At 35.3% G+C, this 72089-nt stretch overlaps 3 protein-coding genes and 1 pseudogene across 4 annotated transcripts; 2 read left to right on the plus strand and 2 right to left on the minus strand.

Moving 5' to 3' along the window:
• Positions 1–14000: 14000 nt before the first annotated feature.
• Positions 14001–22044, plus strand: LOC132624359 (uncharacterized). Its single transcript, XM_060339154.1, has 8 exons — positions 14001–14175; positions 15052–15104; positions 15227–15367; positions 15465–15743; positions 21219–21287; positions 21382–21528; positions 21796–21866; positions 22011–22044. The coding sequence occupies exons 1-8, from the start codon at positions 14001–14003 to the stop codon at positions 22042–22044; spliced, it is 969 nt and encodes a 322-aa protein (XP_060195137.1).
• Positions 22045–36012: 13968 nt separating this feature from the next.
• LOC132624360 (casein kinase 1-like protein 12) lies at positions 36013–38191 on the plus strand (annotated as a pseudogene).
• A 311-nt stretch (positions 38192–38502) lies between these two features.
• Positions 38503–45989, minus strand: LOC132621494 (probable galacturonosyltransferase 13). 2 transcript variants are annotated; one of them, XM_060335783.1, is made up of 6 exons: positions 45139–45989; positions 43030–43085; positions 42735–42893; positions 41608–42198; positions 40074–40376; positions 38503–39397 (listed from the first exon to the last, which is right to left on the minus strand). In XM_060335783.1, the coding sequence occupies exons 1-6, from the start codon at positions 45386–45388 to the stop codon at positions 39116–39118; spliced, it is 1641 nt and encodes a 546-aa protein (XP_060191766.1). In that variant the 5' UTR covers positions 45389–45989; the 3' UTR covers positions 38503–39115. The 2 variants fall into 2 exon arrangements, with proteins under 2 accessions (XP_060191766.1, XP_060191767.1); XM_060335784.1 differs by having other exon boundaries at positions 42735–42890; positions 45139–45986.
• Positions 45990–49191: 3202 nt separating this feature from the next.
• On the minus strand, positions 49192–54177 carry LOC132622009 (uncharacterized). Its single transcript, XM_060336516.1, has 2 exons — positions 53742–54177; positions 49192–50487 (listed from the first exon to the last, which is right to left on the minus strand). Exons 1-2 carry the CDS (start codon positions 53979–53981, stop codon positions 49633–49635), a joined length of 1095 nt encoding a protein of 364 aa, XP_060192499.1. The 5' UTR covers positions 53982–54177; the 3' UTR covers positions 49192–49632.
• Between the last annotated feature and the right edge of the window lie 17912 nt (positions 54178–72089).

Genomic DNA, 72089 nt, shown 5'->3' on the forward strand with positions numbered 1-72089 from the left:
ATTTGTCATTTGCATCACTTCTGCTTATTTGCCAAGAGGGCCATTGCATAACTATTTTTCTGCTGCCGAGAGGGCCATCACTTCTTCTTATTTGCCAAGAGGGCCATTGCATATCTATTTTCCTGCTGCCGAGAGGGACATCACTTCTTCTTATTTGCCAAAAAGGCCATTGCATATCTATTTTCTTGCTGCCGAGAGGGCCATCACTTTCTTATTTGCCAAAAGGGCCATTGCATATCTATTTTCCTGCTGCCGAGAGGGCCATCACTTTTTCTTATTTTCCAAGAGGGCCATTGCATATCTATTTTTCTGCTGCCGAGAGGGCCATCACTTCTTATTATTTTCCAAGAGGGCCATTGCATATCTATTTTCCTGCTACCGAAAGGGCCATCACTTCTTCTTATTTGCCAAAAGGACCATTGCATATCTATTTTCCTGCTGCCGAGAGAGCCATCACTTTTTCTTATTTCCAAGAGGGCCATTCATACAAACATTCCAAGAGGGACATTCATACAAACATTCCAAGAGGGTCATTCATACAAACATGCCAAGAGGGCCATTTATTTCAATTGCCAAGAGGGTCATTTATGTCAATCGCCAAGAAGGCCATTCATATAGACATGCTAAGAGGGCATTTATTTCAATTGCCGAGAAGGCCATGCATATAAATTATGGGGTATAGCAAGACAATAAAGCGATGTAAAACCGGCCACGAGATCGCAGTATTCACCCTCAAAAAAAGACAAAGCGATGAAAAACCAGTCAGGAGACCGTAGTATTCGCTCAAAAGACAAGACGATGTAAATCCGGCCAAATGATCGCAGTATCCGTCATTCAAAAAATCAACATTACTCAGCAGATTGGTAGCCGCCAAAAGAGCAGGTTGATCAAATCAAAATCCAGATAGGTTGCAAAGCAAACGTGGAACTTTTTCTTATGCAGTCTGTCGAGATAGGCTGCCCATGAGGGTCAAGCTCTCCAGCCAGAACTTGGAAGATCACTCCTCACCATGCTCATCCACATAGAACTACTTATTTGCTTACGTGCTTTGTCTGTTTTTATTATTCCGTGACCGGTCGGACATACACCGGAATACACAAAGGCTTTCCCGCATAAGGGATATCCTTTTCCCCCAATCGAGTCGAACTACAAGTGACTTGATTCCCAAGAACAGGGATATGTAGGTGGATTCAATGCTAGAGAGTCAGTCACACCCTCACCAATAACACTGGACTTCCCAACTTGACAGCCGGAAGATCTGAGAATTTGCTTTAAATTGCATTTAGAAGTCATAATTGAGTCGAACTACAAGTTGTCTGAAGTCTCATGGAACCTGAGATATGTAGGAAATCCAGAAACCAGGGTCCGGCCACATATTTAAAATTGCATAAAAATGAGAGGAAGGATAAGCCGAGTCAGTCAAATATCAAGGTTAGTCAAATTCATTGCTCAGGGATGGCTTTGCCATCCCCGAACACTGAAGGGGCAGTTGTTGAAACCTCATTTTTGACCTCCTGGAATTTATTTAGTCATTCAGAGTCCTTGAATCCAAAACAGAGTAAAATACCTATTTTTTTAAGCCAAAATGATTTTATAAAAGTTATTCAGGAAAATATTTTACCATTCTAATTGGTAAAATAATTTTTATAAACATTACAAATCATTTATAAATTAATTTTCACATTTTATAAAATTGCAACAATTATGTATTTAATTGTTTGATTGGTAAAATTGCCAAAATTGCAAGTTGTTGGACTCTGTTTAAAATTCAGGAAATTCGATTAATTAGATAAATTAACCCTTTCACCCCTCAATCACCATTTAGTCAAATTATTAGAATTTATCATAATTAATTAATTATTTAATTATGGTTAATTCTAAAAAATTGCTCATTTATTGGCTATAATTGGGAAAAGGACATTGTGTGTCCAATGGCCCAAAGTAATGCCACATTTGGCCAACATTTGGGCCTAATACCCCTAGGAGTCCGGTTGGCCCAAAATAATGCCAAGGATGGCCGGCCCAACAGGCCAGGCGCTTAAAAAAAAGGAAGAAAAAAAAAGACTTTTTAGTTGCCACAAAAACGTCGCCACTAAAGGATTGCCACATCATATATACATATGTTGGAATTACATATACACTTTATAAAAAAGAATTATACAGTTTATATACATATGCTGGAATTAATCATACATTTATTATACATAAATTATACGTTAATTATACATTTATTATACACATATTATACAATAATGATATGATATTTATTTTTTAACATATAGAATAGTAATACATATTATATACCACAATGATACGGTTTCTATAATACATTTTTTATACGTATGGTACACTTTTTATACAAGACTGATACAGTTTATATACACATGCTGGAATTATATATACACTTTCTATACAAAAAATGATACAATTTTCTATTCTATAAAGGGCAGTTGCACTGTGCTGATACATATTATATACACAAATGATATATATTATATACAAAAATGATACATACCTTAGTGATTCATATTTTATACAATTTCTATACATTACAGATAGGTACTGATACATATTTTATACACAAATGACACATATTATATATAAAAATAGCCTCAAATATTTTTATGTTTGGGTTTTTATTTGAAAATTGTCTTATTTAAGTTTTGGCTAATGGATGAGATTAGTTTAGTGGGTATAATTTGAGTTTGGGAAAAATTAGGGTAGAGGGTGGGATTATTTATGGCTGACCGGCCATATATGTCCTTTTCCCATTGAAATAATCAATTAATAGCCCAATGGTGGCCCAATTAGAAATAATTTCTCGTAATTGGGGTAATTATTGTAAAATTAGTCCTATCAAGGGTTATTTTTGCAAGTAATCACTTTAAAAAGACTAATCGGACCAAAGAAGGCTATGATTGAAATAGTTGGTTTTTAGATTAAGTCAATTAAAGGATAGATTACGTAAAAAATTGATTGGTCATCGTCTAAATTTTGTTATTTATTAAATTGAGTATTAAAATCCAACACATATACACGTATATACACAGATATACATGTAAGAATACACGTATATCGTGTTATACATATATATATATATATATATATATATATATATATATATATATATATATATATTTAGCCCAGCCCCATTTCCTTTTTAAAAAAATGACTAGGCCCAGTCCAAATCGGACCAGACCCAGCCTATTTCCATTATTAACAGGGGTAATACCCTTCATTCTCACCCCAAACACACCCCAGCTCCTCTTTCCACCTCTCTCTCTCTCTCTCTCTCCAAAAGGGTTTAAAACCCTAGCCGCCTTCACATTCTTCTTTCTCTTTCATCGTCAGCGAAGCCATATTTGGCAAAATGGCAGAATTTTTTTGCTTTCTACAGGCTTTCATGGCCTTAAGAGGCAAAGCATTCAATGTTTTCACTTGTTACCACCGCGAATCAAACAAACAAGGTGCTAATAATCTTATTTATTTGATTTTTCATATTATTATTGCTTTTTAAACAGTCTAACATTGAAATCCTTTAATGGTTCTTGTTTGTTTGCGATTTTTAATCTTGAGATTCTATTGGTTCATGATAAACTTTTGAGATTTGATCTTTGTTAGTCAAATCTTGACCCTTGATGTATAGTTGACCCGATCTTGGCCCTTTAACACTTGAGTGTGAGGAAAAATCCCAATTTTGAGGATTGTCCCACATCGGAGTATTTAGGGTTTTAAGGGTTTGGGGATTCTATAAATAGGGTCTTATTTCTCACTATTTAACACACCTTCACACCTTGAGACTTGTAATCTGATATTCTTTCACTTACAAGGCTAAAAAACTCGAAATACCTGGGGTTTCTATACTTGAGACCTTTAATTTTTCTGAGTTAAGTTTAAATTTTAAAAAGTTTATTTTTGTTTGTGTGGTTTATTGTTTGTAAATTGAGTTTTGGCAGGGAAATAAGCTTTTTCCAATTCCAATCTCTTCCAGGTTGCACCTTCAAGAGGTAATTCCCCTTTCCCTTTTATTTTTGCATTTATGTGTTTAATTTCTAGTAATTAGTTGTCTTGTTATTTTGTTTAGCTCATCATGTTTAGTTTATAGTGCTTAGTTTCCTGTTTGTATGGTGTATCATGTCGATGGTGATTAATTTTCCTGTTTTATTCAGCTTATGATGTTTAGTCCATGGAAATCAGTTCCCCATTCTTGTTTAGCTTATCATGTTTAGGTTAGGGTGGTCGGTTTCCTGTTTTATTTAAGTTTATTATGTACAATTTGTGGTAATTAATTCCCTGTTTGTTCAGTTTATTATTATCAGTTTCCGATAGCTGCATTCCTATTTTGGTTTAGTTCAACATGCTTTAGCCTAGTTGTACTATTTGTTGTTCAATAGATTTGAAGGATTTAGTTTGTTTGGCTTGACTGGTTGATGTTAATCTCTATTTACTCTCATACCTAATCAAAATGTAAATGGCCTATAGGGCTTGTTAGAAAGTCGTATCATGTAATGTTGATTGAGTGAACTTAAGGCTATTACCTAAGTTTGAACAGCCTAAGGTTATTATTTTGACTCCAATATGTTGGGTGGGTCACTAAAATGTTATTGTTAAACTGTAATGGGTGCTTATACATCTAGGTCCTGTCATATATGATTCCACTTCGACAAGCCCATAGGCTTTGTATGCAAATAGGTTAATGAAGCATGTAAATGAGGAGTTTTGTGATATGTAATCATCATGTGACTTGTTGCCTTCTCCTTGGCCCATGTTGACTTAACTGAGTATCTTATAATAAACCAACATGGACTCTGTACTTACATTATCTGGTTTTGAGTTCACATGGCTGCTTGTGTGATGTGTTGTCAAGGTTGTTTGACTTGGATTGAACATGTGAAGGGAAGTTATTGTCTAAAACTGCATGAAATTAGACTGTTTGGTTAAGGACTGCCTTTTCATTATGCTAACTTGATGAGACATGATTCTAAGTTTCTTTAAAGGAAAATAGCATGATATTTTACTTTGAGCCATGCCTAGAATTGAAGTATGTGGAAATCTCTGCTTAGATAAGGCAAATGACCTTGAGAGTTCTAAGTGTGATGTATCTCCTTCCTTCATGATAATCTTAAGCCCTCTGAAGTCTTTGATTAGCTATCCTAATTGAAACTCTTTCACGGCCTTCAGTTAAAGCATGTCCCTATGTTCATAACTTGAATCTGCATTCTTGTTATTTTGCTCTGTAACTGTAGCTTAAAGAAACCATGTGTTGTCTTTGCAAACTCTGTAAAATTGTGATGCATCTTAATGAAACCACTGGTTATGTGTTTAGTGTCCCATGTTTCTTATGCTATTACTGCCCTTTGTATGGCCAGTTTTGGATGTCTCTTTACATACATTAGTCAAGGTTGTCTTGATTGTATATGTGAGTGTATATAACAAGTATACTTTAGTTAGTACATTAGTAGGGAGGTTAGTTGGTCATTATGAATCAAGCTTAAGCCCTCCCCAGTGTCTGCCATGCCTGGGGTTCAAAGAAGCCCCTTGAATCTTGTGCGGCATCGGGAAGACAGGGGTAAACGCTTTCCAATATTGACCCTCTAAACATCCTTATAAATGTGTATACTTAAGTATACCCAAGTATACATGGCATGTATATGATTCATTATGTGTCTTGGGTTTTGAATGCTAAATTTGTTGACTGCTGGGCCTTGGCCCATTCTGCTTAAAATTGAGTTATTGGCTTATATATTTTTGTGAGTGTATACATGATATTAATTTTTATCCCTTTCATTTGGAAACCTCCCCCTTGCATTTCTGGGTCAACCCTTCTCAACTACAAGGATTGGGCCGAGGTCCAATCCCATTTCTGGCCAAGGCAGTACGTGAAGTGAAAGGGAAGCAAATATTATTAAAGGCCCAACCATGAGTAAAAAATGGTGAAGGCCCAGCTATGGGTGAAAATAGCACTAATGGGGTGGGTAGCCCATTAGTCAAAAAATATTTTTTTCTTTCCTCTACTTGATTCATTTGTTGTATGGTTTGTAAAACTTAAACTTTATCAATAGTGAAACCCTGTGCATGTAGAAATTAGGATTAACACTTAGTTTAAACTAGGTAATAAATCTAAAATGAGTTCAAATTCTTTTTTTTTGCAAAACTCTTAGCTTAGTATAAAACTGATACAAAAAAAAAAAAATCTTCTAAGATTAACAAATGGATTTTCTGATAACAGGATGATACTTGTAAAAATGGGTTTGTTTTTTAATCAAAATGGCACACGGCTTAGACCAAAAACTTAAGAGCATTTCTGAGAAAAATAAGATATAAGGTAACTCAACTGTAAAGCTCCTTTTTATAAGGAAACTAAATGCAGGTTTTTAAATGATAAAAGAAATCAGGAATTTTTTCAAGTTAATTCGAGTATGATTTTCTGGGCTTAAGTACATATTGACTGGTGGAAGTTTTGGGTCAAAGGACATAAGTTATGCTTTAAATGTACAATGGTCTGGACCAAGAAGTCTGTCTGAGTAATTGGGCTAAACTGTGACATTTTTATGAACTGGGCTGATTGGACCAAAAACTTGGACATATTGGACCGAAAGAGATTAATTTGGACATGTTGGGGGTTTGATGGACTTTGGGTTTAGAATACAGTACTAACCATAGGCTTCACTTTGAAATTTGGATCAAATAATAAAAAGACATGTGTTTATATATATATATATATATATATGTAGAAAAAAGGGAATATATCCCATATTTTGTATATTTAGTATGATAAAAAATCGTAAGTACTAAACACATTTCGTTAGGACTAGAATAGTAGCGACTCTACTCGGGAGCGATTTCGAATGTGTCCTAGTCCGAAAACGAAGTGAGTTGAACATTTGCGCGAATTTTTGAAACAAAAACCCCTTATTTATAAGAGGATTTTTTGCCGACGTTTTCTAAAACTATACTCATATGATGCTAAAACTCTACAATTTGCGGAAAATTTTATAACACATAAGCAAATAAATAAACCTTACAGTGAAGCTCGTAGGTCAACCGTATTCTACGGATCCTTAATACCAGGGTGCGTAAAACCTTCCCTGGGGGATCACTATAACCTTTACCCCGATCTCTGGTCCAAATAAGATTTTTTCTCAGTCTGAAAAACTCCTAAACCGGTTTTCCTAATTTTCCTTTTGAATAAATTAGGTGGCGACTCTGAAAACATAAAATATCCAAATTAGAGCACCAACAACCTCGGATTACTTTTATGCCTTAACCCGCGTAAAAGCAAACCGTAACACACTCCACTTGTTACCACTAAACGACGAAGCCAGGAGCGGAAGGAGGGACTTGAATGCTAAAAACCAAAATAAGTGTAGCGACGGTTTAAATCGTTGTTATATACCCGAAACCGCGGTTAAATAAGTAATAAATACGACCTTCGGTAAACTTTCATAATATGTTGTGTATTCTGGCGTCTTTACCAAACCGTCGTATAAAAACCGCCATAATTTCAACCTTTTTTTGTAGTGTTACTTACTTCACAGTAGCATTATCATTGGGGAACTTTTTAAGATCAAAGTCAACAATGAATATGGACTCCTACTTACAATCCAAGAAGCAATCCAAAGTGGCTACCCATAAGTTGGCTACGTCATCTCATCCACCATTGACACCGCTGGCTATGAAAGTATCCGCAACGCCACCATGACTGAGAATTTGAACCGCGGAAGGGCCGATTTCATTGTCAACCCAAGGAGTCCATCTAATAACCCTCCACCAATTGTTTCTGTATCAAAATTTGAAGAACTTGAAAATGCCATTGGAAGGTATCGAAACAGATTCGTTGCACGAATACCAAGCAATGTGTCACGCGCTTTGATGGAAAGAATAACTACCACAACAATCCTTAGAAAAGGTTGAAGTCATCACAAATGAGTAAATTATATATAAGCTATATTTATATTTTACGTTGAAAAAGATTAGGTCGAGGTATGGTCAGATATTAATCAGGTGTTTAAACACACCTTAGAATATTAGAATTAAGGTAGGGTCATTTATTAAACTGTGTACAAATGGTGTGTTAAGAAGAAGAAAGAGGAGTACTAGTGTGACTAATTTCAGTGTAAGTAATATTAAATATGCTTCAAGTGAATGATAATATAAAATTATATATTGTGAATGTTTTTGCTTCTGTTCTGTAGTTATATCACGATGACAGTTAGTTTTATCTTCTTTTCTTTTTTTAAATTGGTATATAGAGAAAAAAAAAACAAAGAAGAAAATGAATGGAATCGTAATTGAGAAAAAAGGATATAAAAAATTAATTCAAGAAAAATGAATGGAATTTAAAAAGGCGAAAAAATAAACAAAAAAGAGAGAAAAAAGAAAATGAGAAAAAAAACAAAGTAAAAAAAGGAAATAGAAATTTCATTAGTGAAGATGCAAACCTTTTCTGAATGATATTTAAAATCATATATTGTTAATCTTTATGCATCTGTTTTTATAATTATATCGTGATTACAATACTTTAATTAATTGGGATAAAATTGATAGTTAGCAAGTACTTAATTGTATCTTTCTTGTTTGTCACATTTTTCTCTTTCCTAAATATGGCTTTATCTATGATTTATTACAATAGCTCTTGATCTCGTGAATTAGTTAGCTAGAGAAGTCATATATATAAGGTAATATTACGGATGGTCATTCCCTATAATATAAGAGGTCATTAGTGAAACATAATATGAATGAAATAAGATGTTAGCCATTTATTTGGAATACATTATCTTGAATGTTATTGTGAAAAACTTTACTTATTAATGTGAAGATTTAAGTAGGTTGACGTGAAGTTCTAAAATATTTCTACCTTTAAAAAGTAGGTTGGTCTTCCTTTTATTAGGTAAATGTCAAAATTGCCCCTGAGTTATGTGAAATGGAATAAATTTTTCCTCTGTTAACCGTTGGGGTCAAATATCCCTCACTGTTACTATTTGGGGTCAAAATTGACCTTAAACTCTGCGAAATGGAATAAATTCCCTTTATTTTTAAAATGGTGGAAGCTTAGCACCCAGTGATTCCACAAGTCACACAATTAAGGATTAATTTTCTTTAAACGGAGGTAAATTTGAACTTTTTGCATAGTTCAGGTAGGGGTGCTTATTGGTCGGTTCGGTTTGATTTTGAGAATTATCAGTTTTCGGTTTGTAAATATATTAAACCAAAACCAAACCGATAAGATACTCATTATCGGTTTTTGGTCCTTAACGGTTCGGTTTACCCGATAAGAAAATGCTCCGCTAATTTTTTTTTTTTTTTTTTTTTTTTTTTTGCTTTCTCTTGTTTTCATATGTTCTTACACACTGCCTTCATGCATAAAGTCTACACAAATTACTAGACAAAAACTATAAAATGTACTGTAGCAATCTTTCAAAAATAAAACAAGGCCAACCCCATTTGTTCATTTGAGAAGTGAGGGAGAAAGGCATAGATAAAGAGGCATCGTAAGTCCTAATTTCGTATGAGAATTGAGACTTTGAGACAATGAGTGTGCCTGCGGTAAGTAATTTAGAAATAGGTTTGTATTTAAAAATTAAAAGTTAAAACCACTAATATGTAATTAGTGATAAAAATATAATTTCAATATAAGCTTATTGGGTTATCGGTTTAACCATTAACTAAATCCTTAAAATCGGAAACCGAATCGATAATCCAATAAAAAAATTTACAAAACCATTTACAAACCGTTAACCCAATAACCCGATATCGATAAACCAATAGCTTTTTTATTGGTTCGGTTTATCGGTTAAACCGATTTTTACACACTCCTAAGTTCAAGAGAAAATTTGACCGTTTCACATAGTTCAAGAGCAAATTGACCCTTCACCCTAATTTTGAATTTGAATTTTTTTCCCTTTGATGAGAAATTTACTTCTGAGTCAATATTTTATAAATATTTTCAGAAGTCACATTACTCTTTTTTTTTTTCCTTAAAAGATAGCAGCTTTATTTCTATAATAACTAGGTAGCATATGTATTGTAATAGAACCTCCACAAATCAAGGGATATATTTCAGTCCTTATTAATCTATTCTTATAATGTCTCATCATCTTAATAACAAATAACTTTTTATCTTTCTATACTAGTGAAGTTAGTCACGCTTCGCGCAGTGAGGAAGGAAGTAAATAATCTTTTTTCTTATATATGAATATTAAAAAAGTTAGCCTTCGAATTTAAATAGTTTAGTTTCAAGTTTTAGTCTATTTTATTATTAACATTTAATTTTATAATTTCTCGAATCTGTTTTTTATCACTTAAACATTGTTAGTCTTGTATAATTTAAAGAAAATTAATTTCTTTATGTACGGATGAGTAACAAATTGTAAAACATTTTGTTGTATAATTAGTACTTTATATATATATATATATATATATATATATATATATATATGCACACAAGAATTTGTCTTTTATCTTTTCATAGTGAGTTTAAATTTAATAGTTTCATAATTCTTCCTTATTTAAAATCTAAAAGGAAGGATAATACAAAAATAACATACGCCCGCAACATTACCGAAGTTTGAATTACACCTAATTTAGCCGCATACATATTACTATATATTTTGTAAAAGGTGATCTCTTGCCACTATATGACGCCACATTGCATAGAGAGTAGTGATTATTCTCTTTAAGAGGGGAAAAATCACATACAAAATTACAACATTTTGTTCATTAACTACTTTTTTTTCATACTTTTCTTTACTTTTTTCACTTCTTTATTCTTCTTCTTCTTTTTCTTTTTTTTTTTTTCTACTTCTCTTCCTTCCTTTTCATCTTCCCCCGCCCATCATTCTTCTCTAACCTTTGCATTAATTTTTGTCTTTCCCTTTCCCTTTTCCATTATTTTACGTCCTGTTCGCTTTTTATTTTTTATTTTTACTTTTTTCTTTACTTACTTTCTACCCTTTCATTTTCACAAAAAGAATAAAATAAAAGTGAATATTATTTTTACTTTCTATTGTGATATATAGTACTTTTTTATATAGTTTATGAACATATAAATTTTATTTCAAAGAACTTGAAATATTTTTGTCCGAATTGACATCGAAAACTAAGAGGTTTGACTTTCATTCTTCAAATCATATTATAAAAGTGGAACAAAATGAACATTATTTTTTGTGTATCACTTTCGAAAATAAAAATAAACTATCAAATTCTAAATACAATTTTCATGAACCTCCGTATAAAAACAATTATCTTAAGTCAAATCTAAAATTATCTGAACAAAATCGAACAAAGAACGTACTTGTGATTATCATGTACGCGACTGAACATTGTAACCAAATGCTTTAGCGCAGAAAAAATAGATTTAGCAATGTCTTTGACATATAACGATGTATAAGCATATGCTGCCCCAAATTCGGTGCCTTTTTCTTTCTTCTTTCTTCTTTCAACTCTTACCTCCTTTGCAACCGAATATTCTCATTTCTATCAAATAAAAATAAAATAAATATATCATAAAAAGGAATGGAAATAAAAGGAAATTTGGAAAAAATGAAATGGAAAATAAGAAAAAAATCACTTAAAACATAAACATTGGTTGTAAAATCAAAATAACCAAATATTGGATGATATCTAACAAAAGTGACCAAGCATTAGGTAAAGAACCTGTTTTCCTTGTTCTAATATTGATTTGCCATTTTCCACTTGTGACCAAATGAAAATTTATGAGAAAATTATGATAAGGTGTCATAATTTATAAGTAACATATTGTTTGGGGGTTATGAACTTGAAAAGACATGGGAGTAATGGAGATTATTAAGAGTAGGAGTTATGGAGATGAAAATGTGTGAATTAAAGATGAAAATGTGTGAATTAAAGGATAAGTTTAATGCATATTATTGAAATAGAAGTTATGAAAATAAATGTGAGAGTTATGAAGACGATTTTTTGAAACAAAATAATGAAGAAAAAAGAAAAAAAAGTAGAAAAAAGGTAAATAGGATCTTTGGCCAAAGAGAGGTGTCACATCACTCTTCTTTTACCTAGCTTTATTATATATGTAGATTTTCAACTTTGGAGCCGTCAAAATGGACTTGGTCCTTGAGGCAAGCTCAGCCCAGCCCATTACTAGTATAGGGTTAGTTTAAGAATTTTTATGCCCAATTAAAATTGAGGCTTATTAGCACAGCTCAAGTCAGCCCGCTGGCTCTTGAGGCTTGATCGAGGGTGGCCCGTGTGCGAAAATGCTATTTAATTTAAATTAAAAATTTAAAAGAAGATTGTGAAAAAAAGAAGTAAAAACTAGGAATAGTGATTACCGAATAAGTCATATCATCTTACACAATATTTTATTCATTTAGCGTTAAATCCTAATCACCGAGTATATAAGTTGCATTCATGATTGCGATTTAATTTAAATATAGAGGGGAAAAAGGTAAAAACTAGGAATAATGATTATCGAATAAGTCTTAGTATCTTACACGATACTTTACACATTTAGTGTTAATCCCTAATACTAAAATTTCTAATCACCAAGTATAAAAGTTGCATCTATCATGCAAATGTCCAAACACTTGATGCTACTCAAAGTTGGTTGCACGACTTTATCCGAATTCAAAATGGTAACATTTTCAAGTGAATTTAATTATTACTATTACTTTTTGATATTATTTGCATATGAATGTAGACGAAAATGAAGGTGTTAATTAAGATAACTTTGTCAACAGATTCAAATGTGTTTGATCATGTGTTGGCGTTGAATATGCTATAAGTCGTAGAATTATGTACTTTTATATAATCATATGTTTGTTAACAATCTAGCGTACTTAAAAGTTCGATCTTAGATTAAAAAGAAATTTTCTTATAAGAAAAAGATTGGAAAGAATGAAGGGCTAGCCCGCCCCAGCCCATGAGTTTTTTAGGGCTCACTATTTTAAGGCCTGTCAAATGAAGGGTCAACCCGCCTTAGCCCATCAAATTCTTTGATACGCGAGGTTTAGGCTGAGTTGGGTGGGCTAACCTGTTCTGACAACTCTACCCTACTCATTCAACGCCTTCTGATCATTTTTAATATTTTTCGCAAAACCTCTCCCAAGCTCTTAAAAATTAATATGTCCATCTAATATACTAAATATCATTGTAATTTATATATATATATATATATATATTATTTATATAATTATATACTATTACAATACACTGTATATATTTATTCCATGTATATATTTAATCATCCACTAAAATAATATATTTATCCACTTATATATAATTTTATTGTACAAATATATTCAATCATATCGTGTATATATATACTTCATTTATGTCGTGTATAATTATGCAATGTAATATGTATATATGTAGTATATGTATGGTATAAATGTTGTATTCATCTTATATTTTTAGAATAAATTTGCATATTCATGGTATTATAAATTTTTTCTTATGTTTGGTATAATTTTTATATGTATTCAATATTTGTGCAGTACATTTGGTATAGATATTGTACTCGTTATATATAGATTTAATACATACATACCGGTAGTTCAGTGGCTAAGACGCAGATAGACTTTTTGCTCCTTAGGAAGACAGATAAAGGTCTCTGTCAAGACTGCAAGGTTATTCCAAGTGAGAACCTGACGACCCAACATAAGCTCTTGGTGATGGAATTGGAGATCAAAAGGAAGAGGAAGACGAAGGTGGTGGATGACCGATCGAGGATCAAATGAGGGAGCTTGACTATCATCAATGCCCAGGAGATGACTGACTGAGGATCAAATGAGGGAGCTTGATTATGGCCAGTGCCCAGTATGTGGGATAGGACTACTAGTTGCATTAGGGAAGCAGCTAGAGAGGTGCTGAGAGTCTCGAGAGGTAGATTTGGAGGGCATCGAGGGGACTGGTAGTGGAATGGCGAAGTCCAAGGGAAGATGGAAGCAAAGAAGGTGGCGTATACGAAATTGGCAGAAAATACGGACGAGGAGGAAAATTGGTTGAATAGGGAATGGTATAAGATGGCGAAAAGGGAGGCAAAACTTGTGGTTACCGTGGCACAAACGGCAGTTGTTGAACGCTTATATGTAGAATTAGAGGAAAAAGGCAGGGATAAGAAGTTGTACAGGCTAGCCAAGGCAAGGGAAAGGAGGGCACGCGATTTGGACCAAGTGAAGTGCATCAAGGACGAGGATGGTAAAAAATCGGTAGATGAGGCACTCATTCGTCGGAGATGGAAATCATACTTTCATAAACTCTAGAATGAGGAAGGGGACAGAGACGTTGTGTTGGAAGAGTTGGAGCACTCCGAGAGGCGGAGCGATTTTGGGTATTGTATGCTGATTAGGATTGAGGAGGACAAGGGTGCTATTCGTAGGATGCGAAGAGGCAGAGCAATCGGTCCTGACGAGATTCCGGTGGAATTTTAGAAGTTCGTGGACTTGGCAAGTATAAAGTGACTGAATGGATTGTTTAATGTCATTTTTCGAACAACGAAAATTCCCGATGAACGGAGGAGGAGTACAATGATCCCTTTGTACAAGAATAAGGGTGACATAAAAAATTGCAACAACTATCAGGTTATTAAGTTGTTAAGCCACACTATGAAAGTTTGGGAGAGGATAGTGGAGTCGAGGGTGAGGAGGGACGTGTCTATTTCGGAGAACCAATTCAGATTCATACCGAGGCACTTGACTACAGAAGTCATTCGCCTTGTAAAAAGACTGGTGGAGCAGCATAGGGAGAGGAAAAGGCATATGTTCATCGATCTAGAAAAGGCATATAAGACAAAGTTCCGAAGGAGGTTCTATGGAGATGCTAGGAGGCTAGTGAGTTACATATGGCGTACACTAGGGAGATCAAGGACATATATTATAGAGCCAAGACCGGAGTAAAAACAGTGGGAGGAGATCCGAAGCACAAGACAGTGGGACTGGGAGGAGACTCGGAGCACTTCCCACTTGTGATGGGGTTGCATTAGGGGTCAGCCCTTAGCCCCTTTTTATGCCCTGGTGATGGATGTATTGACGCAACAAATTCAAGGTGAAATGTCATGGTGTATGTTATTTGCAGATGATATAGTTCTAATTAACGAAACTCATGGTGGAGTTAACACTAAGCTGGAGGTCTGGAGACAAACTCTAGAATCGAAAGGGTTCAGGTTAAGTAGGACAAGGCATAATACTTGGAGTGAAAGTTCAATGATGTAGAGCATGAAGCTTACGTAAAAGTGAAGCTTAATATCCAGGTCATCCAAAAGAGAGGAAGTTTCAAGTATTTGGAGTCTATTATCCAGTGGAATGGGGAGATTGGTGAAGATGTCACGCATCGTATTGGTGCAGGTTGGATGAAATTGAGGCTAGCATCCAAAGTCTTGTGTGATAAGAAGGTGCCATCAAAACTTAAAGGCAACTTTTATAGAGCGGTAGTTAGACCAGATGTAGTATGGTACGGAGTGTTAGCTAGTCAATAACTCTCACGTTCAGAAGATTAAGGTGGAGGAAATGAGATTGTCACAATGGATGTGTGGGCATACAAGGAGAGATATGATTAGAAATAAAGAGATTGGGGACAAGGTGGGGGTGGTCTCGATGGAGGACAGGATGAAGGAAGCGCAGTTGGAGATGGTTCAGGAATGTGAAGAGGAGAAGTTGATTTTGGATGGTTTCAGGAGGGGTAGAAGTAGGCCGAAAAAGTATTGGGGAGAGCTGATTAGACAGGACATGACTCGGTTTCAGCTCACCAAGGACATGACCTTAGAGGAGGTTATGGAGGACACAGATTAGGGTAGAAGGCTAGTAGGTAGTTGAGCGTTGTCACGCTTCACCTGTACATACTTGTAGTTGTAATATTATTCTGGTAGTCTCTTGCTCTTAGATTTATTTTATTATCCGTGATTATTGTATGATTTTGGGGTAGTTATGATATTGTCCCCCCCCCCCCCCCCCCCCCCTTTTCAGATTGCATTGTCATGTTTTATACCGTATTTTGCCATTACTTCGGTCATTTCTTTCTCCGACTGCTTGGGTTTGCATTTCTTTGAGCCGAAGGTCTATCGGAAACAACTTATCTGCTTTCCAATGTAAGGGTTAGGTCTACGTACACTGTACCCTCCCCAGATCCCACTAGTGGGATAACATTGGGTACGTTGTTGTTGTTGTAATTATTCTTGCAATAAGAAAAAAGAAATCAATATATATCGGGTATATTTATCATGTATACTCGCTCTGTCCCAAAAAAATTGTCTTCCTTTCCTTTTTAGTCTGTTCCAAAAAGATTGGCACCTTTCTATATTTGAAAACAATTTAACTTTATGAGATGATTTACAGCTACACAAATATCTAAGACTTATTTTGGACCACACATTTCAAAAGTCTTCCTTTATTTCTTATTCTGTGTCAAGTCAAAATAAGACAATCTTTTTGGGACGGAGGGAGTACTCCAGAATCTAGATATATAATATTTTACAATATATGAGATTGAATTATAAAATTATACTCCGGATAACTTCAAAATATTAATATTATACCAGTACTATACCATGTATTATACTCGGTGACAAATCTGAAATGTCAATATATCATTAATATTTAATACTATACCGTGTATATTTAATATGCAAATAATTTTTTACAACAAAATAAGGAAGGAATAAGATACGGTTGTTCAGCTATGCAACCATATCAACATTATACCATGCATTTCAATATATAAATAGATTATTTTTAAGTTATACACATATGTTAGTGTACAAGATATAGACTAGAAAACAATATGCACGTATCATATCAAATTTTGCTCTCATATGAAATTATACATTTATTTTTAGTATATAATTATCTTTTTAATCAGCTGTATTTTGTTTCTAAAATTGTTTTGGAAGATAATAATTTTAATCTAAAAAATAAGAAAGGAAAGTTCTTCGATTGTTATACGTGATTCTCTCAAGGGTGATTCCTTTAATTTAGGAATTTATTATGGTATTGTTAATGCTAGTTGCCATGAAATGTTAACTAATTAATGCTATCATGTTTTTATGATAATTTTTTATAAACTGCCTATTTATGTTATTTTTCCTTTTCCTATTCTTCTTTTCTCTCTCTCTAGGATAAATATCTCAAAAGATCACTCAAGTATGTAGAATTATCTAGTAAACTTAACTTAGTTTTGTATCAATAAAATCACTCAACTTATGGATATTTTTCTTACAAAATCACTTAAGTTAGATTAATTTTTCCACAAAGTCATTATAACCAAAAAGCAAAAAATATAATTACATAAACTTCCCACCAAGTTTGGTTATGTATTACTTACTTCCTTTGCGATTTATAATTTTATGCTTACTTTTCCTATTTAAATTTCTCTGTAATAATTTTTTTAACCTAATTATTATTAATATAAAAGATTTTAATTTAATTAATTTTCACATTATCATATATTATTTAGCTTAATTAATTTTGTAAACATTCTTTTTTTAGGTCATCAAAAAAATTGACTTGACAAACTAGAATAACTTTTTATGCCATGTAGACAGGAATTCTATACTAAATAATAATATCATGTTGAAGAACTCATATCAAATATCCGACCCACACGTCAAAAATGGGGTTCTTTGCATTTTGCACCCTTTACGTATACTCTCTTTTGTGATTTGCATTTTATCCTATCTTTTTTTAATGATATGCACCCTGATCTTTATATTTTCCTACAAAACTGTAAAAGACCTATTTTATTTTATTATTTACAAGGGTAAAAATGAGAAAGCACAATTAAAATTTCCCTAAATTAAGCTTTTTCATCATCACCCTAAATTAATTACTATATGAGTGAGTAATCTTTCCCACCTTCTCTGTGCGTGATCAATTAGATCTAAACACTGCTACCGTCAAATCAATTTTGATAGAAACTTTCAGCATCTTTGGATAAAAACAATGTAGAGTACGTAAGGAGAACTCAAAAGGTCAAAGAGAAATGAAAACGTAAAGAAGTATTCTCTAAATAAATATCAATTAAGTTTCATATGGAGTGAAGCAAGAATATTAGGTTTTCAATGGGAGTTCTATGATCCATTTGCATTTTATTAAAATTGAAAATCGAAGCCATTGCGATGGCGATGATGGAGATGACTACTTCCATGTTGTTTAGTATTGTTTTTTCTCAATTTACATAATATTTTATTTTTATTTTTTTTAATTGGGGTTTGCCATTTTTACCCTTGTAAACAATAAAACAAAATAAGTTTTTTTTTTTTTTTTTTTTTATGATTTTGTAAGAAAAAGTAGAAATTTGGGTATATATATACAAATCACAAAATAAAGTATACGTTAAAGGTGCACACTACTCACTCTGTTTTTTAATGACCCTTTTTAATATGATACTAGTATTATTTAGTGTGGGGTTTATGTAACATAAAAGATTATTTTGATGACCTGAAAAAAATGTTGACAAAATTAATTGAGCAAAATAATATATGACAATAGACAGATTAGTTAAATTAAAATCTTTTATATTAATAATAATTAAGTTAAAAGAATTATTAACAAAATTAAAATGAGAGAGGTAAGCATAATATACTAAACCACAAAGGAGGTGAGTATTACATAACTAAACTTGAGGGGAGGTTTATATAATTATCTCTTTTAGTTTTAGTTATGATGACTTTGTGCGAAAACCAATTTAACTTGAGTGATTTTGTAAGAAAAATTAATAAGTTGAGTGACTTTATTGATTCAAAACTAAGTTAATTGACTTTAATAGATTATTCTACATACTTGAGTGACCTTTAAGATATTTACTCCCACTATCTCCATTGCTAATCACCCTTTCTTTCTAACCCTATGCGGTTATATGTCTGCATTAAAGTACTCCCTCCGCCCCATAATAAGTGTCACTTTAGCTAAAAAAAAATTGTCCCATAATAAGTGTTACCTTAGGAAACCAAGACATAAATTGACTAGTTTTTCCAACTCTACCCTTAGACAAAAACTTACAAGTTAAAGTAACATCTATATGATGAATGGAAAAGCCACATAGTATCTTGGTATTGTTGGATTCCCAATGTCAAAAGGTTACTACTTGTACATGCTCTAATCAACAGGAAAAAGTAATTTATTTTTATTATATAGGCGTAATTTAGTAAACTTCACATTGCATTATTGGTTTCTTAATATGCGTGTTTTTTGGCTAAGAGTATCTCTTTTTATACTTTGTAAATTTTTCAATTCCAAGGTAAGTTTAAGACCACAAGATCTAAAAGATATACATAATTAACTTTTATTTAAGTTCACAATATTCAAATGCTCATTATTACTAAGACACTTAAATTGGGACGGAGGGAGTATTTTGCATGTTTACAATCCAGTCCTCTCCATCTCGTTACTCTCTCATGCACCCTCTTCACGACATCTCTGAAAACACGGCAATTCCCCTCGGCCATCACCAAAATACAATAAAATTTTAAGCTCTTTCTACGTGAAAAGCAATCGCACGAATTGAATTAGGGTTTTTGTTGAAGTTTATAATGGAGGGTCGTGTTGTGGGTAACAGGTATCGAGTTGGTCGCGAACTTGGCAGTGGAGCGTTCAGTGTGATCTATCTTGGTCACTTTCTTTCTTTCTTTTTTCCCGGAGGACACAATTTATTAGTGTTGTTGATGTTTTCTTGGTGGTGTAGGTACTGCTTTATAGACTGATGAAGAGGTCGCTATTAAGCTGGTCAGTCTTCTTTGTCTTTGTGTGTAATTTAGCTATTTTGGTTTTTGATATTACTCTCATTTCAGTTGTGCATGTGCGAGGTAGCTAAGTATCCAGTTGAACTAGTAGAGGCTGGCAAAGCTCACGGTACACCAAGGTTATAAAAAAAAAAATAAAAAAATTCAAAGTCCTAGTCCTAGAGAGAACCTTTATCATCAAGCTCTTTTCATTCATGTCACTCGTTAGTAGTTACTCGTTAATAGTTGGGTTTATTTACGTTGCCGCCATGACACACTTAGTTCATTCGTGCCGCTAACCACTAACGGAGCCCTACTACTATCAGATTTTGCCACGTAATATTATCTAAATCCTTCATTAACCAACCCCACCCCATTTTACAAGTAGCATACGCTAGCCATTTCGTTAAGTTCAATGGCATATTTGAGCCTTTTTCCAATCATTTATAATAGGACTGTCTTGGGTAAGAATTACTAACTTATTTTTCTGTTTATCATTGATGTATGACATTCAATCTTTTAGAATCATATTTCTATATAAACCTTCATATTTTCTAATTTTATGTAACAAACTTAGGACCCGTTTGGCCATTAAAAAAATTCACTTTTTTTCGGAAAACATTTTCACTTTATTTGGAAACCAAAATTTGGACATTTTTTTCGGAAAACGTTTTCACTTTATTTGGAAATCAAAATTTGGACATGGAAATTCCAAATTGGAATCTGAAAAACACTAAAAACCCTATTTTCACTTTCAGTACAATCAAACAACCAAATTGTTTTTGCAAAAACTATAATCAAATACAACTCCATCTTTAACTTCAACTTCAAAGGTTTTCATGGCCAAACGCCTACTTATAAGGACAACTTTGCCCGGATACTAATAACATTATTACTTTACATGAAAAATTATACTCTCTTATTACTCCAATTAGATTATGAATCTAATCTTATTCTACATCATTCACAATTTTCACATACTTTATGACTCTTTAAAAAGATTTTAATAACACATAAAATTGTTTCTTACAATATTAATTACATGGAAGTGAACTATATCACTTTCCTATATTTTAACATGGTTATTGTTTTAATAATCCATTTGCCCTAAGGTTAGAGGCGTTCGGAGTGTTGAATGTAGGATATTGATTACTTTAACTTTTTAAATATACGTATTTGGGCATTGCAATAAAAAAATATTTGAAAGTCCCTACAAGATATTTGAAGAGATCACAATCAAAGAAAAACTACTTCTGCTAGCAACCAATTTAGGAATCTCCTTCAGGCACTGTGTTGAGTAGAGAATTGAATTAAACTCTATTCTTTCTTTTTGAAGTAACATTAGGAAGATGAATCTCATATGTAGAATATTCCTATAGACCAGTATCTGCAAAATGTTAGGTAACCGAGGTGCTTTATTTGCTCATGCTTTTAAGTCTTGGCTTGTAATGTCTCGTCTTTTCTGACATTATAAATGGCAATTCCATCTATTTATTTTTATTATGTTACGAGATAATAAAATATTTTGCAGGAAAATGTCAGGTCAAAGCCTCCTCAATTGCCATATGAGGCAAAGTTGTATAGAGTTCTTCAGGAGGAAGTAATGGCTTATCCTATTTCTATTCCTAGTCTCTATTCTCACTTGTCTAGTTTGTTCTGGTTAGCATTATAATTTTAATACTTCACTCTTGTAGCTGGAATTCCAAATACGAGGTGGTTCGGCTTGGAGAGAGGTTACAATGTTCTGGTCATGGATTTGCTTGGACCCAGTCTTGAAGTTTCATTTATTTTTTTTTAGTAGTAAGTTTTCCCTGAAGACAATGATGCTTGCAGATCAAATGGTTAATTTTAATTTAATGCTTTAAATTTATACCTTCTTAACATGTGTTGGTTATATGGCTAGTCTAGTGTTTACTGTAGATAATTGTATTGAATTTGTTCATTCTAAATCATTTTTGCATCGACATATCAAGCCAGAAAATTTTCTTATGAGTTTAGGAAGGCGTGCAAATCAGGTCCCATATTCTTATTAGTGTGTTGTTACTTTGTTTCCATGATTTTGCAGGATTTATTGTTTCTTTAATATTTTGTTTTGGCTTAAAATGCAGGCCTACGTTATTGACTTTGGTCTAGACAAGAGGTACAGACACCATTCAAGTCACCCACACATTCCTTACAGGTAAGTTGATTATGAGTTGCTCATTTGGTAGGATATTAAGTGCCTTCATTTCTTGCCACTTTAAAGTCTTGAAAATACTCTTTGGAGGGAGGATGTAGGGAATTCTCACTTGCCCCTTGTGTTCTTTTCCCTTGTTTTTAAAAGCTTTGAGTTGGCTTTAGCATTGGAAGCAATCTAATGTAAAAGTCCCTTCCAACGAGGACATCACAACGCCATACATTTATCCTGAAAAAGGACATCATGGCCAAAATGAAGAACGTTTATTAAAATTTCCCTTCGAGCAATAGAAAAAAAGAAAATATTCATTAAATTTTAAAATAACCACTGCAGATAGTCATGTTTGCTTTTGCTTTTGGATAGACAACAGCAGGTTTTCTTTATTTTTGGCTAACTTTTAGATTTTGTAATCACAGCACTTTCCAGTTGCTGCTTTTGACATTAATAATACTTACCTTCTCTAAAAAAAAATGATATAGTCCTGTTGGGCAATGCGAAGTTACAGCTAGGTTTGTTTTTATATTTTAATATGATGGTGGGATATTCCGACTTGTCTATAATGATAATGCCAAATGTTCGATGTGGTTTCAATGCGTTGATTTGGTATTAATGATTAAGATTAAGATGTTGATTTGATATTGATGATTAAGATTGATAACTTAATTTTAGGAATATATTGTATTGATGTAAATGATTAGGAATTAATTGTGTAATATTGTCTTTCCTTATTTAGTCTTAGAACTCATGTATAAGTACTCATTCTTATGGATTGTATATTCATTCAGAAATACAAGAAGCCCTTTCTTCTTGCTAAAAATCTTCATGGTATCAGAGTCATTGCTGCCTTTTTGAGGTGAGTTTTCTCCCTCGCAGCATGATAACGTCCAAATCCACCCTATTAATTAGAATGGGCACGGTCGTATGCAAATATATTTTACCCAACTATGAGTCGGGGTCGAATCCCACAGAGAACAATATGTAGGCGATTAGGAAAAGTAGGAATTTTCACCAACTACGCTAAAGCCAAACGATAGATAATATTTTGGTTTTGTTTGAGGGAAAATTATAACTAATGCAAAAATGTAAACTAACCTAGAAAGCAAGTAAAATGATCAATGGCCACAAGCATGGATACAAGGGAAACTACGCTCAAGTAACGATCCAATGTACTTCATGATTTACAAATAATGGTGACTTTATATTACTTAGCCTCGGATAATGACTCTAATTTAGCTTCTTCCGAAGACTAACTAGACTACCTAATTGAATATCCCTAAAGCAATTAGGAGCATTAAGAACACCCGAATATGGCTACAAGTGGTGTCGCCTATTCCTAGGTCGATTTCCATTAGATGAGGGTTAACGCCCCAAATTCTTGTTAATTAATCTTTCCCAATCCCGAGTTTGCCTCTTTCAAGTTTAAACCGAAATAAATGGGCAAGTCTTAGGGTTAGCTACTCCCTTAAGAATCATTCAACATGAGATTAATTAAAGAAACAATAACTCACTTCATTAGGGATAAAATCATTCAACACATAAGCAAAACAAGAGATTCAATCCAAACTTAAACAATATATACTTCCATAAACAAGGTTCAAGTATTGAAATGAAATACTACACACATAAATATTCAATACCAAACAAGAAATTGAAGAAAGGATTAAGAATATCTCATTAAAGTGCTTTCAATCTTCTCCTCCAATGTGTTGGTGTGAAACCCTAGCCTCCAAGGACTTGTGTTGAGCCAAAGATCATAATGTTTTTCCCCAAGTCTTCCTTTTATGTTTCCCCCATTTTTCCAAGTCCAAAAAATGACAAAATATGCCCCAGATTTTCGTTTTTGCAGTTCTGCCCGTTTTTTGCAAATCTGTCCCGTTTTTGCAAAATTGTCCACTTTTGACAGTTTTGCAAAACTGTGCAGTTTTTGTCCAATTTGGCCTCTTTTTGACTTTATTTTCGCTTGGTTTCTTCCGATCACTTCTAAATCACATAAACCTATAAAATTGAAGTAAACAACATTAAATGCACTATTTTTTAAATCAAAACATAGCAACAATCTAAGATTGAAGAAGAAATAAGTTGGTAAAATACCAACTTATCACAGCACTAGGGTTCCGTGTTTTATCAAAGAGGTCGAGTTTTTCTCTCTCTTTGTGGCTGTCCGCAGAAAAAACTCCTACCGTTCAGTTTGTTTCTGGATTATTTTTCTCTGTTGGGTCGCTGGAACATTCTGAGCCTATCCCTATCAGTTTTGATTTTTTTCCAGTTCTCGGGTCATAGGCCTATTCTAACCCTTTCCATCAAGATAATATGGGTGACACTACTTCTGGAGAGATTTTGTCTCAAGATGAATTTCAACATCTTCGTCGTCTTCTGAACAAACTTGACTCTTCTAGTGTTATTAGCCCCCATTATGTGCAGTCATGTATTTCTTTTAATGCTCAGCTTAATTGTTGGATTATTGATTCTGGTGCGAATAGACACATGACAGGCTCTTCTAAAGGCCTTCAAAATTACTCTCCTAGTCTCAAAGGGGATTATGTCAGAATAGCCAATGGCTCCCTAACCCCTGTCTCTGGAACAGGTTCAATCTGTTGTACTCCTGATATTACCTTATCATCCATTCTTCATGTGCCTGATTTTCCTATTAACCTATTATCTGTTAGCGCTATCACCAAAGAACTAAACTGTAGTGTCAGATTCTTTCCTGATTATTGTGTTTTTGAAGACCTTCATACAGGGAAGAAGATTGGCAGTGGTAGAATGCATGATGGCTTATATTTGATCGATGGAACTCGAGACTCTGGTCAAGCTTTTTTTGTAGGAAATAAGGATGTCAACCGAGAAATAATACAGTGGCATAGACGGTTGGGACACCCATCTTTTTTTGCTTTAAAAAAGTTATACCCTGGTTTATTTTCTAGAACTGAGTTTGAATCTTTGTCTTGTGATGCATGTGAATATGCCAAGCACACTAAAAACTCTTATCCTCTGAGCGACAATAAAAGCACAATTCCCTTTTCGATTATTCATTCTGATGTCTGGGGTCCTACTCAAACACTTTCTTTGTCTGGTAGTCGATGGTTTGTTACTTTTATCGATTGTTGCACTAGAATGACATGGGTATATCTGTTAAAAGCCAAAAGTGAAGTTTTCTCCTGTTTTAAGTCATTTCATAAGATGATTTGTACTCAGTTTGAGGCTAAGATAAAGATATTTCGAACTGACAATGGCACAGAATACATGGATAAAACTTTTGGAGCTTACTTGGAGTCTTTTGGGATAATCCATCAAACTAGTTGTCCTTATACTAGTGCACAAAATGGGGTTGCTGAAAGAAAAAATAGGCATTTGTTAGAAGTAGCAAGATCCTTATTGTTTACCATGAATCTGCCGAAGCCTTACTGGGGGGATGCCATTCTAGTAGCTGCCTACCTCATCAATAGAATGCCACTTCAAACTCTCAATTTCCGGAGTCCTTTAGAAGCTTTAAAGGGTAAAAATGACTATACTGTTCCTCCAAAGATATTTGGGTGTGTTTGCTTTGTTCACGCTAGGAACTCTGGGAAACTTGAACCTAGAGCTCTTAAATGTGTCTTTATTGGGTATTCTCCAACACAGAAAGGGTACAAATGTTATCACCCTCCTTCTAGGAGATTCTTTGTCAGTATGGATGTTACCTGTCACGCCCCAAAACCCACCCTAGACGTGACCGGCATCCGACGTCATGAACAACATCGGAAGAACCTAAACGACATAATAATAATAATACTTGAACCCGCCAGGTTCAATATTCGCCTCCAACAATTTATAAATTAAATGTAACACATGAATTAAATCAGCGGAAGTCTTTATAAGCAATGGCCATCAACGTGGCAAACACCCATTAAGTCGTACGAGACTTTTGACAATCTACCCACAATTCTGACAACTATCTATGGAGCTTCTAAGAGACATAACAATCGTCAAACTTCGGGACGCAGCCCGGAAATCTAGAATAATAAATGAAACGGAAAGTGTCCCACGAACAAGGATGTGGGCTCACCAAATCCACAGCAGTAGCAAGTCCTATTAAGCGTCGAAAGTATCACGAACCTGCTCTTCTTCGTTACCTAACATACCATCAAAAACAACAATGGTATGCCTGAGTACTTTTGTACTCAGTGAGTGCCTCGGGGACAACAAGTATTATGAAAATAAAATATAATAATATATAAAGAAATCAGTTCTGAAAAAGATAGCATAAAAACAGCCATTCCACTTTGTGATTCTCATTATCATTTGTTAAACAGTTTACAAATCCATTAATCAATATAGAAACAAGTATTCAACATGTGTATCTCCATAAGAATTATCAAAAATCGATTATGAAGTCTTTTGTTAAGTTACAACTTTTAATTATGCCTTTCAAATTGATCATGATTGTCAACAACGGTTCCATGAGAGATTATGAATATTACACATATACGAATATTTTACATACTGGCACAAGCCCAAGAATCAATCACATCGAGGGAATGACCGTAGGGTTCCCTTGTCACAACTCACCACACCGAATTATAAAGTCTCGGTGACCACTCATCCTCCCGAATGGCTAGGCATAAACACACCGGGATATGAAATCCTCGGTAACCACTCATCCCCCCGAATGGCTAGGCACACTGCGCAATACACCGAAATATAGATTCGCGGTGGCTACTCTTTCTCCCGAATAGCAAGGCCATTAATGCACCCCAGGTAGCGAACCCGGGAGTGGCCACTCCTCCTCCCGAATGGCAAGGCAATTAATACAATAGGATCCATAGTGGCTACTCCTCCTCCCGAATAGCAAGGCAAACAGAACAACAAAGTCCATGGCATAGAAGCCGATTCACCAATTGTCTCAAAGCAGTCATACCGTCAATAACATTTAAGTTCATTACACATATCGATCAACGAAAGGCATATCAATTTAACTCTTTACCATTTACCATGCCAAGAATTTCACTTACGAATTCTATATCACTACAAGCCACTCACAGGAAACAAGATAGAAAGCAAGCCACTCATAGGCAAACTAATCAATCAATCGATAGTCCTGGTTAGGAAACCACGGAGGCTAATCGTCCTCTGGACAAACACAACTTTACCAGACAGTTACAAAAACACAAACAAAAATACAAATAATGTCATATTACTAAATTATCAATTATGGCTTAGGGCCGAACCTCACTTCTCAAGTCATCATCCCAAATAGAGGCATTTCAAGTTACCACCGATTGAGAATCTTATTCAAATATCTTATTCAAATTTCAAGTTTAAGAAACCCATTTTACAACAAAACAAGTTGAAGGTCTAACCTTTAGAAGATTTAAGTTCAATCATCCAATAATGGGGAAAAGCGAGTTTCACAAAGTAGTATAGTTCGTGTAAGGTTCGATGCGGGCTTGACCCTACACACGCATGACCTTGTCTAAAAGAAATCATCTTTGTAGTCAAATTATCATTACGGAGCATTATGCCATATTGAAAGGATAAGTTATTCCGACCAATGTTTGAAAACGTATAACTTCTTTACGAAAGATTTCCATGTCTTAAATCATCAATGAGAATATCATTACCAACCCTTAACCATCATTATTAAACATATCTTATAGAGGAAAACATTCATAATATCACATACATATATAGGGTTTGTTACAATCTAGGTTTAATGTGGGTTTGTCCCCTCACACACATTAATCACCATTTAAACATGAATTAGAGTTCAAGGAACATGAAAAGATTTCTTTTCCTTTCATTCATTAAAGGATCTTGAATAATATTTATACTTCCAAATTCAAGAACAACAACATCAACAACAATCTCAACAATTATTTTATATCAATATCCAACTAATTCTATCCATTTAATCATACCAAAACAGCCCACAAATCATTTGATATCCAAAAATCATAACCGAGCTTTCAATGTCATTTTCTCTATTCTAACCCGTCAAATCTATCAATGATAAGGGTAAGAACATTATTAAAATCTTAGACATACATTAGGGTTTTGTATGAGAAGTTCACCCTTTCTATTCAATAAAGAACCTTCAAGAAAAGAAGTCATGCATTCCAAAATAAGATTTTTCAAAAGAGACATACGAATCAAAATCAAAGAGTTTATAAAAAAAATCGATCAAAAGAGGCATACCTTAATTTGTTAAACAAGATTTAACAATTCACTTTTCTATTGAAGAACACCCAAAACCTAGCTTGAATCTCTTTGGAAGGAAATATGTTGCAAACCCTTAATTGCTCCAAAACCTGAATTAAAGACTTGAATTTTGGAGAAGATTTCCCAAATCTTGATTCTTGAATCTTGAGATGGGTTTTCTTGAAAACCCTAGATTAGGAATGATGATTTCTTGTTTAGATTACAAGGATATATGTTAGAATGGAGTTGGAATAATTAGAATGGACTTACCTTGGTGTTCTTGATGTTGGAGGAGAGTAGGAGGTCGTTCTAGGGTTTGAAGGAATGAAAAATAATGAGTTGAACTGATATGGACGAATATATATTGTTCTGTGAAAGTGAAATTTACGACCTGAACACTGCTGGTCGTAAAGTCAGTTTACGGGGCCGTAAATTGATTTACGGACCGTATTCTGCACTTTGGACTGCACTGTGTCGCTTCAGTAAAATGACCATAACTCCTTGCACAAATGTCCGTTTGACCCCCGTAAGATACCGTTGGAAAGGTATTTCAATGCTCTACAACTTTCATCAAGGAAGTTTTCCCAAATTCGAAATACGTTTTGAAATACGGGCCGTAAAGTGAAATACGGTCCGTATTTAACCATATGACCTCAAAATGTCAAATTCCAGAATGTTCAGAAATTCTTGGTTTCAGTTTACGGGCACTGTTCATGGTCGTAAATTGAAATACGGTCACTGTTCATGGGCGTAAACCACCATATCACAACTGAACAGAAAAATTTCAATTTCCACATTCTTTATCTGATGTTCTAAGTCTAGGATCGTGGTCAAAACTTTCGTTAAAAGTACGGGGTGTTACATTATCCCCCCCTTAAGATCATTCGTCCTCGAATGAAAGTCGTGGCTTAAGATTCTTCACTAAACCTCAAATTTCAAATTTTCAAGAATTCTTCTAGCAAGGTGAAACATCCTTAGAGATAATATACGACTAACCATATAACGAATGCATCATTAAGGCCTAAACACAATTGTGAGATTTATACTTCACTCTAAACTTTCACAGGAAAACACATCCGAAAGGTTCAACACATACCTATAGTAGGGAATAATATTCAAGGTAACACGGCTTGAGTAATACCACAACAACTAGATAGAACTAAGCCCTTTTTGATTTCACCCCGCAAGTCTTAAGATACGACATAAGTCTACTCCGAATTTTTAACAATATCACTTTTTCACTCTATAACGGGTCCATCAGCAAATTCAAGCCTAACCATTTCTGATTGACAATCCAGAGTTTCATAACACTCGGAAAGCTAGTCCATCCCCAAAAATCACATCACAGTTCATCATTTCTAATTCAAACACATTAAAAGTAATCTCACAACCCTTAACTACAATGACACAGTCTCTATACATTATAAAAGCGATAACAAGCACGCAGGGGTATTCATAGAAAAAGGGTGTCAACCATTGTTCGACTTCCACACAAAATCAAGGGCAAGATTTTGAGTTATATAAGAAAGAGTCGAACTCGAATTGATCAGCTAATACGCTTTAAAAGAACATATAGTAAGAATACCTGTGGCCCCGGCTTCAGGATCTTCTGCCGTATCCCTACGAATCAAACTATAATGTCGAGCTTGTCCCCTATTAGCGGTGTTAGAAACCGTTTTACCAGCCCTATTACCACGAGCATTAGGGGTGTTGTTAGCATTACCATCAGACGGATTATTCCTTTGGCCTGAAGAGTTAGCCATTTCACGAATCCACTTCCTACAATATTTCTTGATATGACCACCCCTAATCCCACAATGGTGACAAACACGATCCTCCCATCTAAATGTTTGTCGGTTACTACCTTGCGAATATCTGTTCTGATCATTGTTCCTCTGACCTTGTCCACCAGATGGAACGCCTATATTAGACTGAGAACCAAACTGTTGAGGTGCATAATTTCCTTTTCGTTGCCCTCCATCATACGAACCAGTGAAACCACCCACAGATCGGGCCTTCTTACTTTGTTCCCTGTCTAGCCGCTCTTCTCCCTTCCAATTCTCTTGTTGCTCGGCAAACCCAACCAAGGAATTACCGTTCTTGACCCCAGCAGTGGTATGGTTAGTGACCCTGGTGGCTCGTCCGCCAGGCGATGATTTAGAAGCACCATTGTTTCCCTGATTACCAGTCCTCGCAGGAGTTAAAGCCATTTCTGCAGGGCACGAATTATTGGACACGTCAGAATGATCCTAAAGGAAGTTCAGGCTCTATAGCACAATCTAGAATAAAGAGGAGTGAGAAACACCTATAAATGCCCTGGTAGTCTTTCGATCATGCAGGTGATCAGGCTGCACAAGGAAGACTCCACTAGACACAGCTCCACAGACACAGAAAACTCCTAGGACACATTTAAACCTAGGCTCTGATACCAAGCTTGTCACGCCCCAAAACCCACCCTAGACGTGACCGGCATCCGACGTCATGAACAACATCGGAAGAACCTAAACGACATAATAATAATAATAATACTTGAACCCGCCAGGTTCAATATTCGCCTCCAACAATTTATAAATTAAATGTAACACATGAATTAAATCAGCGGAAGTCTTTATAAGCAATGGCCATCAACGTGGCAAACACCCATTAAGTCGTACGAGACTTTTGACAATCTACCCACAATTCTGACAACTATCTATGGAGCTTCTAAGAGACATAACAATCGTCAAACTTCGGGACGCAGCCCGGAAATCTAGAATAATAAATGAAACGGAAAGTGTCCCACGAACAAGGATGTGGGCTCACCAAATCCACAGCAGTAGCAAGTCCTATTAAGCGTCGAAAGTATCACGAACCTGCTCTTCTTCGTTACCTAACATACCATCAAAAACAACAATGGTATGCCTGAGTACTTTTGTACTCAGTGAGTGCCTCGGGGACAACAAGTATTATGAAAATAAAATATAATAATATATAAAGAAATCAGTTCTGAAAAAGATAGCATAAAAACAGCCATTCCACTTTGTGATTCTCAATATCATTTGTTAAACAGTTTACAAATCCATTAATCAATATAGAAACAAGTATTCAACATGTGTATCTCCATAAGAATTATCAAAAATCGATTATGAAGTCTTTTGTTAAGTTACAACTTTTAATTATGCCTTTCAAATTGATCATGATTGTCAACAACGGTTCCATGAGAGATTATGAATATTACACATATACGAATATTTTACATACTGGCACAAGCCCAAGAATCAATCACATCGAGGGAATGACCGTAGGGTTCCCTTGTCACAACTCACCACACCGAATTATAAAGTCTCGGTGACCACTCATCCTCCCGAATGGCTAGGCATAAACACACCGGGATATGAAATCCTCGGTAACCACTCATCCCCCCGAATGGCTAGGCACACTGCGCAATACACCGAAATATAGATTCGCGGTGGCTACTCTTTCTCCCGAATAGCAAGGCCATTAATGCACCCCAGGTAGCGAACCCGGGAGTGGCCACTCCTCCTCCCGAATGGCAAGGCAATTAATACAATAGGATCCATAGTGGCTACTCCTCCTCCCGAATAGCAAGGCAAACAGAACAACAAAGTCCATGGCATAGAAGCCGATTCACCAATTGTCTCAAAGCAGTCATACCGTCAATAACATTTAAGTTCATTACACATATCGATCAACGAAAGGCATATCAATTTAACTCTTTACCATTTACCATGCCAAGAATTTCACTTACGAATTCTATATCACTACAAGCCACTCACAGGAAACAAGATAGAAAGCAAGCCACTCATAGGCAAACTAATCAATCAATCGATACTCCTGGTTAGGAAATCACGGAGGCTAATCGTCCTCTGGACAAACACAACTTTACCAGACAGTTACAAAAACACAAACAAAAATACAAATAATGTCATATTACTAAATTATCAATTATGGCTTAGGGCCGAACCTCACTTCTCAAGTCATCATCCCAAATAGAGGCATTTCAAGTTACCACCGATTGAGAATCTTATTCAAATATCTTATTCAAATTTCAAGTTTAAGAAACCCATTTTACAACAAAACAAGTTGAAGGTCTAACCTTTAGAAGATTTAAGTTCAATCATCCAATAATGGGGAAAAGCGAGTTTCACAAAGTAGTATAGTTCGTGTAAGGTTCGATGCGGGCTTGACCCTACACACGCATGACCTTGTCTAAAAGAAATCATCTTTGTAGTCAAATTATCATTACGGAGCATTATGCCATATTGAAAGGATAAGTTATTCCGACCAATGTTTGAAAACGTATAACTTCTTTACGAAAGATTTCCATGTCTTAAATCATCAATGAGAATATCATTACCAACCCTTAACCATCATTATTAAACATATCTTATAGAGGAAAACATTCATAATATCACATACATATATAGGGTTTGTTACAATCTAGGTTTAATGTGGGTTTGTCCCCTCACACACATTAATCACCATTTAAACATGAATTAGAGTTCAAGGAACATGAAAAGATTTCTTTTCCTTTCATTCATTAAAGGATCTTGAATAATATTTATACTTCCAAATTCAAGAACAACAACATCAACAACAATCTCAACAATTATTTTATATCAATATCCAACTAATTCTATCCATTTAATCATACCAAAACAGCCCACAAATCATTTGATATCCAAAAATCATAACCGAGCTTTCAATGTCATTTTCTCTATTCTAACCCGTCAAATCTATCAATGATAAGGGTAAGAACATTATTAAAATCTTAGACATACATTAGGGTTTTGTATGAGAAGTTCACCCTTTCTATTCAATAAAGAACCTTCAAGAAAAGAAGTCATGCATTCCAAAATAAGATTTTTCAAAAGAGACATACGAATCAAAATCAAAGAGTTTATAAAAAAAATCGATCAAAAGAGGCATACCTTAATTTGTTAAACAAGATTTAACAATTCACTTTTCTATTGAAGAACACCCAAAACCTAGCTTGAATCTCTTTGGAAGGAAATATGTTGCAAACCCTTAATTGCTCCAAAACCTGAATTAAAGACTTGAATTTTGGAGAAGATTTCCCAAATCTTGATTCTTGAATCTTGAGATGGGTTTTCTTGAAAACCCTAGATTAGGAATGATGATTTCTTGTTTAGATTACAAGGATATATGTTAGAATGGAGTTGGAATAATTAGAATGGACTTACCTTGGTGTTCTTGATGTTGGAGGAGAGTAGGAGGTCGTTCTAGGGTTTGAAGGAATGAAAAATAATGAGTTGAACTGATATGGACGAATATATATTGTTCTGTGAAAGTGAAATTTACGACCTGAACACTGCTGGTCGTAAAGTCAGTTTACGGGGCCGTAAATTGATTTACGGACCGTATTCTGCACTTTGGACTGCACTGTGTCGCTTCAGTAAAATGACCATAACTCCTTGCACAAATGTCCGTTTGACCCCCGTAAGATACCGTTGGAAAGGTATTTCAATGCTCTACAACTTTCATCAAGGAAGTTTTCCCAAATTCGAAATACGTTTTGAAATACGGGCCGTAAAGTGAAATACGGTCCGTATTTAACCATATGACCTCAAAATGTCAAATTCCAGAATGTTCAGAAATTCTTGGTTTCAGTTTACGGGCACTGTTCATGGTCGTAAATTGAAATACGGTCACTGTTCATGGGCGTAAACCACCATATCACAACTGAACAGAAAAATTTCAATTTCCACATTCTTTATCTGATGTTCTAAGTCTAGGATCGTGGTCAAAACTTTCGTTAAAAGTACGAGGTGTTACATTACCTTTCGGGAATCTGAGCCCTATTTCAGTATTACACCATCACCTCTTCAGGGGGAGAATTATAAGGAAGAAGAGATGGTTTTTCCTAGTCCTATTGTTGAAACTACTGCCACAAGGGAAAGTGAAATTGGAGAAAGAATTCAGGGGGAGACTATTGAAACTACTGCTATAAGAGAAAGTGAAATTGGAGAAAGAATTCAGGGGGAGACTGTTGGGCGTTTGGATAGGCCTGATTTGATAACTTACTCAAGGAGAAATAGAGCAGAAGAAGCCATCATGCAACCTGCCGAAGCCGAACCTTCTTCTTCTGGTGAGTTATCTATACTTCCTAATGAGTTAGATTTGCCTATTGCTCACAGGAAAGGAGTCAGATCTTGCACTAAACACCCTTTATCTAACTTTGTCTCCTATAATTCTTTATCGCCCTCCTATAGAGCCTTTGCCTTGTCTATTTCTTCTGTGTCTATTCCCCAGAATTGGAGGGAGTTTTTTGCAGATTCTAAGTGGAAGCAAGCTATGTTGGAAGAAATGAAGGCCTTATCAAAGAATGAGACTTGGGAACTTGTCGCATCACCACCAGACAAGAAGTTGGTTGGTTGCAAATGGGTCTTCACTGTAAAACATAAAGCTGATGGTTCCATTGAAAGGTTCAAAGCAAGATTGGTGGCTAAAGGATTCACTCAGACTTATGGAGTGGATTATCAAGAGACATTTGCTCCTGTTGCAAAAATGAATACTATTAGAATTCTTCGATCTTGTGCAGTTAATCTTGACTGGGACTTACAACAGTTTGATGTGAAGAATGCATTTCTTCATGGAGACTTAGAAGAAGAGGTGTACATGGAGATTCCTCCAGTTTTTGACACTGAACAAAGTCAAGGAAAGGTATGCAGACTGAAGAAAGCCTTGTAAGGATTGAAGCAATCTCCTAGAGCCTGGTTTGACAGATTCTATAAAGCAATGATCTCCTTTGGTTACCAACAAAGCAATGCAGATCACACCCTCTTTATAAGACATTTAAAGAGTAAACTCACTCTTCTCATAGTTTATGTTGATGACATAGTAATGACAGGAGATGACAAAGAGGAGATGACCCGATTGAAGAAGTTGTTGGCACAGGAATTTGAGATCAAGGATCTAGGAAAATTGCAGTACTTCTTGGGAATTGAAGTTGCTAGATCAAAAGGAGGAATCTTTATTTCTCAAAGAAAGTATATTCTGGATCTCTTGAAAGAAACAGGTATGACAGGTTGCAAACCAGCAGAATCACCCATTGAAAGCAATCACAAACTACAAAGCGGAGTTGGAAAGTCAGTTAATAAAGAGAGATATCAGAGGCTGGTTGGAAGACTCATTTATCTCTCTCACACTAGACCAGACATAGCCTATTCAGTCAGCCTAGTGAGTCAGTTTATGCATGATCCTCGAGATCCTCATATGCAAGTTGTCTTTCACATTTTGCGGTATCTGAAGTCTGCTCCAGGAAAAGGTCTACTTTACTCCAGACATGGTCACCTCCAAATAGAAGCCTTTACCGATGCAGATTGGGCTGGATGTTTAGATGACAGAAGGTCTACATCCGGTTACTGTACACTCGTAGGAGGAAACTTGGTCACTTGGAGAAGCAAGAAGCAAAGTGTAGTTGCTAGATCAAGTGCGGAGGCAGAATATAGAGCTATGGCACAGGGTGTTTGCGAACTTTTGTGGTTACAAAAGTTACTAGAAGAATTGAGATTGTCTGAAAAAAGGAAACTTTCCTTGTATTGTGACAACAAGGCTGCAATCAGTATAGCTCGAAATCCAGTCCAGCATGACCGAACAAAGCATGTTGAAATTGATCGACACTTCATCAAAGAAAAAGTCACGGGTGGTGTCTTGAGTTTATTCCACGTGTCATCAGAAAAACAACTAGCTGATGTGTTTACTAAAGGCCTCAACAAACGGACTTTTCATACACTGGTTTGCAAGTTGGGCATGTGCGACATCTTTGCACCAACTTGAGGGGGAGTGTTGATTTGGTATTAATGATTAAGATGTTGATTTGATATTGATGATTAAGATTGATAGCTTAATTTTAGGAATATATTGTATTGATGTAAATGATTAGGAATTAATTGTGTAATATTGTCTTTCCTTATTTAGTCTTAGAACTCATGTATAAGTACCCATTCTTATGGATTGTATATTCATTCAGAAATACAAGAAGCCCTTTCTTCTTGCTAAAAATCTTCACAATGAATGCATGTATTCCTACCAAAAACACTTTATGTTTGGGTGGAAGGATTTGGAAGGACAGGAAACAAGATGTGACTAATGATTGTAATTAAACTTTTGAAAAATACTCTACCACTCCCTCTCCTTCCTCTTCCGTTCCCTAAAGAAAACATTGTGGTGTGTGTATTTCCAGCTTGGAATTGTAGGTATAACATAGGGCTGCTCTCTTCTTAATTCAGTGTGTTCTAGGATATATATTAGTACTATTTTTGTGCCAATGCATTTGTTTTAATCCTATTACATTAGTTAGTTAACATGGTATTCGGCCCTGCAGAATTAACAAAAACTTTATAGTCTCTCCGATATATGCTAGCATATACACTCACCTTGATTTCGGTAAGTGTTCTTGATTCTTTATTTTCACTCTTCTGATAGATGAACTTTGCTGTCTTTTGACTTGATGTACTATTTTGGTAATTATAGAACAAAGCACGAGGGATGATTTAGAATACTTCCTCCGAGGAAGGTGATTTTTGCTGCAATTTGTCTTCCTCTTGCTTTTGCCTTTGCCTGCATGTGTTTGACATCTAGTTATTGCAGTCTTCCTTGGGAAGGGATCACAGTAGTTACTAAGAAGCAGCAGTATGAGAAAATTGGAGAAAAGAAGGCTTCAACATTTATTGAGGTAATTTATTCGTAAATATGGTGATTGGACTCCTTTTTACTATGGAACTTAAATGCTGATCTGTCTGTGTTTCCGCAGGACTTATGTCGGGTTATCCTACTGCATTTGCATCATATTTCAATCACTGTCGTTCTCTCCAGTTTGAGGATGAACCAGATTAGGCTTATCTGAAGAGAATATTCCGTGACCTATTCATCCGTGAAGGTCTTAATAAGCTTGGAAGAAATGCTTTTTAGCTTTGTCTGTTAATATATCCATTACCTTTACTTTGCAGGCTTTCAATTTGACTATGCTTTTGATTGGACTCCAATTGCAACTCCTGCTTCCCGACCTCTTGTAAGTGGTGTTACATCTCTGTTTTCTGCTTCACTTGTATCTGACAATGGTTGCTCTATTTAGGACCCTGGTGCTGGTGCCACACCAGCTTAAGACATTCCTCCAGCCATTCCCAATGCAGAAAGACATTCAGGTTATTTTCCAGCATGACTCTATGTGTGCTCTTGTTTCTAAAGCATGTTGATAATTGGCTTTTGTAACTACACCTAAATGCTGGTCAATTCTCCTTGTCTTTTTTTTTATTTTATTTTAAATGGGAATTTTCATTTTCATCTGCTCTCCTCAATTTTGCAGGTGGAGGAGGACGACGATCAGCAGATCCTATTCGAAGGACTAGTTCTTGTCCACTCATAAATGCAGGGCTGCTAATAGAAGTATAACGGGAGATCCTGATGCCTTTCCATAATCAAGACTTGTGAAGCTGAGTCCCAATGCCTCTTTTAACTAGTATTACATATGATATTCCTTGGTTTTGATCGTATTAAAGGTTGAATGGAAGTACTTACCCAATTTTTCATAAGATTGGATGTTAATATTTGCTTTGATCATAAGAAGCTGTTGATAGACTGAGGTCAATATTCGCTTTTAATACTACTGAACAGTTGGGAAAATTCATGTTCACTAAATTTTGAACATACTAATTGGTTTTAAAATGCATCCAGTGGTTGCTAACCACCACTGTTGTCAAAAGGCTCATTTAAGCTGCTTTCCGGTGTAGACAAGGCCCTAAGACGTGCCAGATTCAAACATGCATAGGGCCCAATTTGATGTTTCTTTCTCCTATATATAGCTTACTTCCTGCCAAGTCTTATACACCACATGTTCTTGCATGCTCTAACTTCTTTAGGACTGAATCGTAGTTGTTGTTATTGGTGTATTCAACATTGAAGAAATAAAAACACAAAAAATAGACCCAATTTCTCTGCTCCATTCTGGGGTGTCCCTTCTGCCTATAAGACATAAGAGTAATGTTTATATCCTAAAACAGCTGGAACTATTTCCCTACTCAAGTAAAGCAGGGAAAGAGTACTATAAGTGGTATGCAGGTATTACTCTGGTCCAAATTGGAGCATTTCAATCTCTTGGCTACAAGTATGATAGCTCCCTTCGACATTGACATTTAGCCAATTCTAATTGGAGAATGAGCATCATAACCTTCTGCTGCGATCATATTTCTCCTCTTCGTTGTTAGTTTTGGATTTCAGATAGAGAATACAACAACAAAGAACAACTATACCTCAGTCCCGATTAATCTAAAGTAAATTCCAAATTTGAAAAGTAAAACTAACTCGAAAAGATCATCATGTAGAGAGAGGAAATGCTGCAGAATCAGAAAACGTTGAAACAACTCACATCTCTGAAAGAATCACATGCCCAGTTTATGCTACATGGAATATATAAGCAAAGGTCTCTGAGAGGACAACTTGATAAAAAGAATTTTCTGATCCTGTCAATAATATATCTCAATCATACAAAATAAGTACCAATATGTATAACTACATAGTTCATCGACTGGGAACTTAAAATTTCTATAATCTACAGTCTAACATGAGAAAACATGATTTAATCAAGAAACAAAAGGGCGATGGCAGCCAAACTGACAAGGGAAAAAATGAAATTATGTTAAAAGAATCATCTCAACCTCTAACGGGGCCAAAGGGGTAGCCAACAACGCCAGCATCCTAGTTTTGCTTCTCGGGATGTCCCAATTTGTATCACTGATATTGCCTCCTAATCAGCAGACGTATGCTACATCCAGCTAAAGGGCAAATATAATGTACTTTGTCACATAACAAACTAGGCGACGAATTTTTAGTTGACAGATGGGAAGAATGAATCTCATATCCATGCTAGTGTTGCAGGTACTCTTCATAGAACTGAGTCAAAGCAGCACGTCCAATACCTGAATATATCCAACCAATTCTGCTAAGTATCAGAATCTCCTTGTCAATTCGGTTTGAAGTTCCCCGCAAATATTCTGCAAAGCCTGTGCCATTTGAATTTCTATCCTGTGTGTTGTCCTCGCAGCATAACACATTAACTACTCCAATATGTGGCAATTCCTAATAAAATCATTGGAGCTGTTAACATACTTGGTCCAAAAAGGACGGAGATGCTCAAAGCCTATTTCAAGCCAAGGCTTCGATTGGCCATTGTAATGAATTACAGCAGCCTTCTTCACATTCTCAACATTGGTATTATTCTGATAGCCCAAGCCAAGCATGTGCCACGATGGGTCAATCGGATGAACATGACCTTTGAATGCAATCAAAGCAGGAGGCAGTGTACCAAGTTTCCACATTGTCAAGTTTAACTTCAGATTCTACAATGATCAAAAAGCTTCAGAATGCCAACCAAAAGCACGTTTATTTCTGTTCACCAGAAAATTTAGAAAACGCCGCGGACAAGATCACATGATTCCAAGTTGAATTGCAAAATAAGTAGTTCAAATTATTCAACTCTTTTCAGAATTGAAATAACAGATAAATCCTTGAGTGGCATAATACAACACAATTTAGTCACCCAACATCTAATCTACACCGGTCCCATTGGGCAATAATAGGTAAAGCAAAGATTCCATGCGATGCCCTTGTCTATATAAGCATGGATACCAAAATAGACAATAAAGACCTCTAGAACCATTAAACTTCTTAATCACAATATCTTTTATGTGTCAAACAGGAAACCAAGATCGTAAAGCTTATCTCATATAACAAACAAAAATGCTGAGCTAGGACGTACACGTACTTGTGTCTCTTAGATGAACATGTCACTAGAGAAAAGTTAAATGAGCTACAAAAAAAGACAAGTACTATGAAGACATAAGCAGGAATCCAAGAAGAATTGCAGCTCTTGAAAGTTTTTTTTTTTTTTTTTTTTAAAAAAAAAAAGAAAAGGGTCATCTCCAGCTCTTGAAAGATCAAAACATAATAATCCCATGGAATTTAGAAAATTCACATATTTAAAGATTAGGTTAAAAATTATGAAGATGTGATTACCTCTTTAAGCCATGCATGATAACTATTTTTTATACTTTTCTTTCTCCATACACGCAAGTCAAAGATATTCATCCCATAAGCCCATGCACACTCGTCGGGGTTCAAATTCTTTGCTATGAGAGGATGAGAAAAATTGAAGTAATTTCTGAATCGCTTAGACATCACCCACTTATCTTCACCTTCACAGGTCTCAACAGCTCCATTCACCTTACCATTCAGGTCAATGTCCCACAAGGGAGATAGGTCACGCTGAATTACAACATCATCGTCTAAGAAAACCACTTTATCAAGGTTTGGGAAGAGCTGCAAAATACAACACAAAAATCTCAAGCTTGTACCGGTAAGAGAGCGTTCATATCTACACAATGCGGAAGTTGAGATACAAAAATATGTGAAAGAATAAAGAGCCAAAATAGGACAATGTAAATTTTAAAGCCAATCAAAAGCAAGGAGAAGAAAATAAAACAGAAAAAACTTGTGCTGTATAAAGCAGGATTCTAGCTGAAATGAAAAGCACTTGGGGCTACACATTTGTAGTATTTATGGGACATTTGGTAAATGACAGAACAAGAAGAAGAAAACGAGGAACGAACAAATGCTAACATGTGCTCTTCACGCTCCAAATTTGAATTGAGTAAGATCCTTTTGAATAGAAGATGCCCATGAAAAAGAACTTTTTAGAGGAAGATAAAAAAAATGTGGATTTCCTTATTGATTAACAACAACTGATGCACCGTAGGGTATGCAATGATTTTGTTCACAAGGACTGGAAGCTTGAAAATTGTGAGCAGATATGTTTTGAGAAGTACTGCATAAGACTCTGCTATTCCATTCTATTGGCAAGTAAATGGCAAAGGATTGTGGAAATAATCTGTTCCCTTTAGCAATATGCAAACACACAATTTGGGTATATGGCCTCTGCTTACGTGTATATACTGAATAAGTTGATAATGTTAACATATGAATACTAAATCCTACAGAGAAAATCTGAACAATAGACTAAATTTAGGTTGAGATCAATAAAGCAAATTCCACAGTAGGCAGTTTGCTTAAGTTCCCCAGACCCCACTTGTGGGATTACACTGGGTATGTTGTTGTTGTTGCAGTTTGCTTAAGCAATAATTTTTCATAATTAAGACTATCATTTGTCTCTATACTCATCCTGAAATTTTATTCCTGAGCGGTTATAATTAAAACCAGTGATATATTATCCAATAGGCTGCAAGATAGATGCATATGACTGTGAGAGAGGGATAAAAAGTAAGCCTTTTGGACTTAACAGTTTACTTTTTCCTTTTTGGTTTTTTTTTGTTTTTCGTTTTAGTATGGTAAAAAACACCCTCCCCTCCTTACCCCTACGCAAGAGCTCAACAGTGGCCCTTCCCACTTTTGCTCCATTAGTGACTGAATACCCAACTTGTCCTTACTAGGTTATCCCTCTCTTGTCAAGCCTTTTTGACCTGACAATTTCATCCTTCCAAATTATAAGTTAGAAACAACAGAAGACAATTTATGCCATATGACAAAGTGTTACCTCTGGCAAATATATGCGGATATGATTTAGCAAGGATATGTATTTTGGACTTCTAGCCTGCAATTTTGAGGCAAAAGAGCGTGGAGTAATAACACTGAGATTGGCACCTGCAACATGATTTCCATGGTAGTATTGTCGAATCCCATAATGGCTCTCAACTGCTTCAAGCACTGGAACATTTTCTCTTGTCAACCAGTCAAACTGATGAACACCTTTAACTTCCACAATAGCAGGAGAGACAGGATTCAAAGCAAACCATGAATGCATGCCTGCATATGTTTTCTTATCAGTGATGACGTGGAACACAATCTTTTCAGGCTTTAGAGATGACTGCACGCCAGAATTGACGACAACTGACGCAGCTAGAATGTTATCAGTCGACAGTACAAAATGGTGCAATGAGTTGTCGGAGAGCAAAGGGAGTAGTTCTGGTGAAGGCAACTGTTTGCGTGCATGAGCGTTGGTCGAGTATTCATCAGTCAACCGCAGTGAAAGACAGTGAATGCCTTTTGGAACTGCACTTGCAGCAAAATGTTTATTCGTTAACTCTGCAAATTTTGATTCCCTGATCTCCCTTTCAGATCTCTCCATCTGCAAATTCAAATGATGAAAAGAAAAATGTAAAGGAAAGTTTAGTAAGGGCTATATACAGATAATCCAAATGTATACACAGAATCTGAATGCATGCATAGGCATTAAAGGAACCACAACTATGTGGTAAATAATATATCAAACTTTTTTTCCAAAACTGCAGCATAGTGCATAACAAACATCACAATGAAAACGTGCAACAAAATCTACAACAGTAGTATAACATTCGAAGGAGAAGAAAAAGTATTGGTATCCTCAAACAAACAGGCTATGTATGACAGGAGGAAGGGTTCTTAGCTGTTTAATGACCGTATTCATATCTCATGCACTTTCATTCCGCTATTCATATCTTTCTGTATTTGTCCCTGCCCAAAACAAAGTGGGGACAAGAAGTAACTCAACCACCCCCCACCAGTGTGCATGATGCCCAAAAGAAAAGGCAAGAGTAACAATAAAGCAAAATGGAAATGCAGAATTAATGTGTCTAGAAATAAATAGTACACAAATAAAGAGAGAGATCAATTACATGCACATACCATTCCCTTCAGCATAAAAGCAAATTGTTTTATGCTGTGCTTGTTGTTTTTTATTTCAGAAACTAGTTGAGTATATGACTCTGGGAGCTTCAAGCCAGCAGGCACTTCCTCAGAGTTCACTTGATTGAGGATCTTAACAAAATCCTTAACAAGCTTCTGCTGAAACAGAAAAAATGTCAAAGGCTTGGGCTAAGGAAAGGTAGTCCACTTAAACTTATCACAAAAAACAAAGATAAGAAAGGAAAGGCATTCAACTTAAGCGCTCAACAAGAAATGTAGATGGAAGTTTATTTACCCCTGAACCATCAGATCGCCCAAGGAGCTTTGGTCCTAATCGTCTGCCTAAACAATCTGAAGATCAATGTGAAGGAAATGAAGTTATGGTATCTCAGGAAAATCATAAAGAAATGAAAACTAGCACCTTTAACAGACAATATCTGGAACTGAATTGAGAAAGAAGCAGCAAGTACAAGCATCGTAACTAGATCCAACACGAGACCAAATTCAAACAGGACCCAAAGACGCACTGGGGTCCCAAAACCCAAAAGAGTCTGTCCAGCAAAAGCTTCTTCTATCATTTCTTTGGAACAGAGAAGCAGCATTTAAAAGTATATCCAAAGCAACTGAATGATGTGATATGAATTTGTCAACTGAAGAAACTTGTGATTCAAAAAAGTGCAAACACGTAGAAAACAAACAATATTTACTGACGGTATATACATAGGAGAATTTATTACACATGCAAGTAAGCAATATCTAAAACCGCACTTACTAGATGCCATTAGAACAAAGTACCTGAAACAGCACTAAGCCCCCCACCCCACCCCACCCAAATGCACACAGATATTCAGTACTTCAACTCATACCGACAAAAGTATGTACAGTAGTAATTCCATTTTGAGATGTTAATTATTAGTTGAACAAAAACAAACGAGTTAAGGATTGCAAAAACTTATTTCAGATTGAGTATAACATTGCCCTTCTTTTCCTTTCTAAAGGGTATTTATTATCAAACCGAAATACTTGGATAGGGTAATGATAGAAATAATCAACACCACTATAGTACATCAGACAACACTCAATAAAACTAAGAATAAAACAACTCCTACGGCATTGCCGGTGACAGGGAAATGATTTAATTCCTATTGACATGTGACAAAATCCAGGCGACCTAATAATCAACTGATCACTCCATTATACCTTTCTTTTTTTATCAGTCTGATCACTCAACTACGCCTCAACCCCAAACTAATTAGGGTCAAGGATAAATTTATGTTGCTCGGACTCTCCAAAAATGTTGCAGCACCCATGTCGGATCCTCAAAAAATATACTATTTTTGGAGGATCCGACAGGCACCCATCAGCATTTTTGAAGAGTCCGAGCAACATATTATAAGAATCCTCTATATATTGTGTTATATTCGAGCCCGATTTAATCCAATATTGGTGAGTAATTTATCTAAGGCAAATCACGGGTTCTCTAAATCCCACACTTATTCCTCCCCAAACCTAATGTAAGTGCAATAAACCGTAGTCCCTCCCAACTAATTGGTATCGCCCATATGGATCATTTGCTTTCAATATGTTCTACTTTTAGCTACTTTTGCCTTGATTACTAAAGATTATAGCTTTTCTCCGACAAATCCCCTTTATGTGAGTTTAGGTCTATCTTGTCCCTTCTGGTATCCTCAATCACTATAAAGTTGCTCAACTGGTGCATTTAGAAGTCTAAACATAAAAAGCTAACTAATAATAATTTGGGAAGAGAAACATGAAAATTTCCACCTCGAGCAACAATTTACAACAATGGAGAAGCAGAAAATGATCTAGGAAGCAATTAATGTGGCGACGGATATCACTAAGGGGTCGTTTGGTAGGGTGTAAAAGAATAGTACTGAATATGGTGTATTAGAACAGGAATAGTACTGGTATTGTTAATGCCATAGTTTACTATGTACTATAAGAATAGTACTGAATAGGGTGTATAACTAATACAGGTACGTTGAAAACACTACCAAACAAGTGACTAAATAATACCAGAGCTAATACTAGCATTATTTTCTCTAATACCTCCTACCAGACCACTCGGAAGGATTGGTGAAAGGTCTAATCAACATTACAATAAAGGAAAACAGAGAAAAAACATTAAGGATCTAGCTAACAATCAATAAAGGAAAATGGAGGGGAAAAAGATTAAGTACCAAATGAGGAGCATTTGGAAGTCTACACATAAAAAGCTACCTAATACTAATACTTTGGTAAAAGAAACATGAAAGTTTCCACCTCAAGCAACAATTTTCAACAATGAAGAAGCACAACATGATCTTGGAATCAATTAGTGTGGATGAAAAATATTAAGGATGTAGGTAACAATAAAATAAAGCGGGAAAGGAAGATTAAGTACCAAATGAGGAGCACTTGTTGACACCTTCAAGGGTAACAAGAGCAGTGAGAATGAAGACAAATGGCAACAAGAATGCTAGTATAAGTATAGTGTGAAAGAGTGTTCGATATGAGAATTTTCGAGCTGCAACTTTGATCTTCATCAAATCACCTACCCCTCCATTGCCATTACTGCTACTACTACTACTACTACTACCACCACTGCTCGATATTGTTATACTTCTCATACTAGGTGAGAAATGCAGCTGCATTTCTTCCAACCCCAACTAATTTCTCTACTCCTTTAGAGGCTCTCAAGCTAAAAAAGCTAATCTTGAAAAGAAAGTAACCCCACAATCAAGATTTGAGGATTTTTAACCTTATTCTCCTATTCTTGATAATACTTAACAGTGCAAATTTGCTGTTTTTCAACATCAGATCCACCAAAACAACATTTTTGAGGATCTTAAGGTTAAGGGTCTCTTTCAAGACCAATGCATTGGGTTATCTCACCTAGCTTGTATAAATGGTAATGTCTACAACTTTCTATATCAGTTTCAATGTGAATACACACACATAACACATCTGTGTGTGCAAAAGAATTTAAAAAAGAAAAAAGAAAAAGGAACCTATGTATGAAGGAATGAATTAATCAAATGAAATAACGAATATTTGAATAAAATTCAAAGTGGGAATTTGTTCTTGAGCTGAAAAGCTAATTTTTTTTTCCCCGAGATCAGAAATGGAATGCAGAGAGAAAGGGGAAGGGGAGATGGTAATTTGCCTATTTTTTTGTATTATTTGTGTGTTTTTTCTAATTTTGATGGATAATGTTTTTTCTATTTTAGGAAACAAAAATAAAGAAAAGAAGAAGAGAAGAGGTGACAGCAGCAAAAAAAAATTACAACGGAAATGTGTAATAACGATAAATAAATTAAAAAAACAGGACTGTGTGCAATATTTTACTACTCAAAACTCAAAAGCATGTGGCATACAAGTTTCAACGCAAAGAAAAGGTTTTTTTAAAAAAAAAAATAACTATGCAAAAAAAAAAAGAAAAAGAAGAAAAATAGAAGATGTGGGAATAAAGAGAAGGCTGTCCGAAAATCACGAAATTATGGTAAAGATTTAATTAATATCAAAAGAAAAACCTGAATCCAAAGTAAACGAAACTGACGACGTATATGCACTTGATATATTAATTTTTAGATTGTATTTTTAAATTATATATACCTTTCGTGTTTCATTAAATAGTTCATCTATAAACAACCTATATTTTAAAAAATATTGCTACTAACTAGGTCCGTTATTATAATAGTTTTGCTTTATATAGTTCATACAATTACAATCTTGTAACACGTTTTTCTATTTCTTTAATAATTGCTACATGGAGTACCTATTAAAAAGATTTGGAAAAATAGTGTTTAAATATGTATAGACAAGTTTGTACTGCACTAACTCGATTTTCTTTTCCTTTTTCGTCCCTCAACCTAAAGAAATGTGGTTTTATTTCAAAAGCTACAAAAAAATATATTAAAATCAAAATTAATAAAACTAGTTCTATATTTAATTTGATTTAGTTTACATGTTTAGCAAAATTTGAATAGAAAGTCTAGATTTTCACAGAATACCTAAAACCCCTCGATATTAGTTATACAAATAAATTACTTGAGGTTTTAGTTACCCGTGAACTTGACTATTTGATCGAATGACAAGTGGTTTTAATGACCAAAATTATACTACGAAAGGAAGATTGGTGATAATACAATGCAAAATTACTTTTTGTTGCAATTTATTTGGCATAGTTTTGACTCGACATGAAAATTAAGAAAGACATTATGACTTCTAAAATTTACTCCTTCCTCCCAAAATATATGAAAGTGTTTTACTAAACATTGAGTTTAAGATTTTAAACTTACGGTCTAAAACAAGCCATATAAATTTTGGTGGCTAAAAAGCATCTAATTAAGAGTAAAAATTCACATGTTTTAAGTTAAATTATTACTAAATATTAAAATTTGTCATTCTTTTTTTGACTGAATAAAAAGAATGAGTATCACATAAATTGAGACAATGGAATACGATATTACATATCATAATATTTGTGCTATAAAATTAAAACCTTTGGAACTTGTATCTTAAACATGTCAATGCATAAAAACTTCTCATTAAGTAAATTTAAAATATTTTTTAAAACGAACCAATAGAAAATTAGTGTCAACCAAGTGAAACGAAGGGAGCAGATGTTTTTTATCTTCGTAGCTTAAGCACTATTCCTCTATTTAAAACATAGAGAACGTATGTTTCACCACCAATAATGTATAAAGAATAAAATATAATAAACAAAGATGGATTTCCACTAAACAAACTCTCATTAAGATCAGTTTTATCCGAAATTTGACTTTGATCTTTTATTTTTCTGACTCTAGTTGTGTTCAAGAAGAATTTGTCGTGTAAGCCACGATGCATTAGGCATTATTTACAAGTTTTTTGCAATTTCATTTACTCGCTGTCGGTAATTTGCAAACCAAAGAGTTTTTTTAAATTCTTTTTGCTGTATTGGATGCAAACTACTTTATTTTTTAAATGGACACGTAATACAACTAACTTAGTTAGTATACATTGATAGTACAAATATTTTTTACACATTACAAAATAAATATATAATGTGATCTCATAAATGAAATATGAGGAAAGTAGAGTGTACGATCTTTACCCCTATCGATAGATCTTCAGCTCAAAAAAATACTTTTTTACATATTAAATCACTTAAAAGTTGTAACTTCCTATAATCGATAACCTACCAAAGATGACACATGACTAGTCACAATTAGTACAATACATTAACCACGAAAGAGAAATTACACTTCATTTACTCCTTGAATTTTATGTTATTATATCTTTTCAGCAGCATGCCCCATTTTTCTCTTCCGGAAAAGACTTCCTGTGCATTCATTAAATTGACTTGGCAATTCAGTGACCGACAGAAATTTTAACCTAAGGTGAGTAATATTTTCATCTACCCTATGTTCTAATTTATGTAATATATTTTTCTTTCCAATATGTTTTGAAAAAAGTCAATCTTTTCATATTTAGAAGTAAATTAAATTTAAAAAATATATTTCATTTTTAATAAAATAATTTATAATCACACAAATATTTGAAACTTATTTTAAACTATAAGTATTAAAACTCCTTTTTTTTTAATTAAACTTCTTGTCCGATCAAATTATATCACATAAATTAAAATGGAGCGATTACTATTTTTTTTTAATGTATGAGATAGAGATAGTTAAATTTAATTATCTCTATCTCATACATTCAAAAAAAATAGTACTCGCTCCATTTTAATTTATGTAATATCGTTTGATCAGTACAAGACTAACAGAAACCTTTTGCTGCCTTAACCTCATCCAAGGGATTCTCACAAATTATTCTGTTGTTTCTTTCTCAAATGGGAAGATAAGTGATACCGTCACCAGAGCCAAAACCACAATTATCCTTGATCTTTATTTAAAGAAATGATTTATTTAAACATCATAAGGAAACAAAATCTGAAATACAAACTTATTGTACCCATTATACACTTGTGAATAACGAAATTGATCTCATTCATTGAACTAACAACAGAAGAAAATGGGAAGAATCAAAGAAGATTTTAATGGAGGAATGAGTTGCTGGAGAGAAAAGCGAAGGGTGAGGTTGAGGAAGATGACAGGTGGAAGTAATGGGTCGGGACTCGGGTATAGGTTATATTAACGGGTGGCTTTCTAAGAAAATCAGGTATGGGGTGGTCATTTGATTCTAAGCTTGACCACATGCCCCTCCGTTAAAATTAAGGGTAAATTTGTGCCAAAGTATAACGGGAGGGGTATATTTGAACCGAAAGTATAACGGCAGAGGTATATTTGACCCTTTTCCCTAATTTATATATACTCAAAAACAAAGTTGTGCATCAATGTTTCCGTTTATAGCCTCGCCCATTTCCAAATACCCATTATAGCCGTTTTACTGCCATAAATTTGACCTACTGAATCAATGTTTCATTGTCAAGAGTCTCAATCACCAAAAAAAAAAAAAAAAAAACTCTGTACATTCTTCATAAGACGAAACACGATTTCTAATTTACAACAAAAATTAGATATTAAATGTACTAGTTCTCAGTGCCCTGCTAAGCAATCATACCTGATGCAGGTGCTGCCAGGTCTGCTGGGATGGGTTTAGAGGTCTGGGGAACTTCGATTATATCGACAGTCCATTATCGACAGAAAAAAACCACTTCTTCATGAACTGATAGCTGCAAAAAAACTTGGTCTTCATGTTCTGGCTTAATCAGCCAATTGCCAAATTTGTGGCCACTTATTTTGATAAAGCTGATACGACCTCGTTTCACGAAATCTATTGGCTTCAAGAAAGGAGTTACTATCAAACATATTGCAAATAATGTCATTTACAGTAAACTAGTCCTAAAGCTGTAAGAAACATGAACAAGCGCCATCTCCTCAAAATTCCCATTCTAATTGGCAGGGGCTACTCCAGCTCCAGATGCTTGCTTTTTCATGTTAGCTATGTGCTTTTTACCAGCTAGATGATGTCTGAAAACAGTCTCACTGTTGCAAACCACCTTACATACAAGACACTTACGGACCTCATTTGTGGCTGCTCCTCCTTCCAAAACTTTTTGCGTCTTGGCTTCCAAATTCTCAATCAGCTCAGCTGCCTTCTTTATTGCATCTTGCCCATTTCCAGAATTTACTAAGTTAGGCTTCTCTTGTGGTCCAATAAATGTGCTAACTGACACCTCTGGAGGAACAAGAGATGCAGAAGCAGCAGAAAACTTCTCTTGCTTTGTTATGTTAGCAATGTGCTTTTTACCTGTGAGATGAGCTTTGTAAACAGTCTCACTGTTGCAAACCACGTTGCAAGCGGGACAAATACGGACCTCGTCTGTGGCTGCTCCTCCTTCCAAAACTTTTCGCCTCTTTGCCTCCAAATTCTCCACCAGTTCAATGGCCTTCTCCCCTGCAGCTTGTCCATTTGCTGAATTCACCTCGTTAGGCTTCTTTTGCAGTCCAATGAATGGGTTATCTGACACCGCAGAAGCAACAAGAGGGGCAGAAGTAGTCGCGGTGATAACACTGCCTCCTTTTAATTTCTCCAAACTTTTTTTGTGTCTTTTCCCTAATTTATGTTGGTCAAGAACAGTTTTGCTGTTAAATTCAAGTTTGCAGACATCACACCATACAGGCTGTATCTTACTTCTCTTTTGGCCTCTTCCCCAAGACCCACTTCTCAGAGGTTGGATGGAAAAGTTGGAATTTACATTTGCAGGGGTCAATTTCTCTGCTCCATTTAGGGACACTGCAGCTACCTGTAGATAAAGTACTCAGGTGATAAAGTACTCAGGTGACATTCTTTTTAAATAGAAGAGAGTACTTATAGATATTTTAAAATGCTGAAACCATTTAAATATATAAACATGTGATAAGACGACGCAAGAAAATAAAAGTGACAGATTTGCTATATAGATGAGATGTTTGTGGAAACATGTACTGCAGGAAATGAACGACCTTTAAGTGAGATGTCAATCCCAAGAAAGATTATCATCTAAGACAATCACATGGATGAAACACATGGTCAATCATTGCATAAGATCATTGCAGAACAGAAACAGCATAAGGAGGTAGGTCTTTTAATTAACGCGATCCAGCTTTAAGCCCTCGAATGATGACAGGTGCCATCAGTTATCCACAAACATCTAAATTCAGGACCACTAATAAGCATCTAACCATGAACAATCAAGCTATCATCAATAATTTCTGAAAACGAAAACAAACTAGCAAAGGATCACCACTATCATTGGCCGCCTCAATCAGCAAAACCAACCTTAAATATGTCAATTGATCCAAGATAAAAGACTTCAATGGGATTGACATTATGGTCTCTGAACCTCGATCCCTACATGTATAAATATAATCTGAATCCACAGGAAGTTTCCTTTCTTTATAATTGTTTCCCCCTTTCTTATCCATTATCACTTTTTAGTTGGCATACAGAGAGATTATTGAATGTAACAGTTGGAACCACCTTGCCGGTAAGAGAAATTCGTTAATTTGCCACTTTGTTTACTGCACGTGACACAAATGGTTTTGTAACAGTCCACTGGTGGAGGCAGGATTCAAAATATAAAGTAGTAACACACGAAAATTACAAGATGATAAATGGGTAAGGGCGGGGCGGGTCAAGACTAGCCTTAACCCGCTATATTTTAACTCGCCTTGTCATGCCTCGGTTTAACATTTCTACTTTTACCCTGCTCCATTGAGCTCTTCTTAAAATTTCTTACACTTTTTTTTCTTTCACTTTGCAGAGTTCTACTTTATTTTAAACCTTTTTTTTTTCCCGAATTAGTGTCCCTTCAATCATATATCTCTTTGAGAATCATCAAGGTTCTTGAACCAGAAAGAGACTGATATGACTTATGAATGAGAGAAAGAGGAAAAAAATAATAAGAATCTAAATGTAATCCCTAATTTTTTGGAAAAGGTAAAGAATATACAAATAAAAGTGATAGTATTCCGTTTAAATATGCTACATTAACTATAAAATCTGCTATAATGGAAATACTCCAAAAATTATGGTATTAATATAAATATTTTTCTACAAGAGACCTACAATGTAAAAATAAGAAACTATATACTTGGGCTGGCCGTTTCTAGTTTATTTGTCCTATGAAAAGCAAAATTGAAAAGAAAAAAGGGAAAAAAGGAAACCGATCTTCTTCAACCTATTTTAGGAACTACAATTACGTTCATATCTTGGGACAAAAAGGATGTTGAAATCGTTTAAGTTGGATTTTTCCCATGGGAAAGTAATCGTGGGCCTTAATGGATACAATGCTGGGAAGGAATTGTGGGCCTTAAAGGATATTAATGCTGGGAGAGAAATCGCGGGCCTTAATGGAGCTTGAAGGGAATGCTAAAGCTAAAAAGTAGAGAAAACTCAGCAGTAAGCCAGAATCTAAACCGCGAGTTTAAAGAAAATTTGAACCCCCTTGACCACTGGGCTAAGCTTCTCAGTTGTATCAAGCGGGTTCATTACGCAGTATATATACGTAAAAATCAAATTTGACCTTATATACACGGAAATTTCCAGGCAAAGGAGGTTCGGATGAACCCCTTCCCACCCCCCACCCCTCCTCTAGTCCGCCCCTTTGTAACACCTAGATAGAAGTTAAATATGTGGTTGCAACTAAAACAAATATATGAACTTAGCCGAGGCTTTTGGATGTTATGTTGACTCACTTGGGATAAAAGTTGTATAAACTGAGACATTTTCGATAGTATTAAAGTAGCCCTTGTATCACTTGCCTTTACTGTTTTTCTTTCTTGTTTCTTTCTCAACATCCAAAGTTGTTTCTTTAAACCTTCTCGAGTTTCCCTCAAAACCAGCTCTACAAAATACACAAGTCACAATAATTTTGTACTCGTTTATAGGAACTAGAAGGAAACTGGAGAAAGAAGACAAATGGTAATTATTAATAGACACCAAGATCATACACTCCCTCCATAACGACGACAAGTGCCAATTTATGTAACGACCGACTTGGTGTGATTGTGTCATTACTTTGTTTTTTTTCTCATCTTGCCCTTACAATTTAATAATTCTAATTTTACCCTTTACCCAACCAACTCTACCCATAACCTACTTTTTTCTTTATAATATTGCAAGCTTACTCTTCAAATTGACATTAGAAAAAGACGAAAAATGATACAATCTATCCAAACGTTGTATTCATGAAAACAATACAGTATACTACAATACATACGGTACATTACTAAACGATATGTAACGACCATCCAAATTTGTAAGGTTCATTTGCCCCCAAAGTCTCACCACATTTGTCCAACCTCGTGGAGTACATTTAACTATTTATTTTAAACTTTCATATTTTACTCCATCACAACTAATACAATACATCAATTCAATTAATGTAGTGACTGTGAGAACGGAGAGTACTAGAAGGGTTATTGCAAAAGCAGCTGAAGGAGTAATGACGTGTAGCAATTGGAATGGGGTTTATCAAAACACGCGTAAGGCGCGGAACACCTCATTTTAATACAATCAGACGGCTCAGATTAGGCGGTTATTTAGAGGCTTAGTTGGTTATTAAATGAGCTTAACAGATTTCCGGAAGGCAGTTATCGATCAGGTATTTTCCATTCTTTCACAATCTCAATCTTCTTCTTCTTCTTCCTTCTACTTTCTCTCTTCTTTTCTGATTCCCAAAACCGCAATAACTCCATTGCAGGCAGGGGCTGATCTATGGCCCAGGGAGCGTGTTCACCCGAACACCCTCGGCAAAAAATTAAATTGTATATATAAGGTAATTTTTATTTTTTATATATACATGTATAGATTTTAAATACCCTAAACACAAGAGTAGAGGTTGGTTCAATGGTTTAGGGGGTTCGAAATTCAGTTCAAATCTCAAGCACTACATTTTTAGTCCAATTTCTCATTTCTTTCCTAGTCTATTACAATTAAGATATCCTATATCAAGATTGCTCCAATTCAATGATATTAAACTTAAAGGATGCCCAATTGATAATATTTATAACTGACCTCACCAAACCTGTAAGGTTCATTTGCCCCCAAAAGCCGCACCACATTAGGGTCCTGATAATATACCGTCGCTGCCTCCCCAGTAGGACCATTTGTGTGGCCATAACTGAGTGTATATGAAGTAGGGTTAGGGTTTTGAGACACAGATTGATAAGAATAAGGATCCGGTTGTGATGAAGGATTCGGGTATAGGGTCGGGTTTGGTGGTATTCCGGCCCATGTGTTGTAATTGTAGTCCATTGAGTTGGGTAGTTGTAATTTAGGTGTAGGCACTGAATTGGGAATTCATCAATGGCGTTCACTGAGTTTGGGTACAAAGATAAGGGGTTTTCAGTTTTGGATTTTCTTGTTTAATACAATTGTGTTATGGACTTATGGTAAAATAAAATTGGGGGTTATGGGCAGAATTAGGACACTAAATTACAACATGGAGCGTCCCTGAGGGATTGGTTTTAAATATGAGAAAAGGCCAAAAATGGTCTCTTAACTATGATAGTAGGTTCAAAATAGTCCCTTAACTATGCACTTAACGGTTTTAGTCCTTTAAGTTTGTTACAAGTTAACAAAAACAGTCTCTTAACTATGAGAGTAGGTTCAAAATAGTCCCTTAACTATGCACTTAACGGTTTTGGTCCTTTAAGTTTGTCATAAGTTGACAGTTTTAGTCTCGACAAAATATTCATCGAACTCTATTTGTTAGATTTGACGAGAACTATGATATAAGGGAAAAATTAGTGAGAACTCTAGATCGGTCAAATAACTCGGGACAAAACCGATGGATGTTAGTCGGTTATAGGAAAAAACTGAGGAAAACCTACAGACTTGATAATGTCAAAAAATAGTGTCTCGGAGCATAAAGACCGACGGATTCTGTCGATTAAAATTGAGGGAGTCCATTCGCTAAGTAAAATACACTAGATTCGCTTTTACTGAAAATTAGAGAAAACTAAATACTTCCAGTGTAGTAATTCTTTTTTTTTAAAATAGTTTCTGCGCATTTTTCCTCAAAAATAACCGATGGACTTCCGTTGGTTTTCGTAAAAAATAATAAAAATTAAAAAAAAAAAATAGTGTCCCTCGATTTTATCCATCGGTTTCCGTCCATCGTTTTTTTCGCTTGTTTTTGGTAGTGACAACTTTTTTAGTTTCTGCTATTTCTAATTTATTTCTAAAGTCTAGTGTATTTTATTTAGTCGATAGAGTCTGTCGGACTTTGTGTTTCGAGACACCATTTTCTGACATTATCAAACCATTAAGTGCATACTTAAGGGACTATTTTTAACCAACCCTCATAGTTAAGGGACCATTTTGTCAACTTATGGCAAACTTAAAGGATCAAAACCGTTAAGTGCATAGTTAAGGGACTATTTTGAACCTACTCTCATAGTTAAGGGACCATTTTTGTTAACTTGTAACAAACTTAAAGGACTAAAACCGTTAAGTGCATAGTTAAGGGACTATTTTGAACCTACTATCTTAGTTAAGGGACCATTTTTGTCCTTTTCTCTTTTAAATATTGTCTCAATTTTTCATTTTGTTGCCAAACTGGATCCTTTTTTTAGTTTTATGATATTGCACTTTGACCATTTTATTCGATTCTTCTTCATTTACGAGTTCGAAACTAAAATTATACTCCCTCCATTTCAATTTATATGAACCTATTTGACTGGGTACGACATTTAAGAAAAAGGAAAGACTTTTGAAACTTGTGATTCAAAATAAGTCTTGAAAATTTGTGTGGCTGTAAATCATTCATAAAGTGAATTTGTTTCCAAATTAAAAAAGAAAATGGGGAATTAATACATGCCCGGACTGTCCACTATGTGAGCAAGCAGATGAGAGTCATGCCCACTTATTCTTTACATGTTCGTTCTCCTCACAGGTCTGGACGAAACTGTTACAATGGCAGGGTATCCACAGGAATGTGAGTGATTGGGACACAAAGGTGCACTGGGCTAATAATTATGCCAAAGGGAAAGGAGCTGCAGCTGAAGTATACAGAATGAGCCTGGCAGCAGCGGTATATCAAATATGGACTGAAAGAAACAAGCGAGTGTTCCAAGGGGAGAAGCAGACAGTGAACCACATAGTCAAAGAAATTGTGCGAGAAGTCCACATGCGAGGAACCAGAACAACGAAGGTGACAAGCTGGATGAACCACCATAATTTTTACCCACCATAGTTGATAAATGTACATGTAATGAGTAATGAACGATGATGCTAATTGTGTTGAGTAGCAAGTTATAGGTGATGAGATGGTCTGAAGCACTGGGGCTCGTATGTCCAGTAGCTCAGAGAGAAAATCTGTACTTCAAATTCTACTTTGGTAATATAAAGTTATTTACCAAAAAAAAAAAAAAAAAAAAAAAAGAGGTCACTAATTTTGACACGGACTAAAAAGGTTCAAACAAATTGAAACAGAGGGAGTATATGTATTTATCGTGACTTGCACACCGTTCGGAAAAATAATTTTTGCTTTCAGGTCATAAGGGGGAGATACCCGAAGATTTAACTAAAGGGACCTTTTAGTTGTGAAATTACCACAGGTGACTTGTGAGGATCACATCAAAACAAATCCAATTAAATTTGGGATTAAGAAGATTTGGTCAAAAATGTATTTTCTTCAACTTTCTTAATCTTTTATAAAATACAAAAAGAGCCCAACTTAATCCAAAAAACGCACTAGCCCCCCCCCCCCCCCCCAAATTCTCCTCCTCCCACCCCTCCCCCCACCCCACACCACCCCCAAAAAAAGAATTAAGAAAAGTTTTGATATTTTTTATTTTCTTTTTTACCAGCCCCCCCCCCCTTCCTCCTCCTCCCACCCCTCCCAAAAAAAAATTAAAAGTTTTGATATTTTTTATTTGCTTTTTTATCAGCTACCCCCCCCCCCTCCTCGCCCCCCAAATTTAAAAAAAAAAATTGCTTTTTCAGGGTCCGGAACCAAAATGGCTCCAAAAAAATATTTTGAACCAAAATGCCCCAACAAAAAAAAAGTTACTGAAGTACCTATAGCGCAGTATTTTACTGCGCTATAGTACTAACGGAGACGGCCCCGTTAAGTCCTATAACGCAGTAAAATACTGCGTTATACGGAATACGCATCAACGTATAACGCATGATTTTACTGCGTTATAGGACACCACATAACCACAAATTCCCCTTTCCATTCTTCCCTTATTACGTAATAAAAACTTTTTTACGTAGTTTAGCCGTATATTAATCATGCTTTAAGACTCCGAAACTTCAATATTTTATATAGAACTCTAGTTATATTTGTACAATTAATAAAATAGACTCAACACATCAAGAATACGTGATACTTTGAATTGTCGTTTTAATAGTTGAAAAGTGTTCGAAGTCCTTTTTTGTTTGAAGACTTGTAGTCATTAGCTTTAAGTTATTTATCTTTTAGGGTTTCGTCTTATTTTTAAATTAATGCTTAACTTTATTTCGAATGTGTCACGTTTTTTTTTTATTATCAATAATAAAGACTAATGATAATATTTATAAATATGCAAAAAAATGTATAATATTTACGATAAATTGTACAACACTAATGTATATACACTATCGAGGATGGGTCCCACATGTAGTATGGCGGAGACTATCCCTAGGCCTAAGGCTCATACCATCCCCACCGCCCTCGCCATCGTCTCCGTCGCCCTTTTTCCTCTTAATAACCGGGCGCTCCAAGTCATGATCATCTCCTCTTCCCCTAGCCCTTGCGCCCTTAACTAGAACGTGCTTCTTCTTGGGATCTTGTCCCGCTAGCACGCTCAGAACCTCAGGCTGAGCTGGATCTGGAAACTGGACCTCTTCCTCGTCGGGAGTCGTCACTGCAGGCGCCGAAGGATGAACCTGAAAAATATATAAATATTAGTATCATTTCTTATTTATGTTGAATACATTACCGTTATTTATTTAATCGAACCTGTGTGTCAACGGGCGCTTGAGAAGGCTCCTGAGATGGGTCTGTAGCCTCCTGAGATGGGTGTGATGGTGAATATGAGGTAGTCTCCTGGACGAGATGCTGTTCGAAGTCCAAGTAAAGGTTATAAAAATTAAATAAACATTTACCTTATATTGAATAAAATTAGTTTAAGTAAAAAAATTACATGCGCCTCGGTAGTCTCATGAGAAGACACCTCTGCCTCGGCAGGCTGATGAGAATGCTCCGGAATGGGCAGCTCCTGTGGACCCACTGGCGCCGAATCCTAAAATATGAAAAAAATGAAATAATAAGTACTTTAAATGATCAAATATGTATATTAAATATTGACCTTATATTGAATAAAATAAATTTTAATAAAAAGCTTACCTGTGGCTCGGTAGTCATATGGGAAGACACTGCTGGCTCGGTAGACCCATGAGAAAATGCCTGAGTGGGTGGCTCTGATGGACCCGCTGGCGCCGAATCCTAAAATATGAAAAAAATGAAATAATAAGTACTTTAAATGATCAAATATGTATATTAAATATTGACCTTATATTGAATAAAATTAGTTTTAAGTAAAAAACTTACATGCGCCTCGGTAGTCTCATGAGAAGACACCTCTGCCTCGGCAGGCTGAGTAGGTGGCTCTGATGAACCCGCTGGCGCCGAATCCTAAAATATAAAATATTACTAAATAATGAATAACATATATATATATATATATATATATATATATATATATATATATATATATATAATATGTATTTTAAATACTAACCGGGATCAAAAACTCATCAAAGTCAAGAATCCGGGCTCCCTCTGAATTCCTCACAGGCCGCTCATCGGCTAATGAAGCGCGTAACGCCGCCCAATCAACGTTATCACGCTCCTCCATGTATGCATTATGGCTCGGCTGTGATGAAGACCCGGGTATCTCAGCAAGTAAGAGCGCCGGCGTAAACGTAGGTGAGTCTCCAGGTGAGCTGCCACCGGCCTGGAAGGGCTGCGGATGGACTAGACCGTGAACGCCCTCTGGAATGGGATCGGCCTCATCTGCCTTATCTATCAGTCCTCCACCACCAGGTCCTCCGGCAGCAGCGCCGCGTCCTCCGGCAGCACGACGTCCTCTGCCAGCACGGCCTACGCCTCTGGGAGCCCCCGGTGCTGCCTGATACTCAGCCTCCGGAACAGGCTCCGCCATGCGCCTAATCTCGCCTGTCTGGCGGATACCATCCTCGGAAATTCTAACCATCTCCGCGGCAAGCCCCGCAAGCCTAGGGTAAGGCATATGCTCTAACCCCAAGATGCGTAAACGCTGTACGGCCACTAGCTGCATTTGTGTTTAACAGAAATAAAAAAAGTTTATTTTTAAAACGTAACAATTAATGAAATTAGATAAATCTAAATACGATAAACTCACCAATGCCTCGTACTGCCCCGCGAGTGCTGAATATCCTACATCCCTAGGGGGACGCATAGCTGGGTTGCCGATCAATCGGCGTGTGATCTGATGGTACCAGCGCATGTAATGCTCAACGGGAGTCAAATGGCCGACCACCGCTAAGGTGCCCAACCTGTTCTCCCAACGGTGGAGCTGGACATCCATGAAAGCCAAAAAATTATCATCAATGGCAGCCCGATCGTCCCGCTGGTAGTGTCGGAGCTAATGACGGACATCAGGGAGTATACTCTGTGTATGCCCAAACTTTCGGATCCATGAAAGAGTCCGGTCTGTACAAACTAAATTAGTCATTATTCTTGAAATGAAAGATAAATTATATTAACTAATCGAAATTTAGCAGTAATATTTGTTTGGAACTATATTTTGAATATGTGATATATTTTTAGTTGACCAAATAGCCAACACAACTACGATAAAATTAAACTAAGAGTTCATATTCGTCGACCACATTTTCCTATAAACTTTATATTTTTTTCGTTAGCTTATGTATTTATGAAAAGAAGAACTTTAACTATTCTTTTTAAGATAATTTTTTTTAATTTAACATATATATTCATGCTTATAAAATTGTATATATTAACATTTCATAATCGTTTACAACTTGTTTGGATGGTTGTTACCTATTGTATTATATTATGTTGTTAGTATAAATAAAATGTTTGCTTTGATTCTACTTTAATTTTATTGTTATGTAACGATAATTTTATTAGTATAAATAATAATTCATTAACAATTCATAAATAATTAACCAAATTCAACTCATAAACATATAACAAATTAACAATGTTAACAATTCATAAATAATTAATCAAATTAACAACTCATAAACATATAACGAATTAACAATGCATAAACATTTAACAATTAACAATTCATAAACATTTAACAAATAATGAATTTAATCATCATTAATAAAAATAAAAAAAATAAAAAACGAAATAGTGGCCTAAGCCACTGCCCCCAGCCGATCAAACACAAAAAAAAAATTGATTTTTTTTATTATTAATGATGATTAAATGTTAAACATGCATGCAATATAATGTATATAATAAAATAATAACAAAAGTTCATAGTAGAAAACCTTAATCGAAGATTTTTTGTAGATATTTTAATCGAGTTGTACGCCGCTTTTTCTCAAAATTCAAACTTAGAATCTTGCTCCTTGACTTGAATATACCGAGAATCTAAACTTTCCGGATGAAATTTACTAGAAAATGACATTTTTATTTGGTGGGGACCACGAAAATCTGCCCTCCAATGGCGTTTTTGAAAACAAACTGCCACTGGTTCGTATAAAATACATAAGGATTTTTAACGAGATTTTGGTCTTCCCACCATTTAAATTCATGTGTCTTAGTATCTTGAAACTGGGACAAATTTTTGAAATCGGTCAAATCACTTTCAAAAATTTTTCATTACAACTTTCTCACTTTTCGATCGTTTAGAACCAAGCGTTTCCAGGACTTGAAACTGGGACAAATTTCGATGTCGATCAAATCACTTTCGAAAACTTTCATTATAAGTTCTTATTTTTCAATTGTCCAGAATCAAGCATCTCTAAGACTGAAACTGGGATAAATTTTTAGAAGTAGCATAAAAGTGGTCTTAAACAAAAGTCCGTCCATATTTCTAAAATGTGAATAAATTCAAAAAGCGAGTCTTCTTAGTCATGTTACATATTAGAGCCACTAAGTATTTCCTTTCAAAGTCATCCAAATCTCATTACTTTTATTTTCAAAATACATTTTTTTTTATAACTGAAACTCCCCGGCAAAGCAAGATATGTGGTGAGACATCGAAGAACGTGGACGCGACCGAGACAAAGGTCAATTCAAGGGCCAAGTTCCCCGACATGCACAAGTCAACCAATTTTCTTTTAAACTCACAATTTTTCTTTGTTGAGACAGGTCCAATTAACATGAACACGGTGCATGTATTAAATTATGGGCGTGATCAAAAAGTTAACTTTCTTCAAAATGCAAATACTCTTCAGCGTGGATGCAAAGGTAGCTTATGCCGAACGGTGGGCGTCGTTCCACTCATCACGAAATTTCAATTGCAACAGTGGACACAAATTCATCTTCTCAACCAAGGGCTGTAAGTATAATTCTTTTAGACCCAGCTATTGATTCTTATCACTAACAGTTGTTTTAGCTCGTGACATTCATCGATGGATCGAATACATATAATCATGGACACTGACCTTGATCACCTGTTATTGGTTAGAATTCCTCAATTTCGTCATCACTTCATACATGTTCAAATCATTATCAAATTCTTTTAGAATGAAGTATGTTAATAAGATAACAAGATCGAAATATTGCATCGTATATCAAATTGTGGGGTTAATTATAGATTTAACCCCCGTCACAATGGGACATCGAGTAAGATGTGGATATCTTTTTACAATATTATCTCTAAAGTGGACGTGGATTTACATTTATATTGTGGATACGAGTATGGGAGTGGGAGTAGAATTATATTACAAAAATATACATATAATTGTAGAAAGTGGATACAGATTTATGTTTCGAAAGTAAAAGTGAATTTATTTTTGCGCCGTATAATGCAGACGTGAAAGTAGATGTAAATTTACTGTTGTACCGTATAATACGGACGTCAAAGTCGACGTGGATTTATATTTTGTACCGTGAAATGCGGACGTAGATTTATATTTTGAACTGTGAAAGTGGACTTGGATTTATTTTTCTGCACCCTGAAAGTGGATGTGGATTTACATTTTTGCACCATGGGAAGTGGACATGATATAGGCACCCACCTTAAAATGCGGGTATTTCAAAATTCAAATCAGGCACCCACCTTAGAATGCGGGTATGTCAATTTTCAATTTTAGGCACTCACCTTAGAATGCGGGTATTTCAATGTTCAATTTAGGCACCCACCTTAGAATGCGGGTATGTCAATTTCAATCCAGGCACCCACCTTAGAATGCGGGTATTTCAATGTTCAATTCAGGCACCCACCTTAGAATGCGGGTATTTCAATGTTCAAATTAGGCACCCACCTTAGAATGCGGGTATGTCAATTTTCAATTTAGGCGCCCACCTTAGAATGCGGGTATTTCAATGTTCAGTTCAGGCACCCACCTCCGAATGCGGGTATCTTATATTTCAAGTTCAGGCACCCACCTCCGAATGCGGGTATCTTATATTTCAGTTCAGGCGCCACCTCCGAATGCGGGTATCTTATATTTCAAGTTCAGGCACCCACCTCCGAATGCGGGTATCTTATATTTCAAGTTCAGGCACCCACCTCCGAATGCGGGAATTTTATATTTCAGTTCAGGCGCCCACCTCCGAATGCGGGTATCTTATATTTCAGTTCAGGCACCCACCTCCGAATGCGGGTATTTTATATTCAAGTTCAGGCACCCACCTCCGAATGCGGGAATCTTATATTTCAGTTCCGGCATCCACCTCCGAATGTGGATTCAACTTTCGAAGCAGGGGTTGCAAGTGTAACTTCTCCAACCCTGCCTTATTTACATATATTTCTTTATTGCTAACATTTGTTTTTAGCTGATGGCTTTTGGCAATATCAAAGTTGGCATCACACATCAAATCGTGGAACTATTTCTTCGGCAGCGAACTGGGGCAATTTGTCGGGAAGGATAGTCAAACTTCCCGACACGGGTCAAAGATCTACCTCGAACACTCGTCTCTAATTACAAGCATTCTCTTGCGTTCCAGCAATTCAATGTTCAGAATTCTCAAGTTTCTATCATAATACCTAGTTTGTCACAATTCAACACTGGACAATATTTTGCAAGCTTCGCGCCAATCGGGGTTCAAGTGTCGTAAGTATCCCAGAACTACACTCGACCTGACTCTCGTACAGCCCGAGATATGTAGGCAACTCAGAGACCGGAGTTCGGTCATAATTTTCTCAAGCTTCCTTTAGCCGGGACAAAATAGGCTATCGAGTCAACGTCTTTGCCCGACAACTCTTTTCATCATTACCGGGCAAAGAGGGACAAGTTGTTGACACCCAATTTTGTCCCGCCTCTCCTCCGAAATACCTATTTTTTTTTGCGTTTCTAATATTTTTGGAAAAAATAAAATATATATATTATGTTTACTATAATTATTAGCCTCTTATCAATACCGCTATTGCATTATTCTATTAATTATTCTTATTACTATTACCGCATTTTATTATTATTATTAGTATTATTATTATTATTATTATTATTATTATTATTATTATTATCATTATTATTATTTATTACTATTATTATAATTCATAATTTTTTATCATTTCGGCATTTTACCAGCTTACGCGCACGCATCGCATTTATCTTTGTATAATTAAATAAAAAAAAAAGTATTTATTTTACTGCGGATTTTCAAAGAAAATAATATATATTATTACACGGCTATTATAACACAATATGATCTTATTACCCGAGTCTAATAATCACACATTTTTTGGGTATTAAGCAATATTTTGTCACCCTCGGTATATCATTAATTGAAATGGGTCTCTTTATCCAAATTTAGAAGCCAAACTATTTCTTGCACTCAGTCCGTATTTTGATTTATCGGATCCCAAATCAAAGCCCAATCAACTCATAAATATTTCCTGACTAGCCCATATTTTGATCTCAATTTTTTGGAATAGTCCGTGTTTTAATTCGCTAGCTCATTCTTTTAATACCCGGTCCAAAAATTGACCTGGTCCATTTTATGGACCGGGTCCAGCCCATTTTCGTTCAGGATAAGGAAAACCCTTTAGGGTTTCCTTATCATTTTCGCCCCTCCGCCGTCTCTCTCTTCCTCTCTCTCACTCTCTCTTCCGCCTCCCCACCTTCCCGTCGATTCTCTCCACCTACCCATCGTCACCTTCACATCTCCACCTCCCCATCGTCACCTTCACACCTCCATCTCCTCCATCACTCCGACGCCCCATACCCCACGTTACCTCACCTACACCCATACCTCCATCTTCACCACGTGATCCCCATCACCGACACCTCTGACACACCCCACGCCGCACCACACCTGTCTCCACCATCATCATCTCCACTCGCTTCTGACACCCCACCTTCTCCTGCTCCCCACGCACCTCTGCCATCCCCATTTCCCCTGCTCCCCACGCGTAATTCCTTCATTTTTTTTAACACAATACAAAGAAAACGATAAAAGGGAGGATTTTGGGAGAGAAGCGGGGGTCCCAAGAATGGAAGCCGAAAAATACGCAGTCTGAAAACCCCCTAAGAATGGAAGTGCTTGAATCGCCAAATTTCTCTAAAAGATACGAGTCTTTAATTGTTCTAGTTCCCCTGTTAAAACCTCGGCTTTCGATTTGCTCAATATCGTCATAAATATCAGATCCTATTCTTTTTTGCTGTGGATATTCGTCCGAATCCGAACATACACGAGTTCGAATTTCAAAGTGTTCGAGTAGGTATCGAGACCTTCGCCTCACTTCGCTGCACCCGAAAAGGGTCGGTAAACCTTCGTTTAGTATTTCGCCTCCTATTTTAGTTTTAATTGTTAATTTCTGTCATGCCTTAGTTGTCGTATGTTTGGTTGCTGCTTGATTTAATTTCCAGCTCAGTAGTTAACAGAGCTTAGTTGTTTGTGTGTCGATTCAATCCAGTTAATTTCTGTATTTATGTGTTCGTAAGAGTTTATCCGAAGGTGATTAAGTCTGATAGTTTTGTTTTTTTAAAAGCATTTATTATGGATATGCAGATAAAGATGTTTGAATTTGGTTATGTATCAATATGGTAAACTGTTGAGCTCGGATTTGGAATGTACTAATTTGAGAATTTAGTATGCATACATGAACTACAATAGATATGGTAAAATAAGTTGAACCTCTGTATGTGAACTTGGCATTCCTTCTTTGTAATTGTTACAGATGTTAAGTAAGCTTATCCAGTCATCAACAAACTTGTTTGGTTTAAGGCTGTTCTATGCTTAAATTGCTGTCTTAGCTCAACATGTCGCTAGGGTATGTTCAAATGCGTATATAACATACATTCACTGTCTCATTTATTTGCTTGTTATTAGTTTGCCTGCACTATATCTAGTCTGTTGCTTAGTGTTGTAATCGGTAAAGGACTTGTACTCAGTTATTTAGTTTGTTTGGTTTGCTTGGTGTTTTCCTTGAAATGATCCAGCCTACACATACTCAGTAATATGATTATGATCCAGTTTATGTTCGGGCCACATATAGGTTTTTTTTTTTTTCTTTCTTTTCTGGGAGCTGTTATGATAGGACCATTAAAGGCTTGATTTGTAACTACATATCTTAGACTGTTAGCTTAAGTTAAGCACTTCATCTAAGATCTGATTTATTCAAAAGAGATAAAATGAACAAAGAGGGTTAGGGAAGTTTTGAAGTGATAATTTGATATTTGAATAGTTGTGTTAAGTCTGAATCTATATGGATGGTCTAGGAAGATAATGCAAATTATATTTGTTGCAACCCCTGCCCTACTTCTTTGGTCTGTTTGGTTTATCTTGGAATACTGAGGTGCTCACTACCCTGTCATAAGTTGTCCTATTGTTTCTCTTATCAAATTTCTTTTGAGCTGTGTTGGTTTCAGAGAAAGATACTCATGTTTATTCATATCCTGAATAGATCTAAAGTGTAAGATGTGTTCTTCGTGTGCATTTCCTTATTAAAAGTAATAGAACTGATGTGTTGACTAATAGTTCCCTTTTTATGTGGCATGTTTCTCTATGCTGTGGAATGTAAATCTTGAGTGTCGCCTTGTTTTCCATACCATAAATACATAATGACTGAACTGTGTAAACCCGAATATACTCAATATATACAGCCTGCTGATCAGTTTTCGATGTTTATTTTTATATATTTAACCTCATTTGTTGATTACATACTAATCCTTTTCCTTTTATCTTTTGCATGAACCTCGCATACGAATCCGAGGGACTCATTTCTTCCCTCATTCGGTGTTGGGTTAAAATCCCAACGCATTATTCTTGAGTCATTTTCCCATCAGGCCTACTCGCAGCAAGAAAAACAAAATATTTGGGCCTTGGCCCATGTAGATAACAGCAGCAGCCCGTAGCAATACAAATGAAATTTCTGGGCTGAGGCCCAACAACAAATAGGATCAGTAATTCCCAAGGGCTGGTCCATTCGATATTTCTTTACTTCTTTTATTTTATTTTATTTTGTGTCTTTAACTTGTATTATGTGACTAATTTTTATTTTATTGTTATTTTCTTAATTTAGATGAACACTAGTGAAATTAGTGGGGTTTAGTCTTAGTGATGGGTAGTAAACCAATAATTAATTCCATAAGTTTTACTCTCTTCTTTTCATGTTAAAACTATTTATAATGTCTAATATTCATTTTATTTGGAACAATTGATTTGCAAAATAACATGGCTATGTATTTTAAAATAAAGGGAATCATATATCATTCTTACTATTATATACATTTCAAAACATCACTAATATGCAAACATAAATTTCAAACGTATTTTAAATAACTCCTCAAGTTTTGAGCATGGTTAATAAAGAACTCCTCAATCAGGCATATTCTTAATTAAGCATGGTTAATAAAGAAAAATCTATTAGCTATTTTGTACTTTATTCACACTTCTAAAATTTAAAGTCAATTAATACCTCATCGTTTAGTTCGTTTTAAATATTTATGAAAATATTGCATAAACTTGCATCTTCTTCCACTTATATGTAATTTCGTAAATTTCATTTTCGTTATGCTGCTTTCATTTAAACTATTAGTAACATTTGTAAACTTTATTTCAAATAATATTCTAAGATTTTTTATGCAAAGTATTAATTTTATTTTAATAGCCTTACCAATATGTATAAGTCTTATTTTAAACAGCTTATATTTTCCTTTTTGAAACATTAGCAGCATTATAAGTCATTTTCTTAAAATTTAAGCATCGTATTTAATCTTAATTAATTAACCTAAGTTTGGTCGGATAATCGTAAGTTAACGGATTCTAAAGGATGCCTAACCCCTTCCCTTTAAGATAATATAGAGCCCTTACCTAGAATCACATTGGTTAAGCAGACTATTAATTGAGGTTTAGTTTTAACTTTGCCTTAGTTAACCTCTAGGTGTCCTAATTCACCGTTAAATTAATTAGGTGGCGACTCCTTAAAACAAAATAAATAGGAAACACCAATACGTCATACTCCTTAAATCGACCCGGTTAAAACGGGGTGTGACAGAGACTATAACGCATGATTTTACTGCGTTATAGGAGAGAGGCAAAGTCCTATAACGCAGTAAAATCATGCGTTATACGTTGATGCGTATTCCGTATAGCGCAGTATTTTACTGCGTTATAGGACTTAACGGGGCCGTCTCCGTTAGTACTATAGCGCAGTAAAATACTGCGCTATAGGTACTTCAGTAACTTTTTTTTTGTTGGGGCATTTTGGTTCAAAATGTTTTTTTTTTGAGCTATTTTGGTTCCGGACTCGCTTTTTCACCAGCCACTCCCCCCCCCCCCCCTCTCCTCCTCCCACCCCTTCCCCCAAAAATAAAATAAATTTAAAGTATTGATTTTCTTTATTTATTTTTTCACTTCCCCTCCTACTCCTCGCCCCACTCCCCACCCTCAAAAATTTTGATTTATTTTTACCAGTCCCCACTCCCCCTCCTCCCACTTTATTTTTTTTTTAAAAAAATGTTTTTATTTTTTTGGCACCCCCCACCCTTCCAAAAAAAAAATAATTAAAAAAAGAAGTATTGAAAAGTTTTTATTTTTTTGCATCACACCCCCCCCCCCCCCCACCCCCGCCACAAAAAAAATATTTTTTCTTGAAAAGAAGTTTTGAATTATTTTTTTTGGTTTCTTACTTTCCCCACCCACCCCAAAAAAAAATTAATTTTGTTTTAAAAAAAAAATTTGAAAAGTTTTTATTTTTGGTTTTTTGCACCCCTTCCCCCCCACTCCAAAAAAAAAAAACTTGAAAGGAAGTTTTGAATTTTTTTTTTGGGGCGGGGGGGGGGGGGGGGGGGGGGGGGGTTTAGAAAAAGTTTGGATAAAATTCAGGTTATTGTTGTTGCGTGTTTGTAGTGAAATAGATGATTTTTCTATTGTTGTCCTGGTATGGTTCAGGATTTAGGAAAATATATTCAACAGATAATTTTTTTGCTTTTGTCCTGGTATTTATTTGGTTCTGTTTGTAGAAGACAACCAACATATTTGTATTTATTGCAACAAGTTCTACACTTTTTGTAACAACTAGACAATCTGTTGCAATGACTCACTAATCTGTTGGACATAGCTTCAGTTATTTGCTTCTGTTTGTAGAAGATATCTAACAAATTCGTAGTTGTTGCAGCAAGTTCTACACTTGTTGTAACAAGTAGACAATCTGTTGCAACAACTACAAATCTGTTGGACATATCTTCAGTTATTTGGTTCTGTTTGTAGAAGATATTCTAAAGATTTGTAGTAGAACTTGTTGCAACAAGTAGACAATCTGTTGCAACAACTACAAATCTGTTGGACATAGCTTTAGTTATTTGGTTCTGTTTGTAGAAGATATCCAACAGATTTGTAGTTGTTGCAACAAGTTCTACACTTGTTGCAACAAGTAGATAATCTATTTATGAATCAGCAAATGTTGAGGAAAGATATAGTCAAATTGAACAGCCAAACTGACAATCAATCCTCAGAAAGAGATGAAGAACAGAGCCAAGAAGCAGTAGATACAAATAAAGAAAGTGAAGAAGAACTAGAAGATGAAGAAACTGATGATGGAAATGAAGGAAATGGAGTAGATCAAGGAAATCTGCTACACCCCAGAAGGCAGATGCTGAACAAATTATTACTTAAGTTGTGGTATTTTGAGCTAAGGTTGCTGTTGAACAATTTCTGTTTTTTTTTTTTTGTCCTTTATGTTATTTGTGAATGATGTTTATGAACTTATTTATTTTGATTAGTTGTGGTATTTGGAGCCAAGGTGGCTGTTGAACAATTTCTGTTTATGAACTTATTTATTTTGCTTACTAATTGTTGCAACAGATGCATACAGTTGTTGAAGAAGTTGCAACAAGTTACCAATTTGTTTCAACAAGTTACTAATATGTTTCAACAATTTACTAATCTTTTTAAACAAGTTGCTTAGTTGTTGCAACAAATTACTCACTTTGTTGGAAAAAATCAAACAATTGCTTAAATTATTGCAAAAACTAAAAAATATGTCGCAACAGATGAGTTAATTGTTGCAACAGATCATACACTTGTTGAAGAAGTCACAACAAGTTACTAATCTGTTTCAACAAATGGATCAGATGTTTAAGCAAGTTGCTTAGTTGTTGCAACAGATTAATCAACTTGTTTGAATTATTGCAACAACTTACTCATATGTTGTAGCATGTATCTCATATGTTACAACAACTTACTCATATGTTGCAGCATATATCTCATATATTGCAACAACTCCTCCATTGTTGCAACAACTTACTCATATGTTGCAGCAGGTATCTCATATGTTGCAACATATTCACGATATTGATCACATTGAACTCCTTTGTTTATGTTGAATAACATTGAATTCATTTGTTTATCACTAAATATGGTTGAATTAAGTACTTCACATCAAAACACTCCAATGAGCACTCGATTTAGGAAGAATACACTTAGAATTGCCCATCTAATCCATGAAATTACATGAAATTACTATCTAATCCATTAAGGATGTTAGTATATATATTCATCGCTAAATACCATTTATTTCCTTTGTTTAACACTAAATATGGGTGAATCAAGTAGTTCACATCAAATCATTCTAATGATCACTCGATTTAGTGCATACTGACTTAGTAGATCGTCTTTCCTGGCTCAAAATACATCAAATTGATTAAGTATTATACATTGATCACTAAATATCGTTGATTTCCTTTGTTTATCACTAAATATGGGTGAATCAAGTAATTCGCATCAATTCACTTTAATGATCACTCAATTTAGTGCATACTGACTTAGTAGATCATCTTTCCTGACTCAAAATATATCAAATTGATTAAGTATTATACATTGATCACTAAATATCGTTGATTTCCTTTGTTTATCACTAAATATGGGTGAATCAAGTAGTTCACAGTGCATACTGACTTAGTAGATCAGCTTTCCTGACTCAAAATACCATCAAATTGATTAAGTATTATATATTGATCACTAAATATCGTTGATTTCATTTGTTTATCACTAAATATAGGTGAATCAAGTAGTTCACATCAATTCACTCTAATGATCATTGGATTTAGTGCATACTGACTTAGTAGATCATCTTTCCTGACTCAAAATACCATCAAATTGATTAAGTATTATATATTGATCACTACATATCGTTGATTTCCTTTGTTTATCACTAAATATCTTGATTCCCTTTGTTGATCACTAAATATGGGTGAATCAAGTAGTATCTGTTGCAATAACTGTAATATCTGTTGCAGTAAGTATAGTATCTGTTGCAACAATTGTAGTATCTGTTGCAGCAAGTGACATAGTTTTTGAACAGGTCCTTACTCTTGTTAGATAAACACAATAAGTTACCCAGTTTCTGCAACAAGTCACTTCACTTGTTGGAAAAACCCAACATGTAACTTAGTTGCTGCAACAAGGTCTATCAGTTGTTGCAACAGATTGCTTACTTGTTGAAAATCTTTTAGCAGTTGGATAAAACACAACAAGTTACAGAGCTGTTGCAACATATTCATTACTTGTTGGAAACTGTTCAGCAACTTATTAACAAGAATACACACATTTGTGATTAAACACGATCAACATATCATATAAACCAAGTTCACAAACACCAAGAACAGAAATTACCATTCTAAAAAGAACAACATTAAAATTTCATAAAGTTCCAACAAATAACTATTATTACAACACAGTGCAATTAACAACTATGGAGCATTTCGCCTTGTACATGTTGTTTTTTGTGCCAACTGTTTTGCATAAGGAGCATTTGTTTTTCCTCGTTTGCAATGATTCCTCGATTCCACGTCTTCTCTTTGTCCGCCTTCTTCCAGGGTTGCTAGGATCAACACATGGAAGACATATCTCTCTCTCTAATTCAAAACTTCTTTTCAAGAAATTTTTTTTTGGGGGGTGGGGTGGGGGAGGGGGTGGTGCAACAAATAAAAAACAAAAAAAATTCAAAACTGTTTTTTAAAACAATTTTTTTTTTGGGTGGGTGGGTGGGTGGAGTAAGAAACCAAAGAAAAAAAAAATTCTTTTCAAAATTTCTTTTTTTCTTTTGGGGGGGGGGGGGGGGGGGGGGGAAACCAAAAACAAAAACTTTTCAATTTTTTTTGGGAGGTAGGGGGTGCAGGGGGAGGGGGTGGTGCAAAAAATCAAAAACAAAAACTTTTCAATTTTTTTTTAAATAAAATTAATTTTTTTGGGAGGGTGGGGTGGTGCGGGGGGGGGGGGGGGTAGTGCAAAAAAAAACTTTTAAAAAACATTTTTTTGGTGGGGGTGGGGGGCAAGGTAGGGGGCGTGGTGGGGGACTTGGGGCAGGGGTGGGGGTGGTGCAAAAAACCAAAAACAAAAACTTGTCAAAGCTTTTTTTTTAAATAAAATTAATTTTTTTTGGGAGGGCGGGGGTGGTGCAAAAAAATAAAAAAAAATCAAAATCTTTTTTAAAAAAATATTTTTTTGGTGGGGGTGGGGGGGGGGGGGGGCAAGGGCTAGGGCCAGGGAGTGGGGTGGGGGCAGGGGCAAAGTGTTAAAAATAAAATTTGGGGGCAAAGTGTTAAAAATAAATCTGAGGGTCAAAGTGTCAAAAACGAAACTGTCGGGCAAGCTCAAAACCCCTTAATCACTAATCAAAATTCATTACCTTTATTCAATAATTAAAACTTGAGTCACCTCCGCTCAATTTTAAAACTTAAAGGTAACCTATAATTAAATGCACCGAGATACCCTGTGAAAAAATTAAAATTACCCTGTGG

Source organism: Lycium barbarum, chromosome 12 (assembly GCF_019175385.1).
Source record: "Lycium barbarum isolate Lr01 chromosome 12, ASM1917538v2, whole genome shotgun sequence".
Taxonomy (NCBI): Eukaryota; Viridiplantae; Streptophyta; class Magnoliopsida; order Solanales; family Solanaceae; genus Lycium; species Lycium barbarum.

What these genes read in the sequence shown, in the direction of transcription:
- LOC132624359 (XM_060339154.1), top strand. Translation starts at nt 14,001, where the DNA reads ATGGCGAAAAGGGAGGCAAAACTTGTGGTTACCGTGGCACAAACGGCA. An exon ending in AGGACATGACCTTAGAGGAG is followed by an intron (nt 15,744 to 21,218) that starts GTTATGGAGGAC and finishes AATATTTTGCAG; the next exon opens with GAAAATGTCAGGTCAAAGCC. An exon ending in TGATGCTTGCAGATCAAATG is followed by an intron (nt 21,529 to 21,795) that starts GTTAATTTTAAT and finishes CTTAAAATGCAG; the next exon opens with GCCTACGTTATTGACTTTGG.
- LOC132621494 (XM_060335783.1), bottom strand. Translation starts at nt 45,388, where the DNA reads ATGCAGCTGCATTTCTCACCTAGTATGAGAAGTATAACAATATCGAGC. An exon ending in CAACAAGTGCTCCTCATTTG is followed by an intron (nt 43,086 to 45,138) that starts GTACTTAATCTT and finishes ATTGATCTTCAG; the next exon opens with ATTGTTTAGGCAGACGATTA. An exon ending in GGCGATCTGATGGTTCAGGG is followed by an intron (nt 42,894 to 43,029) that starts GTAAATAAACTT and finishes TTTCTGTTTCAG; the next exon opens with CAGAAGCTTGTTAAGGATTT.
- LOC132622009 (XM_060336516.1), bottom strand. Translation starts at nt 53,981, where the DNA reads ATGGACTACAATTACAACACATGGGCCGGAATACCACCAAACCCGACC. An exon ending in AACCTTACAGGTTTGGTGAG is followed by an intron (nt 50,488 to 53,741) that starts GTCAGTTATAAA and finishes CTTTATCTACAG; the next exon opens with GTAGCTGCAGTGTCCCTAAA.